Source organism: Mytilus trossulus, chromosome 8, assembly GCF_036588685.1.
Source record: "Mytilus trossulus isolate FHL-02 chromosome 8, PNRI_Mtr1.1.1.hap1, whole genome shotgun sequence".
Taxonomy (NCBI): domain Eukaryota; kingdom Metazoa; phylum Mollusca; class Bivalvia; order Mytilida; family Mytilidae; genus Mytilus; species Mytilus trossulus.
The window spans coordinates 35,949,809-36,021,897 of record NC_086380.1 but is presented as its reverse complement, the minus strand read 5'-3'; the positions used below and the strand labels follow the sequence as shown (position 1 = coordinate 36,021,897).

Below are 72,089 nucleotides of genomic sequence, written 5' to 3'. Positions count from 1 at the left end.
CCGATTGATTTTCTCTAGCAGATGTTATAGGGGGTCTTCTTGATCTCGCCAGGTCTTTTACATAGTGTGGTTTCTGATTTTTAATTTCAAAACGACTTTTAGTTGCATGGTGATGACCAACAATACGTGCAATTGTCACAGCGACATACCTGCTTCTCTCATGCTGAGTATCTGCCATCTTACTGCAGTTATGAGTTGTGGAAGTCCAATTACAAGGTGCCAATCACATTACTTTATAAACTTTGTTATTAAAAGTGTTGAAAACAATGAGGATAAAAACGTCTGTTTTATTGTTTACGAGTACAGTAGCTACATGTGCAGATAAGAACTTATCGAGTCGATATTTATTGATTAAACTCAGATGATATTTAAATAATATTTAACTAGTTCTATTTCGACAAATTATATCACAAAAAGGTTTTTTTTCGTTTGAATTTCAATTTGGTGTAGCAACACTTTTTTCCATGTGTATATACTGATTTGTTCATGAGTTTAGACCATGTTAGTCGTAAATTTGTTTGGTGAAACCGACTCTAGGTCATTGGACTCTGGTGGATATATAAACATTTGATATCAAACCTGATCTCTTTATTACTATACAGTATTAATCAGCTTATGTTGATACACTACGTAGATGATCAATAAGTTCTACAAATGTGTCTTATCAATATCAGCAATTTTTTTACTTTACAATCAAACATATAAATATTTACATAACGTTGTATGCAATCATGCGTTTTAAGCATGTATGTTGTTTCACACATTACTGATCGACACATACGTACGAATCATATGTTCTCATAATAAGTTCATTACTATACAGTTTTACTGATATGTTGTAGTACATGGCGGATTTACATTGTATATAACTCCGACTTATGAGTTCAATCATCGTCTTTATATATACTGTCTGTCTTTGATATGATGGGAGGTATTGGTATAAAAAAGTAGCGACTAGCATTGGTAACCTAAGTCGTTGAAATATACTAAAAGAACATTCAAATTCATAAGTCGAAGTTGACACACTGTAGTAAAACAAAAATAATAGTAGGGAAACAAATTTCTAAGGAAAATAATCTCTCAAAAAAGAAACATAACATATATACTCTAGCTCAAATGTTCAGACATAACAACGTTTTAAACTTCTCATTACACAGAAATCTAATCCAATAGTTGATCGAATTTATCAAACGACAACTATGCAGAGGTCTCTTCAATTCTTTCACCACAGCCAATTATATATGGCACATCGTGACGACTGTGTGTTCGTCTTTTCTTTTTAAAATCCCACTTCCAAAATAATGCTTTCAGTTAAAATCTCTTAATATGTACATTTTGATCATCTTTGTGCTGGGTGTCGTTTGGGTGGCCGGGAATTCGCATCCACACATATCCTGCAATAACATTAATCCTGTCTTTTCCGGATTTCGTCGGAGGCTTGAACAAATAATTATTGTTTTGATGGTCTCACTATCATACTACTTATATGAAGCACCTGGATGAAGTTCGGCTAGATCGGCTAAAATATCTACTGTTGATGGTTCAACCGAATCGTTGGTGCTGTTGTAACAGTTTGGAAGAAAGTGCAAGGTTCAACAGCACTAATTATAGCGATAACATATCTATTCACCGACCCGACAACGAAGACTTGCAAAATTAGGGATTGAAGTGAGATCTACGCTGTTCATATTATATATAGGTTAGAGGAACAATTTATTGATAGCATTTAATGAACGGTTATTTTTTTTTTACTTAAACATAACACGAAAAAGACATGATTCGCGTGTTCTATTGTCATATTTATTCCTTTCAACCTTTCTCGAGTAGCAGTATGCATGCTAACCTGAAAAGGTCACAAGTGATCAACAACTGAGTTCAGTACTTTGAGTTTGAACGAAACCAATACAATTTACATATATTCATATTTTCATATCTCAGTCAGTTTAAAACAAAAATCATATTTTTAATGAGATTTCTGTTGTTGTGTTTATTTCTTTTCATTAAATATCTTTTATTCTAATCCGATGAAGTGGTATAGTTTAAACACATCACTCTATTTGTAATATAAAAACGTTTCATCTCTATTTAACTTAAAACTAAAATGGCAAAAAGTGTGTTCGACACACATGTTACACGAAAAAATATCAATCACGGGCCTTGATGTACACGTTCTGTCTAGAACTTACCATAACCAGCCTTGCAGAATTGATCTTGCGGGTGTTCAACACCACCACACGAACAACAATGAACAGTATTTGTCATCAATACTAGAACAATTATCAGTTCTAGCACTATCGTTATCATCCTTACTGATTCTTTCTCTACTGATATTAATAACAACATATTTAAGGAAAGCTGGTTCCTTTATCTCTAAATATTTGTTTCCGTCACCAATCAAAAATCAGGGGATAATAGCTTGGGTAATGCTCACAAGAGCAGCTTAAATAGATATCTTATTTATTTCCAAACATGTGCTACTTAAACGTAATCTTCATGCACGATTTAATTTGATGTTCGGCTGTACAACACAATCACACGTAAATAAAGGGCACACAGGTTTAACACAAATAACCCTTCATCGACCTCCTAACACTTTATAATATTGTAATTTCACATGTAGGTTAATATTAAATCATCTACAATAATTGCGGAAGATTTGTGCAATGGAGTACAAGACTTATTTGGTTTTTATCATATACATGATATATGAATAATAAATGCGAAAATAAGTCTAAGGTACAATGTATATATCATATTCCAAATCGTATACAATCACTACAAATGTTTAAATACTTAAGACTTGCATTTAGTCATGTTGTTATCCTCTCAAATGGCAAACTATGTAGATGAGCTATGACTATATCATGTAAATGTTCTTTAGTTTTGAAAATTTGAATATAGCAATGACAGCAGCTTATTATTCACTCATAGTTCTTCCTGGGTTTTTTCCTATTATAATTTTTGTTCGACAACGTCACCAGGTTAAAAAAAACTTCTATGAACCCTCTTTAAAAGTACGCAGTTGCTTAAACTGGAATATGAAATGCGTGCAGTTAAAAACAAAAAAAAACAGCTGTGCATTTGTTTAACTGATGTTATTTTCATTTTGTCTCCTAAAGTTTACAGACCACAATAAGAAAGCAATATAACTGTATATTAGGAAAGGCAGACTGAAAATGAAATTAGTTCACTAAACGTCTTTACACATCGTACATTCAATCCACAGCTATAAATAAAAAAAAAATAATTGCTTATGTTAAACAGTATGTATAGGGAACCTGTTCCAATATTTATCTAACAAGTTTGCTAAAGTAATATAAAAAACATGTTTATGATTGCAGATGGGACACATACTTTTTAAGGATCAACTATCGTGGATGTTAGGAATTAAATGTATAATGTCAATCTATGTGTTTTAACGCCACTTTTAAGCACCGCTTTTGAGCTATTTTGTGACAATAAAAACTTGAATCGAGTGCACCCGCATGAGCGAGGTTCGAATTTATAAGCGGAGTGTTGACTTGCCAGTGAATACAGTAGTCATCTCATAGACCACTCGCCTACCGAGGTCACCTCTGTATATCGGAATTCTGTTCCCATTGCTTTTTTAAATCAGAGTAATTTTCTAAGTGTTTGTTATTTTGTTGTTTTTGTTTTAATGCCATTGTGATCAACATGTTCAAGTGTTATATCTTATACATTGACGATTCTGATTTGTCTTTGTAATTGAACATTGTCCCGAGCTCGTTATGTCGTCATATTATATCGTTATATTGTATTATTGTCCTTGTACAAATTGCACATCCGACTATAAATGTCTTTTTGGCAATACTGAAATTATTTTCATTAGAATATTTCTAACTTTTCTCTGTTTTTTTATAGTCATTTCAGGTAAATCGTTTGATCTGTGGACAAATTACACCTTTGATGTAGTGTCCAATATGCAGTCATCTTTTGCCATCGATGTAAATCATGTTTTATACATCAAAGTCATCGATAGCTGCGTGGTCACATTAATTCGTTCATACTAATAGATAGTCTGTTGGAACACATAATAGGGGTTTTACTTGTTTTATATGTTAGCATTTGGTTAGAAAAGTAATTCGCATGCATGAAATACATTTGTGTAGATCATCATTCTTGAGTAACAAGACAGTCGAAAACAAAAGAAATCACATGTGGACACGTAAAAGCAAGTGTATTAAGTTTAGTATTACAATGTAAGAACTATCAATCACTGAAGTTTTTTTCATTTGAGTATTAAACCTGTCAATTGAAATGAAACACGTCCCCATTTTTTGTCTATTCCATGGTTCTTTGTGTCAGTATTGTATTTTGTGTATACAGTAACGAAATAATAACTATAGCTCCAATGGCTAAAAAAACGTTTGGACCGTTTAAGGGGGCTCGCGGGTATAAATCTTTATTTTTTAATATAGGATTTCGCTATATTTTTCTATAAACATGATAAAGGCACTTTATCTAATACTTCATAGAAAAATAGAATAAAAAAAGTGGGGTCACCGTTCCTTTAAGCTCATATTCTGCCTTTGAAAGAAGCATACATTTTTGTAAAGGTTCTTTTTTCTGTTGAACTAATAGGAGAAAGAAAGGAAATAAAAAAAAACTTGAATTACAGAAATCACCCAAATTTTACAATACATTAGTTTAAGTACAGTTTATTTGAAAATAGTTATAAAAACATATAGGTCACCGATGAGTTAAAGCAAATATTTCAATTTAAAAGCCAAAAATGGCATTTTTGCACCAAAGGGAGATAATTTGGAGCTTTTCCAATGATAATTACATTTTGAAAGTCATCTTGGGCCAAAAAGAATGGATTTTTTTAATGATTTTTGTACCATTATTTTGAGGGCATTATTGTGTTGAACCTGTGAAATACATTTCAGGCTCTTATCTATTTTGATCATTTCGAATCCACCATGATCAACAGAAACCTGCGTTTGTAGAAAGTTTCATCTCAAGGGTATCATCAGCTCAATATTTAGCGTTTCAATACGGACATACAATGTAGCTTATAATATACATTTATAAAAAATCACCACTGCTGGTATATAAAGAAATTATTTAGAAAACTGAGATTCAAACAATGCCTAGGTTTGACACCTTTGATACATTAATCAAAATTGTTAAGTCCCTTTTGCTCATATAATTGTTACCAGACAACGAATCACCAATAATGGATTTTAAATGCTTAAGCCTGGGCTGTTTTTACTGAAGGTAAATGCAATACTAAACTAAAAGCACAGGTTATTTATTAATGTTGTTTTCATGTTTTAAAACCTAACAAAATTTAATAGATCAACATCTTTTTTAGTTTGACCAAAACATCTACATAAACCCGTACAATTCACTGTTAATAGATTCTCGAGGAATGATTAGATGCAGTTGGGGCAATATGCGTAATTGATTCTGCATAGGCGGTAATGGCAACGTTTTCATCTGTTGCTCAGTCCATATCGTAAACTTATATATGTATGATGGCTTGTTTCGAAGCTGAGACATTTTTACATATGTGGTTAAATTTTCGGGGTACGCAATGTGAATCATTTTTCCGTAAATTAGCAAACCCCGAGCATTCTTTTGCGATGCTGCTCCTTATGGTAAAAAATCCCATTTTTAACACAATAAGTTCTTTGAAAATTTAATACTTTGATCACATTTTATAGCTCCATAGTTTTTACACATTTATTTTGTGTTCCCTTACTTTCTTACAGTTCTTGTCCATTCGTTTTTGATGCGTTTGGTTTTTTGATTTTGCCATGTGATTATGGACTTTCCAAATTGATTTTCCTCTGAGTTCAGTATTTTTTGTGATTTTACTTTTTTCTAAGTTAACACAAATTGTTTAGCTCAGTCATTTGTTTTTCATAGAAATGTGTCAAATATCACTACACCAAGATTATTGTTTACACATGACTTTTGAGTATTTCATTTCAAGGCGCATTAGAGATATTGTCCCAGTAATTACATAACCATCTTGACTTATTCGTAGACCATACAATTGATGCCTGCATGTGCTTTTTTTAGAAAAAATATTTGCTTTTTCGTGTTGTATAGTTCTCGGTTTTCTATGTTGTGTTTTGTGTATAATTGTTTCTCTATGTATCTGTTTTATTTTTTAGCATTGACGATGTCAGATTATTTTGGATTTTATGTGTTTGAATGTCTCTCTGGTATTTGTCGCCCCTCTTTTAAATAAGTTACTATCTAAAACTACGCAAAACTACACAGTTTGAAACAGGTAATTATTTAAAATAAACATGTTCATAAACTGTTGATCTGAAAGTCTATATTCATATCCAACGATTCCTCTTGTTGATGACTCAAAGATGTTAACATGTTCCATTATTAGCCCATCGACACTGCAATCCTTCTCGTTTGCACAGTGCCGTCTTGGCATGGCAATTATCATCTGACTGAAAGCTGCAGCCGCCTGATGTTTGATTAATTTGCTGAGGATAGAAAGTGATTATTGTATACTTATCGACTGGATATGAGTTGAAAAGTAAGATTATTGTTCCCGAGGTGCATTTATTGCCAAGAGGTGTATCCAAAAGCAATAGATATATACGATGAGGGGAAACTTACTATTCCAAAGACAATAAATTGCGGGGATAAAATCTACTCTACCGAATTATAAAAAGCAGAAAATAATAAACTCATTTTAGATTACAGGAATGAATTTTAATATTTACGCCAGACGCGCGTTTCGTCTACGAAAGACTCATCAGTGACGTTCGAATAAAATATGTTATTAAAGGCCAAATAAAGTACGAAGTTAAAGAGCATTGAGGACCAAACATTCCTAAAAGTTTTGCCATACTGCTTAACATTTACTTTAAACATATTTGAAATTTTAAGGCTACGTCATGCACTAAGGTAAACCCTGGATACAATAGGTAAAACGCGACATAATAACTCCTGCGGTGTCGTAATCATGCAGCTGCATTTTAAGTTCGGCGAATCATAATAAATCTTGCGGTCAAATAGTTTCGTCGAGGTCCAATAGGTAGAAACTATTGTCGCTTCAACTTGTTTAACGCTTTCAAATTGATTTTTTTTAAATATTGTGTTGTTATTATATTTAGAAAATGATAACTGAGATTAAATAAACTTTACTTGTTTAACGCTTTCAAATTGATTTTTTTTAAATATTGTGTTGTTATTATATTTAGAAATATTTTAGTATGTTTGTTTTGTTCATGCATCGTTGACAATGTAATGGAATTTGATGCGACTGTCATACAAGTGAGAGGTTTAGCTAGCTATAAAATCAGGTTCAATCCACCATTTTCTACATTAGAAAATGCCTGTACCAATTCAGGAATATGACAGTTGTTATCCATTCGTTTGATGTGTTTGGACTCTTGATTTTGCCTTTTGATTTTTTATTTTCCTTTTTGAATTTTCCTCGGAGTTCAGTATTTTTGTGTTTTTACTTTTTACTAACTGTAAATAAATGTATGCTCTCGAGATTGTTGGCATATCATTATCTTTTTTGAGGTTACATTAATTTGTAATTTGAGGGGGGAAAACGCATGTCTGCTATAAACGTCTCACCCGGGTGTTTTCCAGTGTCTAACTTTATTTTCTCTGTAAATATGGATTTTATACTTTTCTTTCCATTTTTTATTTTTCACATACACTGAGACATAAGGAAATTGATTGTATACTTTTCTTTTTAATTCTTTAGATATTATAATCATTGCTGTTATCAAAATAGTTCGATGTATATAAAATAATTGTTTAACTAAATATCTCCTTAGTAGACATGTTATGTTTACAACTACTAAATAGTTTCTGATATTTTTTTGCGTGTTTTCAAACGTCCTTAGTAAAATGACAATGTTTAATTTTGTAGACGAAACATATATAAAAGACCTAAACACACAGACTTAGTATACGTGATTTATGGCAAGAGTCCTTGATAAATAAGCTAAAACTACGATCTTACTCAAACTTCCAAAACAAACTTCGAACTAGAACACTATGTGAAACTAAATCTTTCTACAAATGAGCGATCTTTGATAGCCAAGTTTAGATGCGGGATATAACCGATTAGAATTGACTATGTCGATTTCGTAGTTCTCAAAATGGGTAAACATGAGTTACATTTTCTTATAAACTGCACATTTAATAATGATATCAGACAAACTGTTGTTATCGATATATTTATAGTGCCTGACTATACACAGGTAGATGACCAGGGAAAATTAACATTTGTAATGGGGAAACATCCAAGGAAAATTAACACGTAATATTCAAACATTTCTATTGATTTGAAAATAAAAGGTGACTAATTGGTCAATTTGGCCGGGCGTTTTATAGTAATGGTTATATTTTGTACATATAATTGCTGATGTACACATTTCACTATATAATTTACCTACTAACTTACTTTATACGTTTGTTTTTTTCATTAATTTCATTAATTCAAGATTTTTAGTCATCAATGTTTTTCACACAATTTTATAAAACTAAATGATCGAATAATGTTTTCATAAATGAAAGATCTGAATCCTCTATCTCAATTACAAGATTAAAAAATGAAGCTATTTGCATGTTTATCCGAATATGATGTGCTTATTGTTGAAGGCCGTACGGTGACCTATAGTTATTATTTATTTTGTCATTTGGTCTCCTGTGGAGAGTTGTCTATTTGGCAATCATATCACATATTCTGTTTTATATTTTCAAATTGGAAACACAATGTTTGGCAATGCAAAGAATCAAACAACTGTTAATATAAACAACATTGATTTAAAATCAGAATGTTTGTTTCGCCAAGTTCGTATATTAATGTGAAAAGAAGTCTCGTCTTAAGGAGGTTCGTTACTTGGTTTCAAAATAACAAACTTTTCATAACACTAGTATATACTGATAGGAGATTGACAAAGGAACCAAAAGAGCAAAAATAAAATAAAGGTCAATGTGCTTCTTTCGAGATATAAGCCATTGCAATTTTAGCGGGAAAATGTTCTCTCTTAGCTTTTCATAGCTTTATCATTGTTCTCTAAAGCTGTTAAAGATGACAACGATTTTATAAGACTTTTACAGATGGCTTATAATGATAAATGTTAAAGATTTATAAAAAGAAAAATGGGGATCAATGAGCAAAATGGATAAAACCAGAAATTCTGACAAAAATTCCAAAACATGACAAGCGAACGTCCTTAATATGCTCACTTCACAAACATTTATGTAAGTGTATATTTTGTCTAGTTCATCTCGCAACATCAGCATTCGAAAATTCCTAATCAGAAAAAATCTACTACAACAGGAAACATCTTGACATTAAATATAGTTAATGTTTCAAAAAGTAAAAATAAACACAAAGATGATGCTAATAAGTTATGTGAAATAACAAGAACAAGCAGAAAACAAGCATACATCTGCGGGAATTTGTCGCGCTGTTTAATATTGCAGAGTTGTAGAAGGATTCAAGTAGTTGTTTGGATGTTGATCCTTATGACATATTTGGTCCACAGTTTTACTATTCTTGATTCATGATACTTAGAAAGAATTGCAAACATCTTGCAAAGCACGATCTCCTAGAAGTTTTTAACTAGTCTAATAATGTCTATCAACAAAATGCACTTCAAGAATCATATTTTTTTAACCTTGTAAACATCGTTACAATGATGATCCAGTTCCTTTATCAGGGGACTATCAGGTGCAGCCTCCATCATCGGCTGTTTCGGCGCTATTCAACACCAACCTCCAGAGGTGTGCCGGCTCAGTCTGACTCTGAAACTGGATGGCCTACGCTGCACCCGATATGTCAGCTGATGTAACTTTTGCACTGTCACTGAATGATGCTTTCACCAGAGCTGTTATCAAGTCTCTTCTATCATTAGTTCATTATTTCCACTAAATGTCTTCAAATCATTTAATATCTCTAATTGCCACTTTTACAGATCTCATCTCTCTCCCCTATCTTCACTATGATGACACTTCCACTTGTCTATACAATTCTGAAATAAACTTCTCACTATCTGCTTCTCCCAATCCTAAGGTTCTGAGAGCTTGTAATATTGTCTATTCCGCAAAGCCCCCTGCACACTTCTTCAATAGCAAAGCACCAAGTTCTCCATCCCTGCTGTTGGCAATTTGATACAAGCTGCTTGAATTTTACCCTCTTTTTTTCGTGTACCTCATACATCCTTTCTTCACAAAGGACTGTCTGAACAGTTCCCTGTGACCATAAAACCATATCTGGTCTTAGCGATGTTGCTGCTATTGCTGCAAGAAAGCTCATACATTGCTGGATATCTGTAGTAAACTTCCAGTCTGTTGCTCTTGCATGGATCCCATGGTCTTCAGGTGTGCTGACATGCTCTCAAAAGTGATGTGTTATTTTTACCTTTTTCTTCTTCCTCCTGATGAAGTACAACCTCGCTGCTAATGTGTTCAGTGCACTATATCATGTCTCCATGTGTTCCTAAAAAAATTCAGTGCCACTTGACAAGATGACGACAACACATGTTGTAGAGATGTTGGTTCGTCTTTGCAAAAGGTGCACATTGAATCTTCTATCAACCCCTATCCATAGGGATTCAATGGACTTGGTTTTACATCATACACTGATCTCAGATTGAAGCTGAAACGGTATCCCTCCATACTCCAAATATCGCTCCAGGCAAAAGGCCCCGCTTCTAGTTCATTGCCAAATAAACCATCTACCTTGCTGCTTCATGACTTTCACCTTGCTATTCCTGCTCTATTATTTTATCTGTCGAACTTCCTGCTTCCTGCTTTCTTCTTGTCCGGATCTTCACTTTGGCTCCTCTTACTTTGGCATCTTTGCTGTTCCTCTACATCATGACCTGTCGTGTTTTTGTAACTTTAAACTCTTAAGTCCACGCATTAAGTGAGTGGTAATTTCTGTTAAGTTACTGCATTGTATAAGTCAACGCTGCTGACACTTCTTATTACGCCAAACCAACGTCACTATTTTTTTTCTTCTTAAACTTCAACTTTGGACACGGAAAACTCATATACCAAGAACGGCCATAGTGTTCTTGACAAGACACCATGTTGATACATTCAAGCTTTGTATCTTCCTGGCAAACACTTTGGTCTGTCTTCTACAGCCAATCTACCTTTACCAGCTGCCTTTGTATTTATATGGTGGTTTTTCTGTCTACTGGTGTCAAACTTTTACCAAAGCATTTTATCTCAAACTGTTGGTAGAATTTCCCTGCTAATTCGAAAGTTTCATCTCTCACTTTGCCTTAACTCATAAATTAACTTCTTGAATTTACTGGGTTTGAATTTCATTGTTGCCCAACTTATCATTCCTGCCAACTCCTGTAAGGTCCATTTACCCTCTATTTTTGGGTTTGCTGTAACAGTCATGTCATCTTTAAATGCTCTTATTGGTGGTTGTCTTCTACCTGGTGACATTAATGGTCCTCTTCTTGGTTTTTCCACTGACTTCATAATGAAGATTCACAGCTGCTGCAAACAATATTAGGACAATGTACATCCCGTTAATATTCCTTCTCATAGTCTCAGCCAAGCTGTGTTGAAATCTCCTACTGTAAATACTTCTCTTTGTGATCAAAATATTCCTGCAGCATTGTCCTGTTAACACGTTGTGGTTGGCACAAAGTACCTCTGCAATGTCAAATTTACCAGTTTGTGATGAATGAATCCGTACGCATAAGCAAGATATAGCCAAAGTCGCTTTTCTTCTCATTTGATTCTCTTAAGATCTGTGTCAAAACACTAGTATTTTCAATACATCCGGATACCTCTGGCATGCCTCATTTCTGAACCGATAAGTCTTTGCATTCATTACTTAGCAGAAACCTTGTTGTTCTTTGCTAAAACTGGTAGGATTTTACCCTCGATGTTCAGTAAAGAGATGGTTCTAAACAGCTTAACTTTTATGGAGTTATCTCCCTTCGGAATAAAACATCCATCTGTTTTATACCATACATCTATCATCTTTCTTCTTCTCCAAACTACTCTCAAAGACTTCCACAATCGTCTGCAGGTTAGCTTGGGATATTTTTTGTACCCGATACTGAATACTATATGGCCCTGGTACTGATGCTGCTCTTGCTTTCTTCAAAACATCCTGCACTTCGTTAAACTTCAGTTCTGACTCATCAATTGCAAAAAAATATATTGGTTTCTCTGGTGTTGCCAGTTTCTCACATTCTTCCAGATCTTCCTCTCGCCTTTCATCACTTTGTGTCTTTCTTTGGTGTTCTTCGACTTCATCCTTTGAGTTTCCCAATAAACCATATCCTCTTGCTCCAAATAATCTCTTCATATGCAGAAAAGGTTGTGCTGTGAATTGAACTCTTTCCTTTGCCCCTTTCTTTCTGTATGTTAACAGTATATGTGTTTTTGCTCTTGTTAGTGTTTTAAATTTTCCCAGGTTTCCTTCCTTAACTGTTGTTACCTTTCCTACTCCATAGCATCTCTATACCTCTTCTTTAACCTTCTAAAGTCCACTCTCAGTTCCTTTTTCTTCTACTGTCTGCGATTACTCTGAAGTTGTGTTCTTTCTCTTTTCCCAGATGTAATCAACCCAAAATCTCTTCTTTCCTACGAAGTAAATAATGCACGTCACTGCTCTTACCTTTTCCTGCTAATATTGCTTTTAATATGTTTTCGAGATCATCATCGAAAGCTTTCCATATCACTGTGTCTGCACTAGTTGACTATTTAATATTTTCCTTCCTTGGCTGTAACATTTCTCTTCTGACTGTTGGTTTTATCAGGTTGATCTCTTCTCCTTCCGTGAGGTGTTCTATCTCTGTAAGCTGATCTGTATCTTATCCTAACCCTAGTTCGCATGGAGGTTATGATCACTGTGATTTGCTTTATGAATGGTCTGACAAGATATCATTGTGCGTCGATTGCCAGAATGTGGTGGTTCACATTTCATTCCACTTTGATGGATCTTCAAATATGTAGCATTCTTGCAATATCGAATTATGGTTATGTGATGGATGTATAGAGCAAGCTTCGATATCAAATCGAAATCTATTCGACTATGTCGATATCGTCGATATCGACATCTGGTATGTCTGAGTTCGTCATAGATGTCTTATGAAAATTTCCTATCATGTCGACATTGTTGATATTTACATCTGGGTATGTCTTGTTGTGTCATGGATGTTTGAAGCAAACATCAATATCGATACGATATCATGTCAACATTGACTATATTGCCTATATTGATTCATTGGTACATCTTGGATATGATTGACTCAAATGCATCATCTAATCAGGACAACTTTGTGCCTTAAATTGTTTAAGTATCTGATGTTGTTCGGAGCGTTTTCGCATACAGATTTATTTTCAGGAATTAAAGCTTTGCCATAGGGATTTTTCTATGAATTAAAGAAGGGAGGTGGTAGGGTCACCATACCCAAAAGTTGGACCTTAATTAAAAATTTCCATCACTATACCAACTGGGGTCTTTGCGTTCATGCAACCTTAGGCAAGAGCCTATCTAGTGTTCCTAGTGTGGACAGAAGCTTTGCCAAAGTGACTTTGCTATGAATTAAAGAAGGGAGGTGGTAAGGTCACCCGACCCAAAAACTGGACCTAAAAAACAAGTTCACTAACTTTACCCACCTGGGTCCTTGAACCCAGGCAACCTTAGCCAAGTGCCTATCAATTTTACCTATTGGGGACAAAAGCTTTACCGTAGGGAATTGTTTAATGAATAAAAGAAGGGGGGTGGTAGGGTCACCCTACCCCAACTTTGGACCTAAATTTAAAAAGTTCATTAACTTTACCCACCTGGTTCTTTGAGGCCAGGCAATCTTGGAAAAGTGCATATCAATTGTATCTAGTGGGGACAAAAGCTTTGCCGTAGTGATTTTTTTATGAATTAAATAAATGGGCTAGTAGGGTCACCCTACCCAAACTTTGGACCTTAAAAAAAAAATTCCGTAACTTTAACCACCTGGATATTCGGGCCCAGGCAACCTTAGGCAAGTGCCTATCATAAATTTTGTACGTAGTGGGCAAAAAAAGCACTGCCTTAGGGAAAACTTAATGAAGGAAAGAAGAGGGATGGTAGGATCATCCTACCCCAACTTTGGACCCACCTGGGTTTTTGGGTCACCCGACCTCAACTTTTGACCTAAAAAAAAAGTTCCGTAACTTTACCCACCTGGTTCTTTAGGTCCAGGCAAGCTTAGGCAATTGCCTATCGAGTTTACCTAGAGTGGACAAAAGCTTTGCCGTAGGGACTTTGCTACGAATTAAATAAGGGGGATGGTAGGGTCATCCGACCCCAAAATGCAACTTTGGACCTAAAACAAAAAGTTCCGTAACTTTACCCACCAGGATCTTTGGATCCAGGCAACCTTAGGCAAATGCCCATCATTTGTACCTAGTGAGCAAAAAAGCTTTGCCGTAGGGACTTTGCTATGAATTAAATAAGGGGGATGGTAGGGTCACCCGACCCCAATTTTGGACCTAAATTTAAAAAGTTCATTAACTTTACCCACCTGGTTCTTTGAGGCCAGGCAATCTTGAAAAAGTGCATATCAATTGTATCTAGTGGGGACAAAAGCTTTGCCGTAGGGATTTTTTTTATGAATTAAATAAATGGGCTAGTAGGGTCACCAGACCCAAACTTTGGACCTCAAAATAAAAAGTTCCGTAACTTTACCCACCTGGATCTTTGGGCCCAGGGAAGCTTAGGCAATTACTTATCGAGTGTACCTAGTGTGGATAAAAGCTTTGCCGTAGGAACTTTGCTATGAATTAAATGAGGGGGATGGTAGGATCACCCGACCCAAACTTTGGACCTCAAAATAAAAAGTTCCGTAACTTTACCCACCTGGATCTTTGGGCCCAGGGAAGCTTAGGCAATTGCCTATCGAGTGTACCTAGTGTGAATAAAAGCTTTGCCGTAGGGACTTTGCTATGAATTAAATAAAGGGGATGGTAGGGTCACCCGACCCCAACTTTGGACCTAAAAAAAACAGTTCCATAACTTTACCCACCTGGATCTTTGGGTCCAGGCAAGCTTAGGCAATTGCCTATCGAGTGTACCTAGTGTGGATAAAAGTTTTGCCGTATGGACTTTGCTATGAATTAAATAAGGCGGATGGTAGGGTCACCCGATCCCAACTTTGGACCTCAAAAACAAAAGTTCCATAACTTTACCCATCTGGATTTTTGGGTCCAGGCAAGCTTATGCTATTGCCTATCGAGTGTACCTAGTGTGGACAAAAGCTTTGCCGTAGGAACTTTGCTATGAATTAAATAAGGGGGATGGTAGGGTCAACCGACCCCAACTTTGGACCTAAAATAGAAAAGTTCCGTAACTTTACCCACCTGGATCTTTGGGTTCAGGCAAGCTTAGGCAATTGCCTATCGAGTGTTTCTAGTGTGGATAAAAGCTTTGCCGTAGGGACTTTGCTATAAATTAAATCAGGGGGATGGTAGGGTCACCCGACCCCAACTTTGGACCTAAAAAAAAGTTTCGTAACTTTACCCAACTGGATCTTTGGGTCCAGGCAACCTTAGGCAATTGCCTATCGAGTTTACCTAGAGTGGACAAAAGCTTTGCCGTAGGGACTTTGCTACGAATTAAATAAGGGGGATGGTAGGGTCATCCGACCCCAACTTTGGACCTAAAACAAAAAGTTCCGTAACTTTACCCACCAGGATCTTTGGATCCAGGCAACCTTAGGCAAATGCCCATCATTTGTACCTAGTGAGCAAAAAAGCTTTGCCGTAGGGACTTTGCTATGAATTAAATAAGGGGGATGGTAGGGTCACCCGACCCCAATTTTGGACCTAAATTTAAAAAGTTCATTAACTTTACCCACCTGGTTCTTTGAGGCCAGGCAATCTTGAAAAAGTGCATATCAATTGTATCTAGTGGGGACAAAAGCTTTGCCGTAGGGATTTTTTTTATGAATTAAATAAATGGGCTAGTAGGGTCACCAGACCCAAACTTTGGACCTCAAAATAAAAAGTTCCGTAACTTTACCCACCTGGATCTTTGGGCCCAGGGAAGCTTAGGCAATTACTTATCGAGTGTACCTAGTGTGGATAAAAGCTTTGCCGTAGGAACTTTGCTATGAATTAAATGAGGGGGATGGTAGGATCACCCGACCCAAACTTTGGACCTCAAAATAAAAAGTTCCGTAACTTTACCCACCTGGATCTTTGGGCCCAGGGAAGCTTAGGCAATTGCCTATCGAGTGTACCTAGTGTGAATAAAAGCTTTGCCGTAGGGACTTTGCTATGAATTAAATAAGGGGGATGGTAGGGTCACCCGACCCCAACTTTGGACCTAAAAAAAACAGTTCCATAACTTTACCCACCTGGATCTTTGGGTCCAGGCAAGCTTAGGCAATTGCCTATCGAGTGTACCTAGTGTGGATAAAAGTTTTGCCGTATGGACTTTGCTATGAATTTATAAATAAGGCGGATGGTAGGGTCACCCGATCCCAACTTTGGACCTCAAAAACAAAAGTTCCATAACTTTACCCATCTGGATTTTTGGGTCCAGGCAAGCTTATGCTATTGCCTATCGAGTGTACCTAGTGTGGACAAAAGCTTTGCCGTAGGAACTTTGCTATGAATTAAATAAGGGGGATGGTAGGGTCAACCGACCCCAACTTTGGACCTAAAATAGAAAAGTTCCGTAACTTTACCCACCTGGATCTTTGGGTTCAGGCAAGCTTAGGCAATTGCCTATCGAGTGTTTCTAGTGTGGATAAAAGCTTTGCCGTAGGGACTTTGCTATAAATTAAATCAGGGGGATGGTAGGGTCACCCGACCCCAACTTTGGACCTAAAAAAAAGTTTCGTAACTTTACCCAACTGGATCTTTGGGTCCAGGCAACCTTAGGCAATTGCCTATCGAGTTTACCTAGAGTGGATAAATGCTTTGCCGTATGGACTTTGCTATGAATTAAATAAGGGGGATGGTAGGGTCAATCGACCCCATCTATGGACCTAAAAAAAAAGTTCCGTAACTTTACCCACCTGGATCTTTGGGTCCAGGCAAGCTTAGGCAATTGCCTATCGAGTGTACCTAGTGTGGACAAAAGCTTTGCCGTAGGGACTTTGCTATGAATTAAATAAGGGGGATGGTAGGGTCACCCGACCCCAACTTTGCACCTCAAAAAAAAAGTTCCGTAACTTTACCCACCTGGGTCTTTGGGTCCAGCCAAGCTTAGGCAATTGCCTATCGAGAGTACCTAGTGTGGACAAAAGCTTTGCCGTAGGGACTTTGCTATGAATTAAATAAGGGGGATGGTAGGGTCACCCAACCCCAACTTTGGACCTAAAATTAAAAAAGTTCCGTAACTTTACCCACCTGGATCTTTGGGTCCAGGCAAGCTTAGGCAATTGCCTATCGAGTGTACCTAGAGTGGACAAAAGCTTTGCCGTAGGGACTTTGCTATGAATTAAATAAGGGGGATGGTAGGGTCACCCGACCCCAACTTTGCACCTAAAAAAAAGTTCCGTAACTTTACCCACCTGGATCTTTGGGTCCAGGCAAGCTTAGGCCTATCGAGTGTACCTAGTGTGGACAAAAGCTTTGCCGTAGGGACTTTGCTATGAATTAAATAAGGGGGATGGTAGGGTCACCCGACCCCAACTTTGGACCTAAAAAAAAAGTTCCGTAACTTTACCCACCAGCTGGGTCTTTGGGTCCAGGTAACCTTAGGCAATTGCCTATCGAGTGTACCTAGTGAGCAAAAAAGCTTTGCCGTAGGGAATTTGCTATGAATTAAATAAGGGGGATGGTAGGGTCACCCGACCCCAACTTTGGACCTAAATTTAAAACGTTTATTAACTTTACCCACCTGGTTCTTTGAGGCCAGGCAATCTTGGAAAAGTGCATATCAATTGTATCTAGTGGGGACAAAAGCTTTGCCGTAGGGATTTTTTTATGAATTAAATAAATGGGATGGTAGGGTCACCCGACCCCAACTTTGGACCTCAAAAAAAAAAGTTCCGTTACTTTACCCACCTGGATCTTTGGGTCCAGCCAAGCTTAGGCAATTGCCTATCGAGAGTACCTAGTGTGGACAAAAGCTTTGCCGTAGGGACTTTGCTATGAATTAAATAAGGGGGATGGTAGGGTCACCCAACCCCAACTTTGGACCTAAAATTAAAAAAGTTCCGTAACTTTACCCACCTGGATCTTTGGGTCCAGGCAAGTTTAGGCAATTGCCTATCGAGTGTACCTAGAGTGGACAAAAGCTTTGCCGTAGGGACTTTGCTATAAATTTAATAAGGGGGATGGTAGGGTCACCCGACCCCAACTTTGCACCTAAAAAAAAAAGTTCCGTAACTTTACCCACCTGGATCTTTGGGTCCAGGCAAGCTTCGGCAATTGCCTATCGAGTGTACCTAGAGTGGACAAAAGCTTTGCCGTAGGGACTTTGCTATGAATTAAATAAGGGGGATGGTAGGGTCACCCGACCCCAACTTTTGACCTCAAAAAAAAGTTCCGTAACTTTACCCACCTGGATCTTTGGGTCCAGGCAAGCTTAGGCCTATCGAGTGTACCTAGTGTGGACAAAAGCTTTGCCGTAGGACTTTGCTATTAATTAAATAAGGGGGATGGTAGGGTCACCCGACCCCAACTTTGGACCTAAAAAAAAAAGTTCCGTAACTTTACCCACCTGGGTCTTTGGGTCCAGTCAACCTTAGGCAATTGCCTATCGAGTGTACCTAGTGAGCAAAAAAGCTTTGCTGTGGGGAATTTGCTATGAATTAAATTAGGGGGATGGTAGGGTCACCCGACCCCAACTTTGGACCTAAATTTAAAACGTTCATTAACTTTACCCACCTGATTCTTTGAGGCCAGGCAATCTTGGAAAAGTGCATATCAATTGTATCTAGTGGGGACAAAAGCTTTGCCGTAGGGATTTTTTTATGAATTAAATAAATGGGATGGTAGGGTCACCCGACCCCAACTTTGGACCTTAAAAAAAAAGTTCCGTAACTTTACCCACCTGGGTCTTTGGGTCCAGGCAAGCTTAGGCAATTGACTATCGAGTGTACCTAGTGTGGACAAAAGCTTTGCCGTAAGGACTTTGCTATGAATTAAATAAGGGGGATGGTAGGTCACCCGACCCCAACTTTGGACCTAAAAAAAAAAGTTCCATAACTTTACCCACCTGGGTCTTTGGGTCCAGACAAGCTTATTGCCTAACGAGTGTACCTAGTGTGGACAAAAGCTTTGCCGTAGGAACTTTGCTATGAATTAAATAAGGGGGATGGAAGGGTCACCCGACCCCAACTTTGGACCTAAAAAGAAAAGTTCCATAACTTTACCCACCAGGATCTTTGGGTTCAGGCAAGCTTAGGCAATTGCCTATCGAGTGTTTCTAGTGTGGATAAAAGCTTTGCCGTAGGGACTTTGCTATGAATTAAATCAGGGGGATGGTAGGGTCACCCGACCCCAACTTTGGACCTAAAAAAAAAAGTTCCGTAACTTTACCGACCTGGATCTTTGGGTCCAGGCAAGCTTAGGCAATTGCCTATCGAGTGTACCTAGAGTGGACAAAAGCTTTGCCGTAGGGACTTTGCTATGAATTAAATAAGGGGGATGGTAGGGTCACCCGACCCCAACTTTTGACCTAAAAAAAAAGTTCCGTAACTTTACCCACCTGGATCTTTGGGTCCAGGCAAGCTTAGGCCTATCGAGTGTACCTAGTGTGGACAAAAGCTTTGCCGTAGGACTTTGCTATTAATTAAATAAGGGGGATGGTAGGGTCACCCGACCCCAACTTTGGACCTAAAAAAAAAAATTCCGTAACTTTACCCACCTGGGTCTTTGGGTCCAGTCAACCTTAGGCAATTGCCTATCGAGTGTACCTAGTGAGCAAAAAAGCTTTGCTGTAGGGAATTTGCTATGAATTAAATTAGGGGGATGGTAGGGTCACCCGACCCCAACTTTGGACCTAAATTTAAAACGTTCATTAACTTTACCCACCTGATTCTTTGAGGCCAGGCAATCTTGGAAAAGTGCATATCAATTGTATCTAGTGGGGACAAAAGCTTTGCCGTAGGGATTTTTTTATGAATTAAATAAATGGGATGGTAGGGTCACCCGACCCCAACTTTGGACCTTAAAAAAAAAAGTTCCGTAACTTTACCCACCTGGGTCTTTGGGTCCAGGCAAGCTTAGGCAATTGACTATCGAGTGTACCTAGTGTGGACAAAAGCTTTGCCGTAAGGACTTTGCTATGAATTAAATAAGGGGGATGGTAGGTCACCCGACCCCAACTTTGGACCTAAAAAAAAAAAGTTCCATAACTTTACCCACCTGGGTCTTTGGGTCCAGACAAGCTTATTGCCTAACGAGTGTACCTAGTGTGGACAAAAGCTTTGCCGTAGGAACTTTGCTATGAATTAAATAAGGGGGATGGAAGGGTCACCCGACCCCAACTTTGGACCTAAAAAGAAAAGTTCCATAACTTTACCCACCTGGATCTTTGGGTTCAGGCAAGCTTAGGCAATTGCCTATCGAGTGTTTCTAGTGTGGATAAAAAGCTTTGCCGTAGGGACTTTGCTATGAATTAAATCAGGGGGATGGTAGGGTCACCCGACCCCAATTTTGGACCTAAAAAAAAAGTTCCGTAACTTTACCCACCTGGATCTTTGGGTCCAGGCAAGCTTAGGCAATTGCCTATCGAGTTTACCTAGAGTGGACAAAATCTTTGCCGTATGGACTTTGCTATGAATTAAATAAGGGGGATGGTAGGGTCACCCGACCCCATCTTTGGACCTAAAAAAAAAAGTTCCGTTACTTTACCCACCTGGATCTTTGGGTCCAGGCAAGCTTAGGCAATTGCCTATCGAGTGAATCTAGTGTGGACAAAAGCTTTGCCGTAGCTAGGGACTCTGCTATGAATTAAATAAGGGGGATGGTAGGGTCACCCGACCCCAACTTTGGACCTCTAAAAGAAACGTTCCGTAACTTTACCCACCTGGTTCTTTTGGTCCAGCCAAGCTTAGGCAATTGCCTATCGAGTGTACCTAGTGTGGACAAAAGATTTGCCGTAGGGACTTTGCTATGAATTAAATAAGGGGCATGGTAGGGTCACCCGACCCCAACTTTGGACCTCAAAATAAAAAGTTCCGCAACTTTATCCACCTGACTTTTTGGGCCCAGGCAACCTTGGGCAAGTGCCTTTCATTTGTAACTGGTGAGCAAATAAGATTTGCCGTAGGGAAAATTTTATGGAGGAAAGAAGGGGGATGGTAGGGTCACCCTTCCACATCCGGGACTTTGCCGTAGGGGAATGTTTACGGTTTATAGTTATTTTACATAGGCTTGAATCTAAATTATTTTTTGTTTAGATTAACCAAATTATTTATGTCAAATCGTTTCGTTCTATTTGACGTGTGTAGTTCTAACACTTATCGCTTTGCTTATAAGAATGTAATAAATAAATTACTAGAGTGACTATTTACTTTTGAATAATTACCTGAACTAGCTAGTTCTTAGGCGAAAAGTGAATATAAGGGTTATCAGCTTTTCTTTTCAATCGAATAATTTCTATAAGCTTGAAGATCTAATTGTATCGCTACACTAGTTTATTGTAACCTGTTGTTATCAATTGTTATGATTATTATACAGATAATAACCAATCCCTTATCAAAGAGAAAGGAGAAAGGGTTAATAGCTATAACGTTTTTTAGATTCCCGGCTTTAAAAAAAGTTGTATTTAATACACGAATAAATAATTAAACTTTGTCTGTGTTAAAATGGAATTACATTTCATCTTCCTACTGGAAATTATTTGTCATCCTATTGATTTATTTGTCATCATATTTAAAAGTACGTTTGGTGTTATTGCAAGTCTTCGGTTTTTAGGCATGATCATGTTGGCGCGTTTTCTTATTGTTCGCTGGCTTATTGTTCGCTAGCTTGATTCATCTTATTGTTCGCTGGCTTATTGTTCGCTAGCTTGAGTCTGGTGTTTCATTACCTGGAGACAAGCCAGCTGCTTCATTTACCTATCAGAAAGAAAAAAAATCTAAATACATGTGTGTTTTAGTGTATTTTGGGGATTTTTGCAATTTCTCTGCAAATAAAGTAAATTTGTCTAATTGTTTCAAAAGTGCTCAGTGCTTTTTTATGGTATTATTTTCTATTTTCTATTCTTGTTACAACCGTGATAACAGATGTATATATACAGAAACTAAAATTCTGCAATATTTCCATTTGAGAAGGGGCAATAACAGTTAGAGGACACCTTAAAAATTCAAACTTGATCTGTATTTTGTTGTCATAATAAGCATTGTTAAGTGATGCAGCTAAAATTCAAACCCAATCTGTCTTTTGTGATATTATGAATAAGTTTCATAACATTAAGTTTTGAGGCAAAATAAAGATAGAGAACAGAACCTAAGTTGGCAAGAATGGGATGAACAGACAGACAGAGGTACAGACGGACAAGGGTAAAATATAATGTCCCCTTTGCTATGACATGAATGACGGGGACATAGAAATCAACTTGGTGTGGCCTAATAAGAGGATAGTCACATAAATTTTGGTTTATATTTTTCTCAAAGAATATTATATTTCTAGATACAATGTATAAGTCACCAATACTCATAGCATATTATTAGTTAACTTATTTCGTTATCATAACCCAATAAGTTAACTAATAACATCATACCTTAGACATATATTCATAACCTTCGTTCTTCTGTAGCACTGCAGAGCAAACTCTATATCCTAAACTGGCAGAGCCAGAATAATGTAACCTTTTAGGAGCTTTGGATGCCACTGTGTTGTTAAAGCTCTCATTAGCTTGTGAGCTGGATAGTTTTGAAAGTTGATTGGCTTTTGTAAGAAGTTTGTTCTGAAAGATTTTTTCCAAGTCTGCTTTTAGTTGTTTTGATGTTAAATCTTTTCCATATGGAAGGTTTAAGTGTTTGTATGCATCCCCTTTTGTTAAACCACCACACCAACTCACATTACAAAAGGTATGGTTCCCAAACATGTGTTCTGTAATTGCTTTAAGTCCATTTTTAATACCGTCTTCTGAGCCTTGATTTTGATCAATCATATATGAAAAGTTTTTCTGGATTGAGTCAAGTACCTTCTGTGTAAGCTCTTTGTGCATTTTAGAATTTTTTAATTCATATAATTTACTATTCACATTTTTCTTAATGTGATTTCTGTCACTAGTTTTTTCTATTTCTAAATGTGGCATCTGCTTTTTTCTTTTTTCAAAACCTGTGGAGTCATCGTCTCCTGCAATTTCTGACACATTTATTTTCTCAACCACAACCAAATCCTTCACCATTTGAGCTACCATATCCGCTTCCATAGCTTTGGCGGAGCCACTCCAATTTTGTTTGCATGCATGCACTCTTGCAAAATCCCCTTTCTTTTTGGCTGATTGACATATACGACAACTGGAAACCCTCTGTGCATGATGAAGAATTGTTTTGGTGTTTTTACCAATGAGGGTTGCAACACCTTAAGAAAAATTCAAACATACAATATTTATTTAATACAGAAATCCATATTTTCAACGGTTCATGAGTTATGATCTTTGAAATACTGATGTATTTGTCTAGCCTGCAACTTTTGTCGCAAAAAGGTCAATATAGGAATGGTGATCAGGAGAAGTGGACTAGACAGTAATATTAGCAAACTACTAAAAAGCATAATATTTTAGAAGGAGGATGATATAGATAATTTTTACTTAGTATATAGATGCCTTATGTTACAAAGTTACTGTCTGTCACATGCCAATTGCCCTTGACCTTGTTTTCATGGTTTAGAGAATAAATGTTAATATCTCTCTTATTATGAAAAATAATTTCTAAAGGCTTAAATGAAAACTTTGTCAATAGGTCAACTGTATTTGTTGAATGGGAGGATTGTAAGCTGTACACGTCTGCAAAGCATGGCTCATCTGACCTTGACCTCATTTTTGTGGTTCATTGGTCAATGTTAAAAAACTATTGGCAGTATATTTGGGTCAATGATATTTAGTATATTGAATAATTGTAAGGTGTATAAGTATATCTCATTGGATTATATGAGCTTCACCTCATTTTTCTGGGATTATGTTAAGTTTACATAATAGTTGTAGAAACGCTTTCTATTTAGGACTATCAACATAATATAAATGGTTAGCATAGAGGTCGATATTTCAGCAATTGCACTGGTGTTGTATTAACAGATGTTAACAAAGATGTAAGCAAGAACTTGTTTACTGTCATACTAGCAGAATATGCATTATTTTATTAAACTACTTTTTAGGTTACCAGACAGACTATTGTATGATCTCCCAGATCCTTTCTTCTGCCAACATGTGTCAGTGGAAACACTAATCCCATTATCTAAAATATTCTCTTCAAGATCAGCATCTCCTTCATAATAAAAAGTTGGAAAAAGTTTTACTTGAAGTGCATTTAATAAGTAGAGTCATAATTTTATTGGCATATGTACAATTTGTTTCAACTTAATATACAATGTACATGTATATATACTAGAAAATGAATTTGTTGAGTCTGCGATTTCTACCAATATTGAAGTTTCATACATAATAATATATACCATGCAGTATCTATATTTTAATAATGACAATAGTGCAAAATACTATTATTTTGTGAATTTTCTAATTAAAATAACGTCCCTGCAAACAAAATATCCAACCATGTAAAAATTAAAACTTTATACATTGTAAGTGTAACTTGTCATGGTTATATAAAAAAATTAATTATTCACTGGACTGACAGATTGACCACATCTTCGCTAGCCAAGGGTTACGATCCACTCCCTCTCTCTTCAAGAAGAGAGCGGGAGTGGATCGTAACCCTTGGCTACCGAAGATGGATTGACCAAGGAGTGAGAACATAATATCTCCTTAAGTTTTTCTGGTATAATTTTCATAACCTTTCTGTATTTCAGGATAAATTGGAGATTTTTCAAGTTAAATTTGTTTGGCCTTTTATAGAATGCTGTTCTCTCACAATGTGAAAACTTTACTTTGACCTATGATAATGGTTATTTTTACAAATTATGACTTGGATGGAGTGTTGTCTCATAGGAACCCATACCACATCTTGGATCTATTGATGTTGAACGATTAAAAAACAGTCACAATAGTAATTGAGTGTAAGAATTTGCTTTAAAAAAAAAAGTGTAAGCCTTTGAACATTTACCCAATCATTATTATTGAAGCAGATAAGAGTTTTGCAGTTGCAATCTTTAAATATACTAGAACACACCCGTGACATCGCGGGTCCGTGACTGAATTAAAGTATATAACTATGCGCAAGCCTTACTTTAGTATTAGTATTGTCATCTGATAAAATCATGCCGATTATAAGATACACAGTTTTCTCTGCTTTCAAATCTTTCTGTTTGAACCTGTCGATCAATTATTGGTCATGATAAATACTAATTATTTGGAAAACAAAAGGTCCTGGAATGGAGTATTTTTTAATCAACAGCATTGTCCTATATTAGTTATAAATTAAGTTGAATTCTTTGATTCGCTGTTTTACGTCACTCATACCCGCTAACAAATTGAAAACTGTACCTATATACGCCTTATTTTTAGTCCAGATTTTTAGTATTCGTATCGTTATCTTAGAAAGTCTTACTGATTAAAATACTACAATAGGTAACAATTTGACAATTTAGTAGTGTCAACCCTGTGATTATGACCCGTGTATATAGCATATTAATCCTGTATACACTGTTTTGTGGTGCCTCTGTCAGATGCGGAACGTACAGATAAGGTAATAATTAACAGGTGATTATACTATTGGTATCGGTATCGGACTCGACCCGGAACTTCTTAATTATTGACAATATTAATTACGTGGAAAACAAAAGGGCCTGGAGTGGTGTAATTTTTAATCTACAACTTTGTACTATATAAGTTGTATATAAAGTTGAATTCTTTGATTCGTCGTTTTCACGTGATGACGGCTGACAAATTGGACCTCGTAATTTTAGTATTATAGATAAACACATATAATTGATAACCGAAATGGGGTATGTTGCAAAGCGACAACAAAACCAGAGAAGGTCACAGCAAAAATTGGTATTCAATTATGCTAGACCTCCCGTACCCAGAGACGTGCTTCAACTGGCCCCTATATAAAGATATAAACTAGTGAACAAGTATTAGTTAACCAAACCTACAGCACTGGGTTCACCAATAACCAATGATCCAATTGCCTCTTCTATCAGAAAATTGTTTTCTGATGTTTTGGAATTTTTTTCTATAAAATGTCCAATTTCATTTTCCCTTCACTTTAGGCTTTTGTGGTCAATACAGTGCAGGTTTATAGTAGACAGCAAGTTATTTAGTTTTGTTTCTCCAATTCCTGAATGAATCATCCCTACAGATCAAATATGTTTTTAACAAAAGGAGAAAGAACATGTAACAGTATAATGAACTCATAAAGTATCCTGGAATTTAAAAAAAGGAAAATCATGTATGTCTTTCAAAAACTGTTCTAATATTATAGATTAACTGAATACATTGTACATGTACTATTAACAGAATAGTATGATTGTTAAGTTCCAATAAGTCACAGGGGTGAAAATGTTTTAAACATATTGTGAATTTGTCAGATCTGTTAAAAATTACTCTTGTACAGAAATGTTCAGTTGCAAAATTTACTTTAAAACAAGAATGTGTCCAAAGTACACGGATGCCCCACTCGCACTATCATTTTCCATGTTCAATGGACCGTGAAATTGGATAAAAAATATAATTAGGCATTAAAATTAGAAAGATGATATCATAGGGAACATGTGTACTAAGTTTCAAGTTGATTGGACTTCAACTTCATCAAAAACTACCTTGACCAAAAACTTTAACCTGAAACATGCACTTTCATTTTCTATGTTCAGTGGACCGTGAAATTGGGGTCAAAAGTTTAATTTGGCTTTAAAATTAGAAAGATCATATCATAAGGAACATGTGTACTAAGTTTCAAGTTGATTGGACTTCAACTTCATCAAAAACTACCTTGACCAGAAACTTTAACCTGAAGCGGGACAGACGGACGAACAGACGCACAGACTAGAAAACATAATGCCCCTCTACTTCTAAACATGATGTGTGAAGCCTAGGCCTGATGCATTATGAATGAACATGTTTATGTCTACATGTAAGACACTGACACAATTGACAAATACACATATTAGTGTTTGTCAGAATAATTTAAAAAATTTAACGCATCAAGATTTTTTATTTTCAAAAGTAAGATTAATGTATGTACAACATGTACAATTTACAAATAAAAATGTACAACATATTTTTTTTTTATCTGAACTGTCTATTAACAATGATTAAGTCACAGGCACAGGAACTTCTGTCAATAAAAGTAAAATAAGGGGGAGAAAAAGAAATATCCATATGTGTTTATATATACATGATATATGGACACTATTCTCTTCACATTAACCTTATTTTATTGCTACATGTACATGTATATTAGCAGAATGTCTAGACGGTTATCATGGTTATAGTGCCTGTGATGAAATATGCATAGTGTGTATGCATAAATCTTGTTAAAAGTACATGCAAATTTTTTTATTTCAGTGTAATTGAAGTCTGGAGCTGGCATGTCAATTAACTGCTAGTTGTCTGTTGTTATTTATGTATTAAATTGTCATTTTGTTTATTTTCTTTTCTTACAATGTACATTTGTACATCTTCTGACAACAGACTAAGACTTTTCTCCAACTGAACATGCTGAATTTTAATGTGCGTAATGTTATGTGTTTACTTTTCTACAGCATGTACTTTGGCTAGAGGTAAAGGCATGATAGGGAGAGGGTTGAGATCTCATAAATATATTCAACCCTGCCACATTTTTTAGCCTGTCCCAAGTCAGGAGCCTCAGCTGGCATTTATAAGTCTTGTATTATTTTTAATTTTAATTTCTAATGTATAATTTGGAGTTTAGTATATGGCATTCATTATCAATGAACTAGTATATGTATTTATTTAAGGGCCAGCTGAATGAAGCCTCCAGGTATGGGAATTTCTCGCTGCATTGAAGACCTATTGGCGACCTTCTGCTGTTGTCTGTTCTATGGTGGTGTTGTTATCTCTTTGACACATTCCCCATTTCCATTCTCAATTTTATTTTATGTATATTTTTTTTTATGTAAATATTTTATTCTTACCAGCTGCAAGTTTCGTGTTGACATTAAATATTCCAACACCAGTTCTTTTACTGTCAGGGGGTCGATGTGTCTTTCCAAGTTTCAATTTGTTGATCGTGCCACACTGCGTACATTGAATGTACATCATTCCAGAAACACCCATTGGTCTCACCCCTAATGCGTTTGACAAGTGTATCTTTTCTAAACATGTTACACAGTGTTCTAATTGTTCTACTAAATAATCTAGTTCAATTATAAACCTACAATGACTTAGGCTGACCAAATCATTAGGGAGTGAAATAAGATAATCCCCCCTTGGAGCAATTGCGCCAATATTTGGTCCCCGCCTTTCCATTGTAGTATATGAAACCATGTAGTAGAATTTCCAAGCGATCCATACACTTAAGCACAAATTAATGTAAGAAAACAAGAAAAATGCTTGTTTTAGCCCTTTTTGGCCCCTAATTCCTGTATGAATGGGCAATTACCTCCATACTCTATCCCAGCCTTCCTTTTGTGGTTTGGAACTTTGTGGTACAATGTCAGAATAATCGATACACTGACACCCAAGTTATTGTACAGAAACTACAGAAATGCTTTTGGGTTTTTTTTGCCCCTTTTGGTTCTTAATTCCTAAACTTTTGGCATCATAACCCCCAAAATGAATCCAAACCTTCTACTTGTGGTATGACACATTGTGGTACAATTTCAGAGCAATTGAAATACTTATACAAAAGTAATTATCCTAATAGTAAAAAAATGCTTGTTTTGGGCCCTTTTTTTGCCCCTTATTACGAAACAGTTGAGACCACCTTCCCCAAAATCAATCCCAACCTTTCTTTTGTGGTATTAACCCTTCTCATGAAATTTAAAGGTCAAATAAAACCTGCCAGACTGACTGTTACTGTTGTACATTAATTAGGAGTAAGATACATATTACGATTACAATCTAAGTAGTATATTGTCGTTGCTTTCCCCGATATATCAGATTCCCATGAACGAAGCACGATGCTATGAACACAAATTTTGACATGTTAATGGCCCAAAGAGGTAATTTGAACGTTATTAATGTAATAAATGTCCTTTAATATGAATAATTGATATACTCGCATAGTCATTTTGATATTGTGTAAGGTTTATATACTGCGATTTGTTTATATTTGGTATGCAACAGTTTTGCATTGAAACTTATTTACGGTTCTCTTTTGTCTACTTTCAGTTCTTACGTAAACCTGCGTAAACCTGCATAACAACGTATACCATGAACTTCGTATAATGTTAGACAACTGGGTGAAATATGCGATGCACTGTATGTTTATTTGACAATTGCGACATGAATAAAGTCATGAATAAAGTATCAGAACTTTCAGTGTATTTTTCTTTGCGACGACCACAGCTACAGTAAGAACTCTACATCATTGACCTGTCTGATGTGTGAAGATTGCGACACAGATTTGAAGAATCCATGTGATGAACAATTACAGATTGAAACTACATGTTGACAATTTTATGGCAATAATAATAATGTTACTTAAATGACTTTATTGATAACTTGATATTTTGTGATATACATTGTATTTTGTGATATATATATATATTTTGAAATAATTGAACATGATGTCCCGAGGCGATGTCGAGGGCGATATGATTGAGGCTAGCGGTGTAACTCGTACTAGCACGCGACAGCGAGGTTTAACCGATAAGGGTTTTTTGTGGCAAGTTGATACTTTAGAGAAAAACTTTCGAAAGGCAGTTTCTTCATGGAAGTCATGGTCAAACAAAATAGAAGTACAATTAAGTGACACTAAAGACACAAATATCATTCGTGAACATCGAAATATATTAGTTGAAAACATGAATCATTTAACTAGTGTTTATAAACAATTATCAAATCTTATTGAAAATGAAAGTCAGTCACATGGTCATCCGGAATTAATTAGTGACACTGATATATTTAAGCGATACGAAACTTGTGAAAACTATCACGCAGATCTCATGAAAAGAATAACGACTCGTGTTCAGGAAATTGATAGAGACAATGTAGAAACTAGAGGTTCATATACATGCAAGTCGAAATCTAGTCATTCATCTCGTTCACATAGATCAAGTGCATCACAACGGTCACAAACTGCTTCGCGAGCCGCAGACTTGAAAGCAAAATTAAAGTACATTGAAATCGAGGCGAAGGCGAAATTAGATTTGGAAAGAATACAAACAATACGTGAACTAGAGGCTACCGAAGCCAAGCTAGATGTTATCGATAAAGCTAGTCAAGGTTCAGACTTAGATGAATTAAAGAAATCACTTCCGCAAGATAATACTCTTGATAAATTTCTTCAACACGTTAATCCGTATGCTAAAGTAGATACTGACATTGAAAATATTGAGCATGATGATTTTGTAAGTACTCTGCCAAGGTCAACAGTACCGAAGAAGTTGAATATTGACCATGATCAAGTTCAGTCAATACACAATACAAGTTATAAGTATCCAGTTCAAGGTTATTCCGTCCCAACTGCAAGTCTACAAGGTCAAGGTCGATATTTGTCTCAAATGTCGATCAATTTAGGCAAGCTAAGTCTACATCCAACGTCCGTCCATCAATATTAGATCAGTCTGCATTAAATGTAAGTCAGTCATTTGTACAAAGTGAAAGTTATGTGCCAGTAATGACACACATGCGTTCTGAACCAGTAGTAACAAACGTAAATTCTATGCCAGTTGTGACAAGTGTAAGTTCCGCAACTCTTAATCCATCAGCTATAACTTTTGTACCTCAGAATGAAAACACTGCTAATGTTACAGGACAATACGTTCAAATTGAAGACCTTACGAAATCACTCGCCGAACAAGTGAGTCTTAGTCGGCTGCCGCCACCCGAACCGTCAGTCTTTTTTGGTGATCCTTTAAAATATCCTGCGTGGAAATCATCATTTCAAACTCTTATTGAACAACGAAAAATTCCGACTTTTGAGCGTATACATTATTTGCGAAAGTATGTCGGAGATTCAGTGCGAGAGGTAATTGAAAACTTTCTAATATTGTCTACCGAAGACGCTTACGATGATGCAAAGGAACTCCTTGAGAAAAGATTCGGTGATCCGTTTATTATCAGCAATGCATTCCGTGATAGGCTCGATAATTGGCCGAAAGTACCGTCTAGAGACAATATTGCTCTAAGAAAATTTTCCGACTTTCTAAAACAGTGCTTGTCTGCGATGAAAACTATGGGAACATTGAACGCGTTAAACGACAATAGAGAAAATCGTAAACTTTTGTCAAAACTACCGGATTGGGTTGTAACACGGTGGTCCAGAATCGTTGCGAAACACAAAGACGATAAGCGTGAATTTCCTTCATTTCAAATGTTTGTAAATTTTATAGAAAAAGAAGCAATCATAGCAAATGACCCGGTAACGTCAATACAGTCCGTCAGATCAGAAACTACAAATAGCACTAGTGACAAGTTTAAGACAAATCGATTTCAGCATGGTAAATATGATAATCAGCGTAGAAATGTTCTTGCGACAGAAACTTCGCGAGTGCCTGATAAAAACAATAACAGTTACAACAAGGATCTAACATGTACATTTTGTAAGAAAACTGGTCATTTCATCGATTCATGTTATCAGTTTCTTAAGAAGTCAGTGAATGAGCGAAAGAACTTTGCGAAAGAAAACGGACTTTGTTTTGGTTGTCTTGGATACGGACATACATCGAAGAAATGTCAAAAACGTAAAAAGTGTGAAGTATGTTCAAGGTTTCATCCAACGTCTTTACATGGTGACTTTCACAAACCGATCATTTCCGTCAACAAGGATAAACCGTTAGAAACTAGCACCGTGGAAAATTATAAGTCACATACCGGAGCCGTATTCATGAACAATACAAAAGCAAGTTGCAAAAGTTCTATGATTGTGCCTGTTTATGTGTCGCATTCAGACGATCCAGATAATGAAAGACTTGTTTATGCTTTACTAGACACACAGTCCGACACTACTTTTGTTTTAGATGAAACACGCCGTGCGTTAGGACTCCGTGGAACAGATGTTAAACTCTCACTATCTACAATGCATGCAGAAAATCATATAGTTGACAGTCGTAAAATAAAGGGTCTAGTGGTAAGGGGATTTGACAGTGAAGTTAAAATACCGCTTCCGAACGTATTTACACGTGACATCATGCCAGCAAACCGATCTCATATTCCAACAGCTGAAATGGCACTTCGATGGTCATATTTAGAACACATTGCAGAAAAGTTGATGCCCGTCCAAGATTGTGAGTTTGGGCTTTTGATCGGTTACAATTGTCCTCGTGCACTTATTCCACGTGAGGTAATACCTTCAATTGATAATGGACCGTATGGACAGAAAACTGATTTAGGATGGGGAATCGTTGGTATAGTTGATCCCTTGCAAATAGACAACTGCGACTCAATAGGATTCAGTCACCGTACTCTTGCTCTTGAGGTTCCGAATGAGTTATCAATTAAAAGTGGAGATTCAGAACATGTTTACTTTTCGTTTGGTTCGAGTGTTAAGGAAATAATTCCAAGTGAAGTTGCCCGCATGATGGAACTTGACTTTTCGGACAGAAATGTTAACAAGATTTCATATTCTTACGATGATAAAAGATTTATTTCTATTCTTGATGAAGGAATAAGTGTTGAAAATGGACATTATGTTATGCCATTGCCGTTCAAAGATAAAAACCCGCCTATTCTACCGAACAACAAGAACATTGCAGTAACACGTTTAAATCAATTAAAGGGTCGTCTTCAGAGGGATAAAACCTATCGTACACATTACTTTACAAGCATGAATGACTTTATCGAAAAGGGTTATGTAGAAAAGGTTGAATCGTCTAAACAGGATAACGATGGTCATGTATGGTATATACCTCACCATGGGGTATACCATAACCAAAAACCTGACAAGGTGCGTGTTGTATTTGACTGTAGTGCTAGATATCAAGGTCATTCTTTGAACGATCATTTGTTACAAGGACCTGATCTTACCAACAAGCTTATTGGAGTACTGTGTAGATTTCGAAAAGAAAACATAGCTGTGATTTGTGATATAGAACAAATGTTTCTTCAGTTTAACGTAAATAAAGATCATAGAGACTATTTAAGATTTTTGTGGTGGAAAGACGACAATCTTCATGAAGATCCTATAGAATATCGTATGAACGTTCACTTATTTGGAGCCGCTTCTTCTCCTGGTTGTGCCAACTTTGGTCTGAAAAGAGTTGCTGACGATTACGAAGATGAGTTTGGATCAGATATTTCAGACTTTTTGAGATATGATTTCTATGTTGATGACGGTCTGAAGTCCGTTGCGTCCATCGATGATGCAGTAAACTTAGTAAAACGAAGTCGAGAGATGTGTAATAAAGTAGGTTTAAAACTATTCCAGTCTAACTCTAAAGAACTTTTAAATCTAATACCAATTGAAGATAGAGCAAAAGATCTAAAGAACTTAGATTTATTAAATGACAAACTGCCGATTACGAAGACTCTAGGCATACAATGGTGTATCGAATCCGATTCTTTTCAATTTCGCATTGAACTTACGAACAAACCACTTACGAGACGAGGAATACTTTCAACGTTAAGTTCCGTGTATGATCCCTTGGGATTTCTTTCTCCTTTCGTACTTCTGGGTAAACAGATTCTACAAGAATGTTGTAGCGATCAAATTGATTGGGACGAACCGCCTTCTGAAATTTTGATACAAAGATGGCAACAGTGACGAAATGACATTCAAAATCTAGCGCAACTAGGAATTCAGCGATGTGTAAAACCGAAAAACTTTGGAAATATAACAGTATGCGAGCTTCATCATTTTTCTGATGCTAGCACTTTAGGTTATGGACAATGCTCGTATCTACGATTAATCGATGAAAATGGACTTATTCATTGTACACTTCTAATGGGAAAAGCCAGAGTTACTCCACGTCGTTTATTAACAATACCTCGTTTGGAATTGTCAGCCGCTATTGTATCAATTAGAATAAGTCAACTACTAAAACAAGAACTTCAATACGAGAACATTACTGAGTGGTTTTGGACTGATAGCAATATCGTTCTCGGTTATATTGCGAACGATAACCGAAGATTTCACATATTTGTAGCAAATCGAGTACAACAGATAAGAGAACACTCTAGTCCAACACAGTGGAAGTACATAGACACCAAGGAAAACCCTGCAGATGTAGCCTCACGAGGGGCAAGCGCAAATGATTTGGTGAAGAACTCAAATTGGTTTACCGGACCGAAATTTTTATGGACACTTCAATCCTTTGACGCAGATGCGAATACACCCGATTTGTCACTGAATGACCCTGAAATACGAATAGTGAAGACATTTTCTACTAAGATGGATGTTATTGAATTTGCGTCTATGATTGAACGCTTGGAATATTTCTCTAGTTGGAATCACGCAAAGCGAGCTGTAAGCATTTGCTTAAAACTAAAGGACACACTTAGATCTCAGACTAAGAGTAAAAACCAATCAATTGTAAGTACATTGTGCGTAAACGACATGCAACGTGCAGAGATTGAAATTATCAAACAATTGCAATCATCGTCATTTAGCGAAGAAATAGCTGTTTTACAATCGATGGGTGAAGGTAAAACCTGTGAAGATAGACAATCAACCCGAATTCGAAATATTCAATTGAAACGAACTTCATCATTATACAAGTTAGACCCGTTTCTAGATTCCGATGGAATTATTAGAGTTGGTGGTCGTATTCGACGAGCGGAGTTTAACTTAGCAGTTAAACATCCAGTGATCATTCCTAGACATTCACACGTAACAGAACTAATCATACGACATTTCCACGAGAAAGCCGAACACCAAGGAAGAGGCATGACAATAAATGAAATACGTGCGAACGGATTTTGGATAATTGGTTGTAGTACTGCCGTTTCTAAATATCTAGCAACATGTGTAATTTGTAGGAAACATAGAAGTAATACTCAAGAACAAAAAATGGCTGACTTACCGAGTGACAGGCTTGATCCGGTACCGCCTTTCACTTATAGCGGAGTTGATTTATTTGGACCGTGGTACATTAAAGAAGGACGTAAAGAACTTAAACGCTATGATGTCTTGTTTACGTGTCTATCATGCCGAGGCGTACATATAGAGACAGCAAATTCACTCGATACCAGTTCATTCATAAATGCGTTACGTAGATTTATAGCCATACGTGGCCCTGTAAGACATCTAAGGTCAGATAGAGGAACCAATTTTGTAGGTGCGGAACGAGAATTGCGAGAAGCTTATTCAGAAATGGACGATAGAAGTATAAGACAATTTCTTTCAAATGAAGGTTGTGATTTTGTAGAATTCAAAAAGACGAAATTTGCAAGTCGGCGATATAGTTATGATCAAAGATGAACAAGCCGCGCGAAATCAGTGGCATCTTGGGAAGATCAACACAGCACACGTAGATGAAGATGGACTTGTTAGAAAAGTGCGGGTTACGATCGGTGCTCAAATTGACAATAGTGGAAGGAGGAATTCACCTCTTCAGGAATTAGATAGGCCGATTCAAAAACTAGTGTTAGTATTAGAAGTAGGGGAAACCGAGGAAGTCCCCACCGAGGAGCCTAATGACATTTAGTATGCGATGTTCAGTAATGGTAGTATAGTGGTTATAAGACTATGATATTTTGGAAAAATTAAACATTAATTTTGGGGAGCCATGTTACTGTTGTACATTAATTAGGAGTAAGATACATATTACGATTACAATCTAAGTAGTATATTGTCGTTGCTTTCCCCGATATATCAGATTCCCATGAACGAAGCACGATGCTATGAACACAAATTTTGACATGTTAATGGCCCAAAGAGGTAATTTGAACGTCATTAATGTAATAAATGTCCTTTAATATGAATAATTGATATATTCGCATAGTCATTTTGATATTGTGTAAGGTTTATATACTGCGATTTGTTTATATTTGGTATGCAACAGTTTTGCATTGAAACTTATTTACGGTTCTCTTTTGTCTACTTTCAGTTCTTACGTAAACCTGCGTAAACCTGCGTAAACCTGCATAACAACGTATACCATGAACTTCGTATAATGTTAGACAACTGGGTGAAATATGCGATGCACTGTATGTTTATTTGACAATTGCGACATGAATAAAGTCATGAATAAAGTATCAGAACTTTCAGTGTATTTTTCTTTGCGACGCCCACAGCTACACTGACAAGTACAACATATAACATTTGTATACACCAAATATAGTTGACCGAGTGTTAGAAAAAAGACCAAAACTCAAAAACTTACTTTTGACCACTGAACCATGAAAATGAGGTCAAGGTCAGATGACACCTGCCAGCTGTACATGTACATCTTACAGTCCCCCCATACACAAAATGTTCTAGATCTATTGCTTTTAGTATCTTAGATATGGACTTGACAATCAAAACTTAACCTTGATCACTGATCATGGATGAACTGAGGTCAAGGTCAAGTTAAAACTGTGTGACGGGGATGAGGACCTTGCAAGGTACGCACATATCAAGTATACATGTAGTTATCCTATTACTCATAATAAGAGAGAAATTAACATGCCTAAAATTCTTTCTTTATATTTCAAGTAGTCACTAAACCATGAAAATGAAGTCAAGGACAACACCACACCTGGATAACTATCACTTTGATGAGCTTTCTGCAACAAACGTCGCAGGCTCAACAAAAATTGTTACTTGGACAGAGAGTTGTCTAATTAGTTCTAATACCACATCTTCTATTATCTATATAACTTAAACAAAAACATGATGCTTTTTATTCATGTTATTATGATGAATTGTAGTGGTGCTGTCTCAATTACCTTATTGTACCTCTCCTTGATGCTTTCAGATATTGTATTGATTGCAAATTGGTGCTAGAGATGTTATTTCTCTTAAGGTCATTGAGATGACAATGTTTATGGTGGTAAACGTTAAATTTCTAATTTCTAAATTATAAATTCAAAATAAAATAATATCAGATAGAACCCAAATTGTGCAATGACCACAGAATGTGATATAAACAGACACAAGGATTGATTCCTATATTTAACATATATTATCAATGTTTATAGAAAAATAAAGTATATATAAAAATATTTATTATTAAATTACAACATTGTACAAGTAATTTCTTATGCCATGTACGCATTATGGAACCTCACAACATTCTGTCTGCAAACAGGACATTTCATTGGTTGAGGTAATGCTTGAACACAGTCAATGCAAACACATATATGTCCACAATTTAACAAAATTACTTCCCTTGGGTTTGAAAGACAAATAACACACTCCTGAGAGTCTGAATTATTAGATGGTTCACGATTATTTGCTGCAGCTCTTGCAGCCATTCGTGCATTCTCTGCCTCCTGGGCCATTCTTTCTATTCGTTTTGTGTACCACTTTTTTATAATGTATGTGGCCATGCCAACACCTATAACACAAGTAATACCAAGAAAAATTTTAATTATGTTTGATTGTGAAGAGAAATGTTTAACAACTTCTTCTTTGGTTTGTGTTGTCAGTATGTATCGGGACCCATTCCTTGGGGGTGACATGATTATTTCATTATTTTCCAGCTTTAACCGTCCAATGGCCAGCAATGGAGTACCTACAAACAACATTTTTTCATATGTATGTATCCCTGTAATGACTACACCAAATATTCTGTCCATTCCACGCTGAATAAGTCCAGCTTGGTTTGACATATAACTGTCATAGATGACAGTGAGGTCATCTAATAGAAAACCTGCACTTCTTGCTTCTGTGATATGAACTTTGGCATCCTTTGAACCATTTTTTTTAACTTTGTGCAAATAAAATGGAAATGCATCAACATGATGGATAACATTTTGGACGTCTGACCTGTAATAAAAACAGAACAATTTAAATAACATGCTGCAATATTAGTACCATCATACATAAAATACATGGGTATAATTGACATGCATCCATTCACAAAGATTTCTACAGTGTACTCAACAAAATAGGTATTATAAAGGACCTATACAATTTGATTGATGGATTGATTGTTATTGTGAATCGCCACTCCTAGCACTCTTGTTATTTCATGACATTCAGTTTTTATTGGTGGAGAAAGTCAGTGTCCTGAAAGAAAATCTTCGGAAGAATACTGGCAAAGTTCTAGTAAATTAAGATAGGAGTAGAAACACACCTGCGAGTTGAAGAGGGAGGTAAAGGGTTATTTTCTTGCAGCGTGATCGACGATTTTTGTTTCAAGTTTAACATGTTTTTACATTTTTATTTGTTGTTCACTTGTGCAAGACAGGTGCCTCCGTTCAACGTATTCTGCTTATTTAATTTTACAGGGATCGTCAAGAAAAAAAAAATATTAAATTTTGTTTTTGTGACAAGGCGGAAAGGCCTATGATGTTCCTTTATTTGCATTTTTAAAGTTCAGAAGATTGTTAAATTTATACTTTTTTAAAAGCCATAAAACATTTATATCATAAATGTGTTTACTAAATATGGAATAATATGTAAAACAGAGAGTTTATATATACAAGAGGACAGCTACGCAGTCGCAAAAGATTCACATCAAAGTCTTAATTTTTCTGCAACTGTCATGACAGAAATTATTTAACGTTTAACATGAAATGATGTCTTATTTCAAGACTTTTCCGTACAAGCACCCACCTTTACCACCCTCGTTGAAGCTTACATGTTGAAAGACTTGTTATAACTGTAGATGAACAACTTTCTCACTGCCATAGTCCCAAAACGACAAATGTAAAACAATTCAAACAAGAAATCTACCAGCCAAATGAATGTACAAAATAATGAACGAAAAAAATAAGTAATTCAGCAACAATTGACAACAAATTTTCTTCTTTTCTCTAATCCCCCCAACAAATCTAAGATCTAGTTTTCGGTACATAATAGTAATTTCAACTAACAGCCTTCCTCCCCTAAAAGGCTAATAATTTGATATAAATTGTATTTTTTTAGTAAGCACTATTTGGTTTTTTTTATAACATGTTTATGGGATTTCCGGCAACCAAGGAAATTTTATCAATTTCAGTAGTTTTCCCACTTATTTCAATTGCGAGGACTGTAAAGCCAGTCAAGGTTATTTAAAAATCTACCATCATCATTATTCAACATGTTTGAAGATGAATTAGGCCGTGTTCACACCAAACGCCGTGTAGAGTAATCATGTTTACAATTAGTTTAGTGTAGTGTACACTGGTTTCACATTACATTTGTTCACATCTATATACCTTGTTTAGCTACCTGTACATAAGATTTGTTCCCACTTGTAAACTATATGTCATTTAAATGTTCATTACGTAGAACTGAATTCAAAATTTTTGGAAATTTTTTCTAGCGGTAAGGGAACAACCATTTGACTTCAAAAGGGGGTGGGGGATGGGAATGGAACTATTCCGATCCCCAATTTGATAAAAAAAAAAAATGGTCATACAGATGATAAAAAAAATTATTCTGAATCAAGAGTTTCCCCATACATTATAGTGTTAAATATTGAAAAAAAAGTATTTGATCATCAGCATCGAAAAAAAAGGAATAAAAACGTACGCGCGAAAAAATTAAGCCTCCCCCTTTTTTTTTAGTTAAGTGGTTGCTACTTTATGAAACCCAATTTTATAATTTGCAGTAGTTTGAAAATACTAGAGATGTCTCGATAACGCATTAGAAAACGTTAGCTGCAACAGCGTGCTTATAGCCGGACATAAAGGATTGAGATATTAGGGATCACTACATTTTTATCTTTTCTGTTCGTTTCAAATGGTATTTCTTCTCCAAGGAGTATTTGGTAAAGGAATAGGGTAACATTTTTTTTATTTATTTTACGTGTTATTTAACGGAACTGAGATACTAGACAAACATATCATTTACCTCACACTTTTTTTAGTCATGCATTTATCGTTTTTTTTAGTAAAGACCAGTGGCGAATATTTTTGTGTACGTCAAGTCGATTCGGGAAGACCTTTTCAAATGAATAAGGCAGCAACTATTTACTTCATTTTTTGTGGAGGGGGAGGGGGCGTGAGCTATTGATTTTTTTTTCAGGACAAATTTTGGTGACAAGTCGAAATCAATTTTAGCATTATATAAAGTGGCAGCTGCATATTTATTTTCAGGGCCAAAACAAAATCCATAGCTCACCACCCCCACCCCTTTACCTTTATGTTTTATACTCGACTATAATAGCTCCCCCTCCAGACAATCAATTGGTTACTGCCTTATGGGTTCGGCGATGATGCTGCTTTGAGTCTTGATTAGGGGTTAATAAAGTACGTTAATTTTTTTTAACAAAAGCAAATCTGTAAAATTTAGACAACTAATAATTATCAAAAATATCAATTTTACTCAAAAATAGTTTCCTCCTTAAATATATACACGATAAAACTAATGTCCTAAATGCCTAGTTTTGTGTACACTTAACCTACACAAGGCCTACATTGACTATCGACTGTGTGTAGGTAAAACACGATTTAAACTGCATGTAAACATTGAGTTTTATCAATGGGAACGCAATTGTGTTTAGTTTACGTGTGAGTTACACTAACACAACACCGAATTTAGGTCAATGTGAACACGGCCTTAGGTATTAAGTAATACATGAAGAAATGTCACTATACCACAATTGATATCTGACAAACTTAGATGACAGATATCTTATAAAATCTGAAAGAAATTATAATCTGATCTGCAGTTCTTTTTATAGATCTTAAATTCAAGGTACTAAACAAATGGTTGTTTAATCAATGCTAATAAAGCCCTTATTTTTTTTTGAATTGACAATCTTACCATACGCCATTGCTTTCTTTTGATTTGCGTTCGATCAATGCAATGTCTCTCATGATACCCGCTCTTAAACCGTCATAGTGACTCGAAATCCTCCAAGAGCTAGCTGTTATACCTTCTATGCATCCATAAGGAATTGTTTGATCTGGTAACGCTCTTAGTTTCCATATCAAATCTCTGTCTAGGCCATACCGTTCCGCTTTCTTCATGAAATAAAACAACCATAAGATTATTACAATACAATTTTTACAGCTAATTTCATAAAATATGACATTCAAAAAGAAATGATTCATGAAATATGTGGCATGGCCAAAAAATTTGAATTTAGTTTCAAATTAGAAGTTATCAAGAATACTGGATATTATCCATATAATTGTACTCAAAACATATACTAGTAATGTAGAGGTTAGTGCAAAGTTCTAACAATATTAATCAGCATTTTTCAGATCTATTTATGTCTTTGATCTTAACAAGCATTCTAGTCCCGTACTGGTGAAAAAATCATTATGTAACAAAATGCTGACTCGATCTATAAGTATAACTTGTCCTTGGACCATAACTCTACACAAAATCATTAGACCAGACAAAATTCAAACATGGTCTGTAACTTGTCATGATAAAACTGTATACTAATTATCAAATCAATATCTTCAAGTATGATGAAAAAAAAGTGAAAAGAACTGATTATGTGAGTGAATCTCTAATTCCAAGGACCATAACTCTGCACAATATTTATTTATCATTATACTGGACCAAAATTGAACTTCACCTGTAACTTGTCATGATAAAACTGTATATCCATTATCAAATCGATATCTTCAAGCATGATAAAGGTGTACATGGAAAACTGATTTTTTGTAATGAGTGAATTGTCTTAGTACAGGGACCATAACTCTGCACAACATTGTCAGACCATAACAGAATTTGAATATTATCCGTACATGTAGCTTGTCTTGATAAAATAGTACACCAAATATCAAATCAATATCTTTTAAATAAAGCACAAAGAAAAACCAGATGCTCCGCAGAGCGCAGATTTATACGACCGCATAGTTCGAACCCTGAACAGTTGGGGCAAGTATGGACACAACATTCAAGCTTGATACAGCTCTGAATTTGGATTGTGATTAAATAGTTGACACAACATAGGTTTCTGATAGAAAATGAATGTGGTCTAAGAACTTAAACTTAAAAACTTAAAAATATTAAATTGGACATTTACCTATTATGGTCCAATATCCAAAATCTAAATCCATGGTTAGATTCAGCATATCAAAGAACTCCAATAAAAGTACGGCGGCTTTGTGAAAAATTGTGCACATCCTGCTACAGGCATGAAATTCGCTAAGACCTTCCTCAACTTTTTCTTTTTTATTTCAGATAGGGAGGCATTTGAAAAAAAAGTCTTACTTCCGGTTAAATCCAAAATGGCGGACAACATACTAAAATTAACCCTATATAAAAGGCTAGTATGTGAAAAGGTGTTATTAACATGCTACTATCATTATATTTGGTACAAACCTTTGTTATGGACAACTTTTTGATAAATGATATAGATTAGATGTCTTCAAAAACCTACTTCCGGTAAAATCCAACATGGTGGACATTGTACTAAAATAAGCTTATTTTAAGGGAGGGTAATAGTCAACAACTTTTCTTTTTTATTTCAGATAGGGAGGCATTTGAAAAAAAAGTTTCACTTCCGGTTAAATCCAAAATGGCGGACAACATACTTAAATTAACCCAATATAAACAATAAAATGCTAGTATGTGAAAAAGTGTTATAAACATGCTACTATCATTATGTTTGGTACAAACCTTTGTTATGTACAACTTTTTGATAAATGATATAGATTAGATGTCTTCAAAAACCCTACTTCCGGTAAAATCCAACATGGTTGACATTGTACTAAAATAAGCTTATTTTAAGGGAGGGTAATTGAAATGTGTTTTAAAGTATTGCTACTATCATTATACTGTGCAGGAACCTTTCTTTGGTGCTTCTCATGGATACAATGTATAGTACACGACATATACCTTTAAAATCCATACTTCCGGTGATATCTAATATGGCGGACTGGAAATATTGATGATTTTTCATTTTAATATTCATTTTTTTTTTTATGTACATGTAAAAAAATGGGTTTTTTTAAGCTGGTAATTCAACTTTTGGCTGTAAGTCATCCTCAAAACCACTAATTCTATTCAGCTTTATATTTTTAAATACAAAGTTAACACTTCCGGTAAAAAAAACAATATGGCGTAACTTACAAAGATGAGTCCTCAATTCATATCTTCGATGTAGAGTTTTGGATAGATTGATCAAACCAAAATAAAATCACTAAAGTTCTTAAACATCTTTAGAATGACTTTTTTTATGGCCGCCAATACATGTTTATTCACAATCGGAGACCTTATTTTCAAAATTTACAAAGATCGTGGTATTGTTTCTTACATCTATAATGATCAACGATGGAATATGGAGCCACAATGTAGGACCCCTACACAGTAACAAACATAAATAAGCTAGAAAGGATACAACGTCAAGCGGCAAGATTTATCACCTTAGATTACAAGTCAAGAGACGACGGGTGTGTCTTCAATATGCTTGCCCAACTGGAACTACAAGACCTCCAGACAATTGCAAGACGAACAAGCTAGAAGTTGATATTTATGTACAAAGTGGTTTAGGGCCTAATTCCTGCTATTGAATCAGACGAATTTCTTAAAAAAGAACGTCCTCAGAGAAACATAACTGCCAAGAAGTTCGAAGACTACCACGCAACAAATATTGTGGAAAAGCAAGTAAAGAATCACTCTAAGTGTTTTGTCATCCACTAAGCAAAACACCACAATAATAAAACTCATTCTTTGTAAAGACGGTGATCGCGTCGAATTAGCTAGACGACACTGTAGTGCGCACATCAAGCATAGGGAGCGTCAAATATGCTCTTACGCCTCGTCAATAAATCGGCGGCGCTCGTTATATTAAAGCCACAATTGGTATCGACAACGTATTCATACAATAAAGATACAGAGGATGTCACGGTCGTAGTCAATGAAGAAAATCGGGTCTCGAGTGACTGCTTTTTTTTCATGTGGTGGTGACTGTGAATGAACATGAATTAATTTACACCAAATTGGTTTTTTTCACCGGAAGTGTGATTTAGAAATTTACAACAGAATAAAATTAGTGGTTTTGAGGATAACTGGAAGCCAATAGTTTAATGACAAGCAAAAAAAAAACAAAAAAAAAACAAACATTTTCTTTACATTTTGAAAAAAGTTGAATATTAAAATATAAAATTGATATTTCTATGTCCGCCATTTGGATATTACCGGAAGTAAGGTTTTTCAAGAGATATTTCTTATACATTGTATGCATGAGAAGCAAAAAAAAAAGGTTCCTGCACAATGTATTGATGGTAGCAATACATTAAAACACATTTCAGTTACCCTCCCTAAAAATAAGCTTATTCTAGTACTTTATCCGCCATGTTGGATTTTACCGGAATTATGATTTATGAAGACAAATTATCTATATCATCATGATCATATACCCAAAAGTAGTATATAACAAAGGTTGGTACCAAATATTATGTTAGTAGCATGATAGTAACACCTTTTCACATACCAAAAATTAAGAATCTACATACACAGTTAGATTCGGCATATTAAAGAACCCCAATTATTCAATTTTTGATGAAATAAAACATTTGTCAAACAAAGTTTACTTTTTGAACCTTTGGCCCCTAATTCCTAAACTGTTGGGACCAAAACTCCCAAAATCAATCCCAAACCTTCCTTTTATGGTCACAAACCTTGTGTTTAAATGTCATAGATTTCTATTTACTTTTACTAAAGTTATGGTGCGAAAACCAAGAAAAATGCTTATTTGGGCCCCTTTTTGGCCCCAAATTCCTAACTAAAGTTATAGTGCAAAAACCAATGTGTCTTCAGACGACGACAACGAGGACAACGACGACGCCAACGTCATACCAACATAAGACCGCAAAAATGTTTGCTGTCATATAACAAGCTTGGAAAACATGATATATAAAATGTATATAAATATAGTTATCTGTTGTGTACAAGATGTAGGTTTTTTTAACAGGGTTTTTGTACAAATTATAAGTTTTTTGTCACATACCTTCTTGCACCAGGTGATACAGGTTTGTTTATCTTCTAAAATGTACTCGTTTAAAGTTTTAATTTCAAATTTATAAATTTCAACCTAACATTTAGTGCTATTCTACTTGTCCTTAAACTGGAAATGAGGATACCTGCATGGTTTAAATTCTATTATTTTTTTCTCCTTGTACAATGTTGTACCATATATTCATATCCATAAAAAGTCTTTTTATGTATATGAATAAAACACTGATAACTTTATACATACAAAACACCAATAACGTGTACCAAAAAATCTGTACAAATTATGAACATGATAATTGCATTTAAAACTTATTCTGGAAATTTTATCATAATTGCGTATTTTATAACCATTCGCATATAATATAAATCATCAAAAGAATAACATAAATAAAATTAACCTGTACTCATGGTACTCAGATTAGGTCATATATCTTCTTTTTTTCTAGGTTAAATTCCATTAAAACCTATGAAAACTAAATTTTGAATCTTAAAAATTATAATAAACATGTTATGTATGTTAAAGGCTTCAAATTCAGAGGTTGGCTAAGGTTAATTTTACTTTCACTATCATTTCAGTATGAGGTAACTAACCCCCCTTGGCAATGTGTGCATCAATTTTCTAGATTTCAAAATTATTCCAGATTCAAGTAATTCCTTGTTTACAGGTCAACATCAGGAATAAACAGTATCAGCTGCTCCACATGATACACCATAACATTTTTAAGAATAAAGTTCAATTACTTCTCAATGTCATATTAGAAATTTATGAAAATCAAAGGGGAGCTTATATCAATAGATATAAACAATTCACCAAAGTTTCATGAGATGGCTGAAAGCATTTTTAAGTTATTGTCAAAAACTGGAAAATCACCACTGTTATAATGATTAAAACCCCTATATATATATATATATATATACATGATTTAACTCCGAAATGTGAAGTCTGAAATTAATAAAATTTTTAAGTGAGCTTCATCAATAGACATAAACAATTCACCAAAGTTTCATGAGGACTGCTGAAAGCATTTTTGAGTTATTGTCCGAAAACTGGAAAATCCCACTTTTTTCATGAATAAAACCGTAACCATGGTTACTAATGGAATCTTAAAATCTAAAATTTATAAAAATCGAAAGGGAGCACATGTCAATCAGTCAGGGGTACTACATACATGTATACAAGTAATTCTTATTTACTTGAGGAAGTAAAAATAAATATACACATATAAGTTAATTCGTAGCTATAGGATACTTGTACAAGTGACTTTTATTTACTTGTATAGGTAAAAAAATATGGCTTAGTTATGTCCCTTAGACATTCAGATTGTTTTACTTGTATATATATTAAAGTAAAAAAGTGATCCTATCTTCTGTTCTTGAATTCTTAAGATTTCTTCGATCCAATAGAATTTTAAATTGTCTGCCCTTTGTAGATGTCTTTACTAATTAAATGAGAGTCATCATCTTCCTAGGTTTATATCTTTAATAATAAGGATGACTGATACCTGATATATATATATATATATATACAGTACATTAGTAAATGATTAGTTATCTCCTCCCCCATGGACAAGTTGTTTTTTTTGTATACGAAAAAAAAACTTAAACAAATAAAGTCAAGTCTATTAGAAAATATATTTTCAGGAATGTTCTGTTAAAGTCTTCCGGACGCGAACAAGATTAAACTGGAATCTTGGGCACTTGTGGCTGTGTTGTCTTGGGTGTAGTTGGAGAGCTTAAGATCACTTCTTGATGTTGAACTGCAGTAGGTGCCATCAAAGTACCTTGTGTTTGGTTGGTTTGAAAAGGAGTGAACTTTCGAAGGTGTTGGCGGTTGCGGATAGTTACTAGGCATGTGCCATCTACACGTATAACATACTGGTGGTATTGGCGTACTTCAACAACTGTTCCTGTACGTTCCCATCTCCTGGGATGGTTGCCTACCAAGTTTTGTATGTATACATGATCTCCAACCTGTAGTGTTGGTAGGTGATGAGTGTGTTCATTCCACCGTTCATGTTCCCTTGAATGACGTTTGGCAAGAGCCATCTCTCGATGAGACATTAACTCAGTCCATGTTTCATGTGGAGAATATCTACCCATCAGTATGGGAATGGCATCACGAATGGGTCGTCTAAACAGAATCAATGCTGGTGATGCTTTTGTCTCTGGGTCAATAGAATTTCTGTACATCAGTAAAGCTCTCTGGAATTTGTCAACATCCAGAGATCCAACAGCAGTAATGTTGTCAAACAGCATGCGTTTTACTGTTTTTTCCGCTATCTCAGCCCTGCAGTTAGCGTGTGGGTTTGTAACTGATGAAAGTCTATGACGAACTCCCCAGACCTTTAAAAACTCTTGAGTCTTCCCTGCTGTGAACTGTGGACCTCCATCAGACGTCAACTCTTCTGGGATGCCAAATGTCACGAATGTCTCACGAAGTCTCTTGACAAGTCCTTCTGCGCCTGATTCAGACTTGTATACCATTGGCCAGTCATTACTGTTATATGTGAAGTAGTCACTGCAAATCATCTGGAATGGATAATCTGGAAGTGTTATGTCAGATGGTGGCTGCATAGGGTTTGACTTGGCCATCTGAAGGCAGTGAACACACTGGTCTCTCACCGGGCAATATTTACTGTGATCATAGGCCAATATACAGAGTCCATGGCCCTCGCACGCATAGCGCTGACTCCTTTGTGGGCTGCGTGTAAAGCATTGAGTACTGGTTTGCGAAGAGCTGGAGGTATAACAATTCGTTGTCTCATAGGAACTACACCATCCACGGTGCACAAACTTGTTGCAAAGCGATGGTAAGGACGCAAGTCTGTTGGTAGCTCCTTGTAGTCTTCTGGGAACCCTGCTTCTAGCTGCCTGATTAGATTGACAAATGTAGGGTCTGATGCAGAAGCCTCACGAACCATGCTCCAAGTAACAACTGTGATAACAGCATTCAAGGCACAAGTGGCAGCAGCAACTGTGGAGGCGTCATTAGCTGCATCATTATCCTCTGTATGTTGATATAGACTGGTAAGTGTATCATGATAATGAGCAGTCATGTTAACTAAGGAATCAAGTTCAGGTGCTTCACCAGGTAGGTTCAGACGATCTGGTGGTCCAACAGGATACCGTGACGCTGCATCTGGCCTAAGGTTCTTTCTGCCTGGTACATGAAGAATTGTGAACATGTACCCTAAAGTTTTCTCTTTGAGGTTGAGAAGTCGTCTGTTGTCGATGTCTGTGAGTGATCGATCGTTCAGAATCTGGAGTAGTGGCTTGTGGTCAGTTGCAACAAGAAGGTCTTTGCAACCAAGAACATAGTAGCGTCTTTGGGGAAGTGCATACACAACAGCCAATGCCTCATCTTCAATAGGAGCATATCTGCTTTCTGCTGGAAGTGTAAATCTGCTGCCAACTAGACATAGTTTCCAACCATCATTACAGCAGGTAGGGGTTTTACTTGAGCACTGACAGTACTTCTGCATCAAAAAAAATCCAATTCCGTCAACAGACCAGTCGGTAGCTAGGCATGTCATACGAGCAGGGTCAAAAAGACAAACACCTTCCTTCATCTCCTGAATAATGATCTCTTTGGATTTGTGAAATACTTCATATAATTCATTTGTCCAGCAGAATGTTGTGGATGGTTTCAATAGAGCTCGAAAAGGTTACATTTGTCTTGCCATGGCAAATGCATATGCTCCTTACTTTATAAGCCCAAACCAAGCTCTTGCACCAGTAATGTCAGTTGGTGTTGGGAAGTTGCTAATTGCATCTAGGAACTTAGTACTTGGTCGAATGTTTGTTAGGGTGATTGTAAGTCCTGCAAAATTGAAAGTGTCTTGAGCAAATTGAAACTTCTCTGGGTTTAATGTAATGCCGTTACGAGCACACAGGTCGAGTCATTCACATGCCTGAAAAAAATGCTGCTTCAATTGAGTTCGCCCACATACATGTGTCATCCACACATTTAACCTTGTCGTTGAAATTTGATATTATAGCATCAAATCGTTGATTGTAAGCGTCACCGCTGGAAATGAATCCCTGTGGAGCAACGTTGTACGTGTAGCGCCCCCATGGTGTGATGAATGTTGTAAAATGGCGATCTTCTTCACGAATAGGCACTGAGTGGTACCCATTCCAATCTGTCACTTTTTTTTTTCATACCTTGAAGGACACGGTCAGCTAGATGTAAAGGACTGAGGACATGATGTGTTTGCCGAACAGAATGTCGATTTTGTGTTTGTAGTAGATCTACTGTCCGCCTTGGAGTGCCATCAGCTTTGCTGGTCACCACCATTCTTGAGCACGAAGTTGTAGGTGTGTTTTGACTTACTTGTTCCAGTACATCAATGCGAACATCCCTCTCATGCAAGATCCGCATAAACTTTATCCTGCCAATGGATAGGAACAAGTGCTGGTTTGTGGACGGCTACCGGTGTGGCATTAGGATCAACATGGAGTTGAAGAGGCTCACAATTCATAAGCGGTAGAGGTTAATGTTCACATACATTAAATGTTGTAGCACCATAGTAATCAAGAAGCCACTCTTTTAGTGACTCTACATGTTCCTCTGTGGCCTTCAGACCGGCTGGTAAAGATGTGGGAACAGGGGGGTGAAGGTCGACGTCTAGGACAAGCGCAGGTTACATCTTCAGAGTTTTCCATAGTTTAGTTTAAACATATTTTATTGTTCCAAAAAGAGACAAATGGATTAGACACAAGTTTTTCAACTTAGTAACGTCTTCTCCATAGATGCAGCAATGTTTGGAGATGTGACTTTTGATACCTTAGGGAAGTTAGTGTGAATGATTCCCAGAGATATGAGTGCTTCTCTGCAAATGAAAGCTTTTTCCATGGTATCAGAGACATAACACAATAAACGTGTTGACATGGCACTGCTAGTAGTGTCTTTTGTTGTAACTCTTACTGCGACTGCTCCAATTATACCGAGGTCTTCCTTGATAGCTCCACGAATTACAAGTTTGACTGGAAAAAGATCCTTTTCTGCTATTCCAAGATTGTTTGCAGATTGTAAAGGTATGATTGAACTCTTGCATCCTGTATCAGCCACCATGGACATAGTGATTGTCTTAAGCTTAAGAGAGGTGTCTTGAATGTGATGTCCAAACGATGAATGGTCCTCGGGTAGGGTTGTCATGTTCACCAGGAGCATTGGGTGTGGTTTTGAGGGTCTAGCCACCCAGTGTCCATCAAATATGTGATGTTCAAGACGTGATACTTGGTTTGTCTGTTCAGATGTAGTGCACATCTGCTCATAGATATAACCAACTTGTTCTTGTTCTGGATCTTTGGTTGATTTCCCTTGATTGGGCGGGTTCCTGTGGCCCTTACCTTGAGCGCAGATTCTAGAAGATGCATCACGGTGGCCCCATACTCCACAGGTAGTGTACTTGCTGCATGATTTGGTGTAAAGACCTTTGACTGTACATTTAGCACATGTGAATGTCCAAGCTTCACAGTATCTAGACCTAGCCTTGCGATCATTCCTCTGTCCATGAGCAGGACTACCGCAAGCCCTACATTTGGCTCCAGCTATTTGCGGTCGTTTCTGAGTATTATACCGTATAGCGGGTTATTTTCGCGGGTGTAAAATTTCGCGATTTTCATTGAACAAGGTATACGAAATATTTTGGCGGTTATTATTTTGGCGGATTGACAATTTTTATTAATACCTTTGTATGCACACCTTTAATTTCGCGGAATTTATTTTGGCGATTTAGTTCTGTCCGCGAAAATAAGCGAAAATTTGCACCCCGCGAAAATAACCCGCTATACGGTATGTGGCACTCATGGCATTAGCTGAATCTCCTACTGCACTCCTTGTGACTTTACCCTCCTCTTTCTGAGCAATAAATGATACAGTCTCTTCTAGTGTTCTATCTGTCTTGGAGTCACCTAGCAGGTCAGACATAATTTCTGGGTCTGCAATACCTCTTACTAAATTGTCCTTGATTATCTCATCACTATAGTCAAATATATGATTGCAACCTAATTCTTTACACGTGGCTTTATACTGGCACAGTGATGCTTGGTCTCTGAGACTGGCCAAAAAAGTTCTGATATTTGAACCAGCTGATTGGGTCATTCTGTTCAATTTTATGCGTTGGACTTTCTTCTTTGACGGCCAGCCTTTTGACTGCCTTTAAAAGATCTGTCTCTAGCATACCGGCAACATCACCTTGAAGCTCACGCATAATATATGTACGCAGATTAGTGTCACAGCATAAAAAAAGGGCTGTAGGCAAGACATTGTCTGTGATCGTCATCCCTGTTTTATACATCTTCCACTGTCTGGTGAATGCAGACCATTGATCTGGATCACATCCTGTGGCTATAGAAGGTGAGTCTAATTTTAACTTGTGCATTGACGGTTGAGCCAGAGGTGGGGGGACGGTTCTGTCATGAATCTGTAGAGCAGTGGTTAGAGCAGCAGCAAATGCTTCATCCAGGTCCTGAGATTTCCAATTACAGCCGTCTATATGGCACTGTAAAAGCATTGTAAATTCACTGTGGTTAAGCTGTTAGTTGAGTATCAGTCTTAATGAGAGTCAACATCTTCCTAGGTTTATATCTTTAATAATAAGGATGACTGATACCTGAAATATATATATACAGTACATTAGTAAATGATTAGTTACTAATCATTTAAGTGTAATTTCATGGAGAATGAAAATTCCACTGTCTGTTATCTTCAGAACACTGCTCATTTAATACAAGCCTGAAAGGATCAATTTTAGAAGGCCTTGCACAAATTCTTTTAAGATCTTTGTGCAATCAGTTTCTTTGAACATTGAATTAATGAGATGAAAAATTGAACTCTAATAAACAATTATGAGCTATGTAACCTATACAAAATCATTCAAGGCATGATTTTACATCTCAAAACTTTTTTTTGTGGGATTGTAAGAAAAATTTACTTATACAAGTGAATTTTTGAGAAAATTAAGGGGAGATTATTCAAACATTATAATTAACTTATATGTGTATATTTTTTTTTACTTCTTCAAGTAAATAAAAATAACTAGTACAAGTAGTACCCCTGACTGTCAACAGATACTAAGAATTCACCAAAAGTTCTTGCAAGTTCATGAAAGCATTCTTGAGTTATTGTCTGAAAACTAGAAATCCCCCTTTTTTTAATGATAAAAATGCCATAACTAGGAAACATAAAATCTGAAATTTATAAAAAGCGAAAGGGAGCTTACTTCAGTTAGATATTTCATTTGAATTTAAACAATTAACCAAAGTTTTATGCGAATTGTTTAAAGCATTTTTCAGTTAATGTCCGACATGTTGAAGGGGGTCTCCTTGGGGGGGGGGGGTCTTATCCCTGATCCCGCTTATTGTTTTGTCAGATTCCCGTATCCCGCTTATCATTTTTGTGGTTTCCCGTTTCCCGTTAGCAGTCATCTGACGGCTTTGGTAAGACATTAGGAGACCGATGAATGGCTTACTGGTGTCATAGATTTTATAAAGGAATGATAGGCATGATACAGAAACTTCAAAGTGTGTCAGTCAGTTGCCGAAGGTCGGTGGTACTCTGGGCATAAGGATTTCCTGTAACTTTAAAAATGACTGTCATAAAATCATAGGCCATCATGGCATATGGATTTGAAGAAAACAAAATGAATTTGATAAACAAACAATTATTGCTTACATCCACTTCATTTGGACTTTGGACGACAGCAGTCAAACCTCACCCCTTATTTTTTTTTTACTAAAAAGACTTATAACCGATGTAAGTGAAGGCGATATATTTTTTTCATTTTCTCTTAGTGTAATTAACACATTTGTGGTAACAGTAATAAAATATAGCTTGTTTTCTGGAATTGTTTTATTTATAAATCAAGACGAATTCTAGGGATAATGTTTCGCCCACTCCTTGTGCGTGTGCTGATGGCTAGGTCACTAATGTTTAAATCATTTTCCTCCACATCACTCTTATTATGATCACTTTCTGTATCATTGTCATCAGAATCGCTGTCTTCAAATATTTCTACTTCTCCAATAGATTGACCCGAAGAGGGAAAATTAAAGTCAAGCTGATTTTGCCGATCTGTTAGTTCATATGCAACTTCGGGCAATGTTCCGACCTTGTCCTTTGTGTTGTCTCCCTTAACTGTTCTTTGTCGAACACATTTGCCGTGCTTTTCGGCCCATTTTATCATCAGTTGTTTGTCTGACTCTGTCATGTTTGCAGGTTTCGGTTTGTGTATGAACGTGACGTTTGCTAACGGTATAGCTGTCTCCGGAACGGGATAGTAGTGATCCCGATGTGTGAAATAGTGCACCGACCATTGAGCTATTCTCTAAATAGACTCCTTAATGATCTCGTGGAAATCCCTTGTGTGTTGGCTCATTGTAGGTATATCAAACTTTATGTGGCTGGTTGCATGAAAGTGTTCAACTTGCCCTGTTAGAAATGACTGTAGCTGAATATTTGACACTCCGGACAGGTCCTTTTCTAAATATTGCAATGATTTTGCAATTAATATTGACCATTTGGTATATGGCTGTGTTCTGAGCGACACGTACATGAAGGTCATAAATTAATTTGTTGAATGAAATCAAATCTTTAACTAATAATGAATGCCGTAGGAGGTCGACCGGAATTTTAAGCGAGGATTTCTTGGCATGATCAATACCAAGTTTACTTTCCACAGCAGTCACTGACTGACTCAGAGTGAGAGATGTCAGAGAAGGTATTTTATTTCACTCATTGGTTATTATATTTTATTAAGTGTCTGTTAGCGATGCACCGACGTATAGTCATCAATGTGCTGATGGATCGTCGTACGATGTAGATGTAGATTTCAATTCGTATCTTATCACCTTTTTTCCTACGTTAATTCTAGGAGGAACCCCATTCCTAACTCTTTAAATATTTAATTTCCTTTGGGTCAGTCATCATGGCTCCTTTCCGTACACATTTATCGGTTTAAATTGCACTCGTTTTTAATAAAATACGATTTTTATTGACAGAACGAGCTAATACTCGACATCTTGTTTATATTCAGAATTCACGGAAGTTACTGCCGGAAGGGAGACAACTCGAAACGACAATATGGAAGACTCCATTTCGCCTGAAGGGGTGTTCTACGATGTGGAATATATTTATTTTAATCTAAATGATGCATATGATTTAAAATTATGCAACAACAATAACCATCAATAGCAGGCATACATAGAAAAGATCCCATGAGTTATAAATTAATTATTTGAGTGGGGAATCCAGAGCAACCATTCAATCTAAAACCCCTTAAAGTCAAGAAAACTATACGCATGCGCATAATTTCCAAATCGAACCCTGTGGCAAGATATATTCCAAATGCTTATTAAACGACCTAGATGGTTCTCAATTTCTTTATGGAAGTACAATCTCAAATACCAGTTTCATAACGGTAACATATAAGAAAAACTCCACTTCAGTTCTTATATGACAGAAATAGATTTATCGGTATTCAGAGAACTCTTGCATTTTATCAAAACTGGGAATTCCCTCTGACGTGTTTCTAAATTTATAACTACACTAAATATAAATACTGCTTAATTCTGATTTTCCGTGTTGTTAAAAACACGCATCGAAGTCAAGGGAATTATCAAACATGAAGATTATGAAAAGAACATTATAGGAAAGTTGATTAAGTTCAATCCGTTGTTTGTTTTTACCTTTTAAAGCAAGACAATCATAATAATCTGAGATGTTCCTTAATGTTTAGAATAAAACGATTGACGTGAGGGAAATTGCTCTGAGCCACCGGTATAAGTCTACAGATTGCTTGAAAGCAATCGTATCCCAAAAAAAGAAGATGTGATATGATTGCCAATGAGACATCTATCCACAAGAGACCAAAATCCATAGAAGTAAACAACTATAGGTCGCCATACAGCCTTCACAGAAACCCTTACCGCACAGCTAACAGTTTTGACCTTTTACTTAATTATGTCACAATCATAATTGGTATATAAAATGTGTTCGCAAGATAATAATTATCTGCTTAAAAATACAGTACTACATTTTTTACTAGATAAAAATAATTAGCTATATTAGTTGTACCAAGAGTGATCAAATATGGATATAAAAAAGTCCTTGTGACAAAATTATTCGTTATATGTTTACACTGATGGTGTTCCATAATATAAAACTCAGCTAATCAAGCGATTAATCAGTTATAGGTTGGTATATTCCTTGGTATATTCTACATCTGTTTTCTGTAGGTCATTATTGTACATTGTATTTAAACTAAACCATTTTTTTTAAATGTGTCTATTTATGTTGTGATCAGATGTTACACTATTGTTTTAGATAATTGAGGAGGTTTGGTACCATTAAAACTTTTAATCCCGCTGCAATTGTTTGCACCTGTCCTAAGTCAAGAATCTGATGTCCAGTAGTTGTCGTTCTTTTATGTGGTTTATAAGCATTTCTCGTTTTTTTTAATATAGATTAGAGTGTTTGATGTCCCGTTTCACCGGAATGAATTGACACCAGTATTTTTTGGGGCCCTTTATGTGTCATTATCAAAAAAACATGCAAAACTATGTTATTGGGTCTTTTTAAGTCACAGACATGAAAATATATCAAAATAACACTTGAATATGTTAGATATGAATGTTTTGTGATACACAATATACTGTTTACAGTATGAAATGTTATAAAAACATCCTTAATGTTTTCTTAAACCCTTGAAGATAGCCAGAATTAACTGTTATCTTTTACTAAAAATCCTTTCAGACTATAGGACTATTATTCATATCATTTGTTATTATGATTTATCACTTTTTATTGCATTTTGATACATACAAACATTTTTTAATGATTTTGGGAGGTGTATGTATGTTGGTTTTATAATAAAAATTTTCACCAAAAGGAAATGTAACATTTTTTAAGTCAATGGTGTTACCAAAGGACAAATTGGTAGGATAAGAGTTATCTTTCGCAAGATTTGGGCATTTACAACAGTTTCTCCTTTAGCAATGTTACCTGTAAGCATGTTATGCAAGAGAAAACAAACAATTATGTTGAAGATTTAGTGAAACAAGAAGTAATTGTAACAGGATGCTGTTACGAAGTCTCCCAAACAAAGCTCCCATAACTCGCCATTCATATGGTCCCAAGTTCATTTGATTTGATTTTTTGTCCCATACAAGAATATATATGGCTTACGGGTGGGGATCTCCACCATTTACAAGTATTCAAGCAGGAGGGGGTGGTGATGACCCCAAGGGACTTTACCTACATTTCATTTGATTTGTTTTATTGTCCCCTACAAGAATATATATGGTTTAGGGGTGTGGATCTGGACTGTTTACAAGATAATAGCACATTCTCAAATTGAACAGGGTGGAGGCGACCCCCAAGGACTTCCCTTTAATTTCATTTGATTAGCCTTATTGTCCCATTCAAGTATATATATGGTTTAGGGGTAGGGATGTTGACCGTTTACAAGTTTTCAGACAAGAGGGGGTGGGGTGACCCCCTTGGGACTTCCCTTTTATTTTGATTTCATTTGTTTTATTGTCCCCTACAAGAATATATATGGTTAAGGGGTGGGGATGTTGACCGTTTACAAGCTTTCAAACAAAAGGGGGTGGGTGACCCCCTCAGGACTTCCCTTTTATTTCATTTTCATTTGTTTTATTGTCCCCTACAAGAATATATATGGTTTAGGGGTGGGGATCTGGACCGTTTACAAGATAATAGTACATTCTCAAATTGAACGGGGTGGGGGCGACCCCAAAGAACTTCCGTTTCATTTTATTTGATTAGTGTTATTGTCCCATACAAGAATAAATATGGTTTAGGGGTGAGGATGTTGACCGTTTACAAGTTTTCAAACAAGAGGGGGTGGGGTGACCCCCTAAGTACTTCCCTTTTATTTCATTTCATTTGTTTTATTGTCCCCTACAAGAATATATATGGTTTAGGGGTGGGGATCTGGACCGTTTACAAGATATTAGCACATTCTCAAATTGAACGGGGAGGGGAGGACCCCCGGGGACTTCCCTTTAATTTCATTTGATTTGTTTTATCGTTCCATTCAAGAATATATGAGTTTTAGGGGTGGGGATCTGGACTGTTTACAAGATAAAAGCATATTCTCAAATTGAAGGGGGTGGGGATGACCCCCCAGGGACTCCCCCTTTATTTCATGTGATTTGTTTTATTGTCCTATTTATAATCATTTCTGCAGACTACATGTATTTATCACTTACAGTTTTCAAGTTATATTCATTTGAAATTGTTAGAAAATAAAATCCCATAGGGTTCTATAGTAAACCCTTCCCTTCATTCTGCCCCTCTCCCCCCCCCCCCCCCCCCCCCCCCAAAAAAATACTCCTTAATAGACCCCAATGCACAAACGAGAGATTGATGGCTCACCTAGACATATTAGTCTAACATCTATGAAACCTTAAGTTAATCCGACCAGGGGTTTTGGAGAAACGCTGCGGACAAGTTCATTTTTAATGTGGCGGAAGAAAAAGAAAAAAGAAAAAGAAGAAAAAGAAGAGTAATAAAAATAATAGGAACTGAGCAAAAACAATAAGTCTTCAAACTTTGTTTGGGAGACTTAAAAATCGTAAAAGTAAGTAAAGGTTATATCGTAATTTGAAATAGTGTCCATGGTGTACCCTTTCTAAAAAATCAATTTTTGAAAACATTTCCTTAACTTTGAATAATGAAACATATTGATTATAGAAACATGCACCAGTAAAAACATATAGAATAGGGGAATGGAGCACTTATTTCGTAACTGAATCTTAAAATACACCTTAAATCATTGGTGTTACTGTCAACGGTGAGACCATTTTGATAAAATAACACCATTGACCAGTTTAGTAACACCACTGAATATATCATGACAATCAGTATTGTTTTGTGTTTCTTTAATGTTTAACAAGCTAAACATCATATTATTTATGAAAAACAATACTTATTTAACAATGTTTTAGCCTAAGAATTATTTTTTCATCTTTTTCTTTTGCTCGGTGATCTTGGCTTTGTGTTCAGTACTTGATAAAGGTAAAATTTTAAATGTGATGTCATTGGTGATACTTTTGTGTCATTGGAGTTACTGAAGGGTCAGTGGTGTTACTATATAAAAATGCGATATTTTGTTATCTTTATTCATAAATGAAAGTGTTTTTAGGTCGTGTACGAAGGATTAGGTATATTATTATCATTTAATCTGATACAATTCATATATATGCAGTGTAAGTGTATTTTTTAGTATTTACAACGGCCATAATTAGGACAGCCAACTTTTTTACGACAATGTATTCTGAAATTTATGTTTAAATAGAATGCACAGCTATAGATAGATACTTTATTCTCTAAAAACTAGATACAAGTTTACAGAGAAAACTATATGAATAATGTTAATAAGTCGTAATTTAAACCTAAACAACAAATTGGAACAGTTGTTTGATGTTAAACAATAATATTTAGTGCCTAAATGTATGGGTGTCTTTCCATTTATCCAACTTTTTAAAATAAGGTATTCTCATTTAGCCAACTTTTTATTTTTGTTAATTATTGGGTTGTTTGTTTAGTAATAATAAGGTGTCTTTCTAAAATTTGACAGTAAATTTGTTCCTGTATGTTTTTATATTATTTAAAAAATATATATATATATAATAGGCGATTTAATAGGCGATAGTACACTTGTTACATTTTACTTTTAATTAAAATTTAGTATACTTTAAATAGTAAATAAATGTTTCATCATTTATACAGAAGAAACCCACAAATCAGTAATATTTTTATATAAACATTTTATGAAAGTACTTCTACTTCTACCACTAAGTGACCACTGTCATTAGGATGACTATCCTGTTACTGTTTAGTGTGCGCTTGCAAACTTAACAAGTCCAAAAATTATTTAAACAAAAAAGAAAAATGTTGTGCTGTATATAACATTTATACATGGTGCAAATAAAAACATGGGACTTGAAATATAATGTGCATGCAGTAGGCTCTTGAACGAGTCAAGACTCTTTCCTGGTGCTGGTCTTGCATGATGGTATTTGGAAAGAGTGAGAATTCACATATCTTAATAATCTGTCTGGTTGTATTAGTTTGTCGTCAGCATCAACATTTACTTCCTCATTTGAGATTTTATATATCTTTGAAGCCAGAGTGTGAGCGTCAGAACAGTGACCCCATTTTTTTTTTATTTTCTTTTTCTTTTAAGTATATGATATAGTTCATTTATAGAAAAAATGGAATTATACCCTGATTCAACTTGGTGGGGTTCGTGTTGTTTATTCTTTAGTTTTCTAGTGTTGTGTCGTGTGTGCTTTTGTTTGTTTGTCTTTTTCATTTTTAGCCATGGCGTTGTCAGTAAGATTTATGAGTTTGACTGTTCCTTTGGTATCTTTCGTCCCTCTTTTACAATTAACATTACTTGTTAGAGTGTAGGAACATTTGGATCATTTGGTCCAAAGAACAGAAAACAAATGAACGAAAAGGATCTATTACACAACACATTAGCTCTATATATCTCATTGACAAATCTCTTCATGAATAAAAGTGCAACTCATAGTTTTCTGTCCAATTCCCATTTTTATTAACGGTTAAAAAACTTTAAAATACTTTCAAATGATTTACATTACATTAACTAAATGTCAGTTGCAAATTTTATCATGCTATGCTTAATAATACTACAGAAAATTTAATCCTGGTATAATTTTCAGTCTTATTTTTTACCTGTCATTCAACCCAAAATCTAATTGAAAAACCCTTTGTTCTTAATTACCTTTGATCTTATCTATCCAACTTTTTTTTTACCTGTACTACCTATAATTTTAAAAAGTTGGATAAATGAGAATGAACCAATGTATGCTTCAAATTGGTTACACCATTGACACGATTCTTTCAAATGATGACCTAAAATTGTTAAAATTGGAGAAACTCTTCATTTTTCCCATTGCATATTTCTGAAAATCGTTGCTACCATACTATAGAATAGGGGGACACATTTAAAAGCTTTAAACAATGACATCATTTTTCAAAATATTACCTCGTCGAAATTTGCACTTTTTTTATAATGACCCTTATAGCTTGCTGTTCGGTGTGAACCAAGGCGCCGTGTTGAAGGCCGTACCTTGACCAGTAATGGTTTACTTTTATAAATTGTTACTAGGCTGGAGGGTTGTCTCATTGGCTCTCATACCATATCGTCCTACCGATGTCTATTTGCAGTGACAATGATTGCCTAGGTTGTAGATTATTCAGTGACCAAGTTTAATTCAGCTATTTTATATCATTTACAGAAGAAGAAGAAAACAAGAGTGCACATGATGAAATGTCTGGTATGTTTAACCTACGGTATCACTAAATTTAAACTAAAATCAAACCCAACCTTCCTTTAGTGGTCATAAACCTTGTGTTTAAATTTCAAAGATTTCTATTCACTTATACTAAAGTTATGGTGCAAAAACCAAGAATAATGCTTACCTGGGCCCCTTTTTGGACCCTAATTCCTAAACTGTTTAGACCTCAACTACCAAAATCAATCCCAAACTTCCTTCTGTGGTCATAAACCTTGTGTTAAAATTTCATTGATTTCTATTTACTTATACTAAAGTTATTGTGCGAAAACCAAGAATAATGCTTATTTGGGCCCTTTTTTGGCCCCTAATTCCTAAACTGTTTGACATAAAACTTCCAAAATCAATCCCAACCTTCCTTTTGTGGTCATAAACCTTGTGTCAAAATTTCATAGATTTCTATTTACTTAAACTTAAGTTATAGTGTGAAAACCTAGAAAATGCTTATTTGGGCCCTTTTTGGCCCCTAATTCCTAAAATATTGGGACCAAAACTCCCAAAATCAATCCCAACCTTCCTTTTGTGGTCATAAACCTTGTGTTAAAATTTCATAGATTTCTATTCACTTATACTAAAGTTAGAGTGCGAAAACATAAAGTATTCGGCCGACGACGAAGACGCAGACGACGACGCCAACGTGATACCAATATACGACCAAAAAAATTTTAATTTTTGCGGTCATAAAAAAAAAAACTGCTACCCCCCCCCCCCCCCAAACTTAAAAAAAGTGAATAAAAAGATGTGCGATAGTACACCCCCACTCCACCCCCCTTTTGAGTTTTCCCATCTCTGAAACATCTAGTTCAAGTAAGGAAAAGTAATGATTGTGGTATGTGAAAGTGGTGATAAATATATATACATGTATATTAATGTATGTGTACCATTAGACTGGTCAGTGGTAACGACTTGGGTTGTTCCCTCTTTCCACTTTATTATTTTTCTAATGATGTTTATTAATAGAATTTAAGTCATGTACTTAAATTCAGTTATCACGGTGCGCTGTACTATTACATTGGTTGGTTAAGTTATCACGGTGCGCTGTATTATTACATTGGTTGGTTATTAGTGAGTTTAAGAAAACTCAAATTTCATTGGTGGTTAGTGAACCATACAATTTGACGTCACGATTCTTTTTTAATTCGGGTCCAACAGGAGAGGCTGCTTTTAAAATAACTTGTTGTTATCAGAGGAAAATTTTATTCAAAATCCCTCCCTCCTCCCAAAATGTATATTTATTATTGTAAATACAATGTATTAGAATAAGATACTGCCTGTGTTGTAATTTATAATTGCAGGTGATGTTTCAGTTGTCAATTGTTTGAACACCTATATGTTTTTGGCCATTGGACAGACAGGACCTGAGAAGAAGTCTATTGAAGTTATCAAACCTTCCAACAAAGACTTTGAATTTATTAGGCCTGTGATTTGCATAATTCGCTGCATCAAAAAACATTTTGTTTTATGAATAGGATCATTTACTACAGATCTAGATGAACAATGAAAGGGTTTCGATCCATCACCTGTGTTCCCACGGTGATTTCCAAATTGTTTTAATCCTATCTTCAGTTACCATTATCTGTGGTAGTAATTTATATATATATATATATATATATGACAGTACGGTTGCCATAATCAGCAATATGCGGGTAACCTCATTTTTCAGTTATATACAACATGTATAAATTATGAGAATAATAATATTAAAGGCTGTGGCCAAATACTGCCAATTTGTTGTTTGGTCTTACTAAGCATCTGGGATAATATCATGTTGTTGTCTTCAGAAAATGCATTCCTAGTTGGTATACAACCTGTTTATGGATAAGTTGAAATCTATTGATGATAAAAGTAAATTAAATTTTTATAAAGGACTTGAGCCAAATCTATTGATCAAACTTACCTCTCTAACCCAAACTTTGAATTTAGAAAATTAATTACAAAACTTAGAATCAGTGACCATTCATTATTAATTGAAAAAGGAAGGCATTTTAAAATTCCTCGCGAAGAGAGACTTTGCAAAAAATGCAAAGTACTAGATGATGAGAAACATTTCTTAACTAGATATCATTGAGATGGAAGCCATCTCTGTGGGCCCCGCTGTCAATAACGTGGGGTAAATAAGTGTGTAAATGAGTGTAAATACTCATGTGTGATTTCAATCTAAGATTTTAAGTTAAAACTGATAATTATTCTCATCTTACTTTCATAGTATAATAGTGATATGACTGCATGATGTGAACTAATTGTTGACTTCTCTAAGGTGACTTCTGGATATATGGATTGATGTTTGAACAATATGTTTAAAGGTGCTGCCCAATTGATATTTGTCACATATTTTTAGAATTATGCCTTCAATATATTATGACCCACCAAGTATAAAGTATGAAATATTAACGGTTCTCGAGAGGTAGAGCGGACACAATTTGTTAAGAACAACGAACGGATGGACAGACAGACTGACCTTAGACCTAGGATGCATACATTATGACACATTCTCTGGTGTTGGTTTATATATATATGTTAAGTTGAAAATGTTTGTCAGGTATAAAGTATGACATAATAACAGCTGTCCTCTCAAAATATAGTGTGGGTCAAATTTGTTAGCGATGGACAGACCAACAGCCAGACAGACCTTTGACCTAGGAAGTGGTACATACATCATGACACACCCTCTGGTGTTGGTTAAAATGGATGTCAAGTATAATATTTGAAATCATAATGGTTCTCAAGATATAGAGCAGACACAATCTTCACCACAGGACACAGGATTGTCAACTGAAACCAAAGTTTTTTTGACATTGACCTTTGACCTAAGAAATTGTACATACATCATGACACGCCCTCTGGTGGTGGTTAAAATGGATGTCAAGTATAAACTTTGAAATCATAACGGTTATCTAGATATGGAGCGGACACGATCTTCACCACAGGACACGGGGTTGTCAACTCTAAACCAAAGTTTTTGACCTTGACCTTTGACCTAGGAAGTTGTACATACATGATGACACACCCTCTGGTGTTGGTTAAAATGGATGTCAAGTATAATATTTGAAATCATAATGGTTCTCAAGATATAGAGCGGACACAATCTTCACCACAGGACACAGGATTGTCAACTGAAACCAAAGTTTTTTTGACGTTGACCTTTGACCTAAGAAGTTGTACATACATCATGACACGCCCTCTTGTGGTGGTTAAAATGGATGTCAAGTATAAACTTTGAAATCATAACGGTTATCTAGATATGGAGCGGACACAATCCCACAGGACACGGGGTGGTCAACTCTAAACCAAAGTTTTTGACCTTGACCTTTGACCTAGGAAATTGTACATACATCATGAAACACCCTCTGGTATTGGTTAAAATGGATGTCAAGTATAATATTTGAAATCATAATGGTTCTCAAGATATAGAGCGGACACAATCTTCACCACAGGACACAGGATTGTCAACTGAAACCAAAGTTTTTTTTAAGTTGACCTTTGACCTAGGAAGTTGTACATACATCATGACACGCCCTCTGGTGGTGGTTAAAATGGATGTCAAGTATAAACTTTGAAATCATAACGGTTATCTAGATATGGAGCGGACACAATCCCACAGGACACGGGGTTGTCAACTCTAAACCAAAGTTTTTGACCTTGACCTTTGACCTAGGAAATTTTACATACATCATGACACACCCTCTGGTATTGGTTAAAATGGATGTCAAGTATAATATTTGAAATCATAATGGTTCTCAAGATATAGAGCGGACACAATCTTCACCACAGGACACAGGATTGTCAACTGAAACCAAAGTTTTTTTTAAGTTGACCTTTGACCTAGGAAGTTGTACATACATCATGACACGCCCTCTGGTGGTTGTTAAAATGGATGTCAAGTATAAACTTTGAAATCATAATGGTTATCTAGATCTGGAGCGGACACGATCTTCACCACAGGACACGGGGTTGTCAACTAAAACCAAAGTTTTTGACCTTGACCTTTGACCTAGAAAGTTGTACATACAACATGACACACCCTCTGGTGTTGGTTGATAATCATATTAAGTATTAAGTATTAAATCATAATGGTTCTCTAGATATGGAGCGGACAAGAAAGTGTTACGGACGGACGGACGGACAGACGGACGGACGGACAGACGGACGGACGGACAGACGGACGGACGGACAGACGGACGGTACGACAGATGGACGGACGGACGGACAGACTGATCACTATAGGGCGACCCAACTTTTAGTCGGGGCCCTAATAAATTGTTCTCATAATTCAAATATTAGATTAACATATTATAATTGCATTAACAGAGAAAGTAATTCATTTGCTAATCTCACTGACAATGACAAAGTTATATATATGGGCGTTTTTCAATAAAAGCGTTCCTTTCAGACCTAAAAAAATGGAAAATCAACTAGTCTAAAATTTATTTTCAAGAGTTATTTTGAATACCTCTATTATATACCTGTTTGTAAACAAAAAGTGCAATCTTAAATACTCTTTAAAATGATATTATTTTCATAATTTGTGTACTGTTTCGTAGGGGACTTTTGTCCCCTACGAAACTGCTTCTAAACACACATATTTTTGCAATTTTAAATGTTTCCTATAGACATTCCAGTTTGTTTACTTTATATACTAGAAAAATCTCCTTTTTTCTGAATTGGTGAACCATTTTTTATTGATAAAGATTAGACAGTACTTCACATATGAAGGTACAACTCGATCATGTTACGTAGTGGACATTTTGATGCGTTTCGTAGAACTTACTTTGACAAAACCGTTTCGTAGTGGACAAAAAGTTTCGTAGTTGACATCAACCCTATTCTATGTTAATAAAAACATAATAAAAACTACATGAAACAAACCTTTGTTATTTGCTTTGCACGAATATAATTGAAAAAAGAGTAAAAAAAGACTGCATGGTAGTGGTAGTGTCCACTACGAAACGTTTTTCTCCCAAACTTGTTTCGTAGGGGACCGTTTCGTAGGGGACGTATTCACATATTTTATTTTTTCTCTCACAACCCCTATATTGCAATAGTAACAAGACTGACTGTATTCATCAAAGCGTTATTGAGCTGTACACTGATATTTTTTTCATAATTTTAAAACCAGTTACTGAAAGAGATTTGACCCGTTTCGTAGTGGACATTTAAAAAATACGGTATCACTCTGGTCCATTTGATGTGCTCAATTTTTCTTACCAACAGTTTAATTGCCGTTATAAAAGCATCACTTCTTTTGTAAGACCCTAATGTTTATATCTCTTGCAAACACAAAATTACATTGATTTTATAAAACTGTTTATAAGCAAGTTTTAATGACTTCGTTTCGTAGTGGACATTGTGTTAGGGACACACCTTCTAAAATAAAAAATCCTATGTTAAAAGCTGTTTATTAAAATATGTTGGCTCTAAACATACTTTTGAATTATTAAAGAACTTATATTAAGTAAAATTAATATTTATTTCTACATTTTTTTACGATATTTTAGAGTATGAATGTTGAACAGACGGTCTAGGGACATGCCATTTTGGTTGTTATGGACCATTCAGGAATCAATATCTTATGTATCCCTCTAAAAAATAAACTGTTTCTTTGCTTAAAAATGTTATATCTAATTCAATGTACTGACTGCACAAAAAATTACTTGCAAAGATCAAACACATTTTTTTGGTGGCTAGAACAAGAAAGTACGTTTTTATTGAAAAGGCACTGGCTACGGTTACATGGAAATGTAACAATAATTAAAATATTATTGTTACATTGGAGACTAAATGCCGGAACGCATGGTTGGGTGAGGACCTGATTAATTACGAATGTAACAATAACTATTGAGGCTACGGTTACATAGCGTTATTGTTACATGAAAAACAGCAATGTATACGATGGGGACTTGTAATATGTACTAAATAATAAAAGTTTAAGACATTTATTTTATATTTACAATACATACAATGTCTTTATTTTTTTTTATTTACAATGACAGTTTATAAATATCCAGTAAGTGGTTTTTGGAGCATGTTTAAGTCCGACACATCATTTTGACGAATCCACTCCAATCAGCCATCACACACCAGTAATAAGGGGGCAGGACCTTTTTCGGGATGCGGGATCGGGTGTTTTTTTAAGCTCAGGAAATCGGGATGTCGGGATTTTTTTTTTTAATTCGGGACCTCGGGACTTCAGGTTTTTAAGCCGGGATTTCGGGATCAGGACCCCTCCTACCCTCCGCTGTGAACGTCTGTATCGCATACCGTGCAATTCAATTCTGCGATATTCCTTTTAGAAGATAAGGAAATCTTTAATGTTACAAATGGAAGTTTTTAACGACCTTGACTGGCTATACAGCCCTTGCACGGTCGGTCTTTAATGTTTGCTATGCTTTCGGTGAGAAATACTATTTTACTCTCGCAATGTTGATATTCTCATCCGATCTTTTGGTTGAAAGCATGTGGTGTAGTTTCATGTTGTCTTTCAATATGATTGCATTGCCGTCCATTACGGATGTTAGGTTTACCTCAGATTTCAGTATCCAACTTAGCAGTTAACAAACTTTGCTTCAGTTGATGTATCATTTTTTTAGAGTTGCTTTTGTATAGAGCTATAGCTATAGAGCTGTATGAAATTTGTGTCTTGATATTGTTTCATTTTCGTTTCAAACGCATCCCAAGTTTTTCATCCAAAACTAAATTGGTAAAATAAATCTCTTCATCCATTGTTCAAAGTATATATTGACAGTAATAAGAGAAGGTGTGCAGTTAAATACTTCAAAAAGCGAACACTTTATCAGCCCCAGTTCTCAACAACAAACAATATTTTTCGCATTAATTTTGACACTGCTAATCTGAGGTATTTCTATTACCTTTAAGATTAATATGTAAAACTACTTAAACATCATTTGTATAATAATAATACTTATTAATTATCATTATTACAAGTATTAATTAGTACATATGAAAGAATTAAGCAACACAGCTAAAGAAGATTTAAATTTAATAAATTTAGCGTACATTGCTGTTTTTCATGTAACAATAACACAATGTAACCGTAGCCTCAATAATTATTGTTACATTCGTAATTAATCGGTTCCTTGCCCAACTTTGCATTCCGGCAATTAGTCTCCGATGTAACAATAATATTTTTATTATTGTTACATTTCCATGTAACCGTAGCCAGTGCCTATTGAAAAACGCCCATATACTTAACCCATCAACAACAACACAAGTGAATAAACTATGATCCTTTATAAAAAAAAGTCAATGGAACTGAGGACAGGGGACCCTTTAATATTTACCTGAATTTGTGTATATATATTGAGTTACTTAGTTATTGTCTTTATTTGTTTTTGTTGTTGTTATATGTCACAAACTGTATAGTTTGTATGGCAATAAAACTTTGAATTGAATTGAATTGCTATGTACTGGTCATGTGTCCTTATGGTAAATGTTTCTGTTACAGTTTGTGAATGTTTTACAAGTTGGCGAACGTTGTGTCATAATTTTGGAAGTTCAACTCTTTTGCAATATCTCCAACTCCCACAAAGCTGCAAACTTGTGCCTTGAAATCTAATAAGGAGTCTGGGTATATTTCTAAAACGCAAGTCGTCTTTTCTCTTTGGATAATTTTGCCATCGTTTATATGGGCATGTATTAAAATTTTAAGCTCCATTTCATTATTTACTGATCATCAACTTTGTCATAATAGTGAAGATGTTTAAAATTATGTTGTAATTTAGTGTCAATAATACAATTAACTGATTAAGAATATTAATTACTATGTACTAGAGGACCATAAACAATAAAGGGTTAAAATAAAAACACAAAACAATATGCAGAGTTTTTGGTTTCAAGTTCGAATAACCAAACGTTATTATCAAATTTTATTTCAAAAATAAATATTCAGAACTACAAGGGACCCACAACAATCATGCTTAGTAATAAAGATATAATAAACAATTATAAATGTACCTCAACAATAAACACCTGCAACGCACCTCTTGGTCTTTGATCTTCGACTGGATAATGTTGTTCTATTATGATTATGAATCAATGTGAGGCAGGCATTTCGGGATAGTTTTTAATATGCATAAACCAATTACGGTAGACTGGTGATTCTAACCCGTACATTACATGACACACAAGTTTTGACGACAAATTTTGATTTCACGCTTAATAATATGATGATTTTCCCGGGTTTCCGGCTAACTTTTAGGTAATTTCACGTGTCCCGCCAGACTTTGTTTCCCGTTTTCACGCACAATAATTTGACTTTCCAATGTCACGCTTACAAAAAATCGGCAATCCCGCGTCACGCTTAGACCCCAATGAGACCCACGTTAAAGACAGATAAACAAACAAACAAACAGACGGATAATGGCATACCATTATATATATACGTCCTGTAAAAGGGCATATAAAAAAAGGACGACATACTAAATACAATTCTGTGTTTTTCAAAAAATTACTTTTGCACTGGACACTGATCTAGACAAATACTATAACATACGTAGACAATATATACAACTAAAAATTAAAAAAATATATAAAATCAGTTAGAACGAATTTACCAGATCTGGAACGTATTGGCTTAGAACAAATTGGACTTGGAACAAATTGACTAGCATTTTTTCCCTACCTATTCACATATTTCAAGCTGGATAATGTGACCTTTTCCAGCAGGATTGAATAAATGTAATGGCGGCAACAACCTGGAATCTGTTCAGTTACAAAAAAATTTACAATTAATGTTGATCTTAAGCATGATAAGCATGAAAAATTCAGTATACTTATGATAAATCTTAGTCGTATTTTTGTGAAATTGACTACCTATAAGAAGAGACATATATACACATCTATGAGGGTAGTAATGGGGGTACCTTCATGAAGAATAACGGTTAAAGTTCTTGCCAAATGATGTTAAAACATTTTATTTTGCTGCACAACGGCAGAGAGCCAAATGGTGTTAAACATTTTATTTTGCTGCACAACGACAGAGACATACATGTAATATAATACAATGTATTGTATTTTATGTCTTTTGACAACGATAAAATGTACACTTTTTTAGACGATTAAAAAATCGACTGATTTTGTCGCATCACGTTTAATTTTTTCCAAAAATGGTGCTAACAATAATTATTTAATAATTATTTCAGATCTCTGTCAGATCACGATAAGGATATTTTGATGAATCATGGTAAGATGATAAACGATTTGAAGCTTGCAGTAGTAAAAAAAAGACTGGCGGTAAAGGACATTACTACCCTAATATATATCATATCAAATGTCTAGAGCTGCTATTAGAGGTGATAAATAAAATGGCATACGGTATTTTAATAAGAGGGTTTGGATGGGGTTAAATGATTAAAGGATAATGCCCTTAAAAAATGAAGATTAGAGAAAAAAGGGGTTAATTTTTTGAAGATAAGAGAAAAAAGGGGATAATTTTTTAAAGATTAGAGAAAAAAGGGGTGAAAATTAAATGTTTTTAGAATAACAGACCCTCTAATAATTTAGTCCAAATAATTATGACGTCTTGAAAGACTACTAATAATTTAGTCCAAATAATTATGACGTCTTGAAAGGCTATTATAATTTTTTTCTTTGACGCCTTAGACGTCTTGACTTAAGGCGTCAAAGAAAAAAATTATAATAGCCTTTCAAGACGTCATAATTATTTGGACTACTAATAATTAAGCTTTGTAATTTCGAAATCCATTATAACTTTTTGTAAAATAACCTGAATTTCGTTTTCTGCTCTTTTACTCCTCTTGTAAAAGTAATACAAAATCAAGGCTACTCCAGCATCTACTATTAAACCAAAAACAAATCCTCTCAAAGAATCTGACATTCTCGCCCTGATGATCCTTGATCCCTTACAAAGTGAAAGTAAAAGTAGAAACCGGAACAATTAAGCTAGGTTATCTGAACGCAGGTGGAAGATAGGTCCGCTGCTGTATGCCCTAAGGTAATCGGTGCCCTCAGCTAATCGTGGAAATAGTGCCCATATGCGTAGTAATAACATGATCTAAAAATAGAATAAACTAAAAATACATTATTCTACTTTCTATTTCGACTGACAGTACATGTGCGAAACATAGGAGATCCGGTAAGTAAAACAGGAACACATACAACTTTTTACAATTATAATGTGGTGTTCGTCTTGGGGAAAGACTATTTCCCTTGAAAGGACCCGACCTGGACTTTATATATATAGAAGGACTTAGGCTTAAGTACTGTAATTACCTATTACTCGGGCGTTGTAAGCTGTTTCTTCGTGGTAAACGTCTAACCTCGTTGACCATTAGATTCAAGAGGGCGCTGCAGGCGTGCGCAGGCTCCGACATCCGCTGTATCCATGATCCAGAGGCCCATTTGTGTCAGTTGTCTACTCCTAGCAGGGAGAATGGTAACAGTTGTCTACTCCTAACAGGGAGCACCCGGGCTTAGGATAAAGATACAACAATTAGTTACGACAAATAATTCAAGAAAAAATCCAAATATTTGGTTAATTTGTGATCATTGTAACGTGAACAGATATTTATTAAGGGAGACTTAAATGACTTATAATAATTAAAAAGAAAACACTTTCTGAAAAAAGTAAAATCACAAAAATACTGAACTTAGAGGAAGATCAATTGGGAAAGTCCATAATCACATGGCAAAATCAAATAACAAAACGCATCAAAAACGAATGGACAAAAACTGTCATATTCCTGACTTGGTACAGGCATTTTCAAATGTAGAAAATGGTGGATTAAACTTGGTTCTATAGCGCTAATCCTCTCACTTTAATGACAGTCTCATCAATTTCCGACATTTTTACATTGATGCGTTAAATAAACAGACACAATAAATATAATAGTCAAAATATGGGTACATCAGTCATCATCGTTTAACAATTTCAAAAGGAACAATTTAACAGAACACAAAAACATCTACTATCTACGAACACATTTATTGATTTGAGTGTCTGACGTCAGAAAATTTTATACGTCACATAAATTTGTCGTTCAATGTGCGTACAAACAATTTTAAAATTTTCATAGGAATGTTAGAATGGCGATGTACACTTTTATAATAATAGTTGTCAAATACTGGTTTCATAAATATAAGATTTAGATTTATGTCAATAAATGTATACACTTATTTAAACAAATTATTAAAGAATAAAAGTTATCCACACATGCCTAAGTTTCGTGAATGTCCTGTTGAAACTTTGACTACTATGGTTGTGTTTGGTAATATATATGACTCTTACATATGGACAGATTACGCATATATTGAATTTGGGTGCTTCTTTTAAAGTAACATAAGTAGAAAATGATAACATTTAATAGATAGGTTATTGAAAATCAGTCCATCTTGTCCGACTGCATGAGATGCAGTGGCGGATCCAGCCATTTTAAAAAAGGGGGGTCCCAATCCAGGACAAAAGGAGGGGGTTACAACTATATGTTCCCATTCAAATGCATTGATCTCCAAAAAAAAGGTTCCTATCCCCAGAACCCCTCTGGATCCGCCACTGAGCTGTTACAAAAAATACCGCTATAAATTGTCACGGCATTATTTGAATTTAAGTGTCCTGCATGCATATTGCACTGT

General features: G+C 35.6%; 3 protein-coding genes across 3 annotated transcripts; 1 reads left to right on the top strand and 2 right to left on the bottom strand.

Moving 5' to 3' along the window:
* Nucleotides 1-21,950: 21,950 nt before the first annotated feature.
* Nucleotides 21,951-28,501, bottom strand: LOC134727616 (uncharacterized). The gene is made up of 4 exons (XM_063591998.1): nucleotides 28,168-28,501; nucleotides 24,276-24,380; nucleotides 22,670-23,478; nucleotides 21,951-22,004 (listed from the first exon to the last, which is right to left on the bottom strand). The coding sequence occupies exons 1-4, from the start codon at nucleotides 28,499-28,501 to the stop codon at nucleotides 21,951-21,953; spliced, it is 1,302 nt and encodes a 433-aa protein (XP_063448068.1).
* A 2,314-nt stretch (nucleotides 28,502-30,815) lies between these two features.
* LOC134727615 (uncharacterized) lies at nucleotides 30,816-33,899 on the top strand. The gene has a single exon (XM_063591997.1). It carries the CDS (start codon nucleotides 30,816-30,818, stop codon nucleotides 33,897-33,899), a length of 3,084 nt encoding a protein of 1,027 aa, XP_063448067.1.
* Nucleotides 33,900-37,318: 3,419 nt separating this feature from the next.
* On the bottom strand, nucleotides 37,319-70,345 carry LOC134727614 (mitochondrial E3 ubiquitin protein ligase 1-like). The gene is made up of 3 exons (XM_063591996.1): nucleotides 70,225-70,345; nucleotides 40,977-41,176; nucleotides 37,319-38,048 (listed from the first exon to the last, which is right to left on the bottom strand). The coding sequence occupies exons 1-3, from the start codon at nucleotides 70,333-70,335 to the stop codon at nucleotides 37,319-37,321; spliced, it is 1,041 nt and encodes a 346-aa protein (XP_063448066.1). The 5' UTR covers nucleotides 70,336-70,345.
* Nucleotides 70,346-72,089: the final 1,744 nt, after the last annotated feature.

Excerpts from the sequence above, each read along its gene's own strand:
- LOC134727616 (XM_063591998.1), bottom strand. The coding sequence starts at position 28,501 with ATGGAAAGGCGGGGACCAAATATTGGCGCAATTGCTCCAAGGGGGGAT. Across the intron at positions 24,381-28,167 it reads CAACACGAAACTTGCAGCTG|GAGATGCTGATCTTGAAGAG; the intron begins GTAAGAATAAAA and ends TTTATTATGAAG. Across the intron at positions 23,479-24,275 it reads ATCATACAATAGTCTGTCTG|GTGTTGCAACCCTCATTGGT; the intron begins GTAACCTAAAAA and ends ATTTTTCTTAAG.
- LOC134727615 (XM_063591997.1), top strand. The coding sequence starts at position 30,816 with ATGACACACATGCGTTCTGAACCAGTAGTAACAAACGTAAATTCTATG.
- LOC134727614 (XM_063591996.1), bottom strand. The coding sequence starts at position 70,335 with ATGTCAGATTCTTTGAGAGGATTTGTTTTTGGTTTAATAGTAGATGCT. Across the intron at positions 41,177-70,224 it reads GAGCAGAAAACGAAATTCAG|AAAGCGGAACGGTATGGCCT; the intron begins GTTATTTTACAA and ends TATTTCATGAAG. Across the intron at positions 38,049-40,976 it reads AAAGAAAGCAATGGCGTATG|GTCAGACGTCCAAAATGTTA; the intron begins GTAAGATTGTCA and ends TTTTTATTACAG.